The sequence below is a fragment of the Lactuca serriola genome, chromosome 9, assembly GCF_051521515.1.
Source record: "Lactuca serriola cultivar US96UC23 chromosome 9, Lser_US96UC23_V15, whole genome shotgun sequence".
NCBI classification, from domain to species: Eukaryota; Viridiplantae; Streptophyta; class Magnoliopsida; order Asterales; family Asteraceae; genus Lactuca; species Lactuca serriola.
Genome location: NC_136416.1, coordinates 124,572,137 through 124,644,225, shown reverse-complemented (window position 1 = coordinate 124,644,225; position 72,089 = coordinate 124,572,137). Strand labels below are relative to the sequence as shown.

Genomic DNA, 72,089 nt, shown 5'->3' with positions numbered 1-72,089 from the left:
TAAAACTTACCCAATATCCAAACAATGAGCCGTTGTCGCAGCGAATCATGAAATACTATGGGGGTATTTCTAGAGCCAACTTCGTTGTAGAAATCCTCATTCGAGCGTTGCTCCTCAATCATCTCTTTTAGCGATAGTTTATATGCTTTGATAATTCATTCCTGCTTTATCGCTTAATAGAATTCCATATCTGTCATATCTCTTGATTCAAATCAGAGGACTTACCATCCTCTCTTTCCTGATCTTTATAGATCAAGATGCCTCCAAGAAAGAGACCCAGCTCAACGAACAACAATCCTCCTCCGCCACCACCTCCTCCTCAATTTGACCCTGTGATGTTCCAGGTAGCTGTTACTGCCGCAGTAACAGCCACCATGTCTCAAATGAACCCCGGTGGTTCCGGTGGTCCAGGAGGTGGTAACCAACCTCAAAACCAGTATGGTGGTCAGGGACACCGGAAGGAGTGTTCCTACAAAGATTTTATGAACGCGAAACCCACATCCTTCGATGGCACTGGAGGTGTCATTTCCCTAACCCAATGGTTCGAGAAAATCGAATCTATCTTTGAAATCTATGCCTGTTTGGAATCTGATAAAGTGAAGTTCGCCGCTTGTACCTTCACCGATAAAGCCTTGACTTGGTGGAACGGCCGAGTCAAATCCTTAACTCTACCTGTAGCTAATGTTATCGGTTGGGAGGCCATGAAGGATCTTCTACTTGCTGAATACTGCCCGTGGGGCGAGATGCAGAAATTGGAGCATGAACTATGGAATCTAAAGATGAAAGGTTATGACATCGTCGCTTATACCTCTAGATTCGAAGGCTTGGTGCTGCTCTGTCCGGGAATGGTTACCCCAGAGAGTAAAAAGATAGAAAGGTTTATCTGGGGGCTGACCCAGCCAACCAAAGGGAATGTTTTGGCCGCAAAGCCAGACACTTTCGACAGCGCTAAATGTCTGGCGCAAACCCTGATTGATTACGGAGACAACCCCGATGAAGAGACCACCACTCCTGAGCTGGTTAAAAGTAGTGGTGGAAGTAAAAAAGAAATTCTGGAAAAAACGGAAGGCCCAAAGTTCACAAGGATCCTCTAAGAAACAACAAACGGTAGCAGTCCACGCTGCTACTGCCCCTGTTGTTGTTTCTGCTGTCAGATCCACAGCTCAGGCTCCTACCAGCGGATATACCGGTACCCTTCCTTGGTGCAACAAGTGCAACTACCATCATCGTACTCCCAGGCCATGTCGTGAAAGACTCTACAACAGCTGTGGCAAGAAGGGCCACCTTGCTCGAAACTGCAGAAAGCCAGCCCAACCAATAAATCAATCTTCCGGAGCGGGTGTCGGTCAGACCTGCTATATTTATGGTGAAGTTGGGCACTTCAAGAGGAACTGCCGCAAGGCAGCAACAACTGGCAATACAGGGAGAGTCCTAGCTATGGGACAAGAAGAGGCTGTCGCCGACCCCACTGTTGTCTCGGGTACGTTCCTTCTCGACAAATCTTATGCTAGTATCCTTTTCGATTCTGGTGTTGAACGTAGTTTTGTTAGCCATTCATTCAAACACCTTCTTAAACATAATCCACAATCATTAACCGAAACATTTACGGTCAAGATGGCTAACGGTGAGAAAGAAAACGCTAGCGATATCTTCATAGGTTGTACCCTTACCCTGAACGACCATTCTTTTCCCATCGATCTTATGCCAGTCTCCATAAGGAGCTTTGATGTTATCATTGGCATGGATTGGTTGAGTTCCAATCATGCTGATATCCTTTGTTACGAAAAAGCCATCCGTCTCAACCTCCCCTATGGCCAGACTCTCATGATCTATGGCGATAAGCTTAGCTCCAATCTTCGTATCATTTCCTGCATCAAAGCTCAAAAGCTTCTACGGAAGGAGTGCCAAGCATTCCTAGCTCATGTCATCAACGAGAAACAGGAAGTTAAAGACCTTGAGAGCATCCCCAAAGTTTGCAACTTTCCTGATGTCTTTCCCGAAGAACTCCCGGGAATTCCTCTCGAGCGTCAAGTTCAATTTCGTATCGACCTAATCCCTGGAGCTACCCCCGTAGCCAAGTCTCCATATCGCCTAGCTCCAGCAGAAATGCAGGAGTTATCCAGCCAACTCAACGAGCTACTCAGCAAAGGGTTCATCAGACCAAGTTCCTCACCCTGGGGAGCTCCGGTATTGTTTGTGAAAAAGAAAGATGGATCCTGCCGAATGTGCATCGACTATTGTGAGCTAAATAAGTTGACCATCAAGAACCGATATCCTCTTCCTCGAATCGATGACCTCTTCGACCAACTTCAGGGAGCCAGCTACTTCTCAAAGATAGACCTTAGGTCAGGGTACCATCAGCTACGAGTTCATGAGAGTGATGTTTCCAAAACAGCTTTCAGGACTCGGTATGGACACTACGAGTTCGTAGTGATGCCCTTCGGTCTAACCAATGCATCGGCTGTTTCATGGACCGAATCTGGACTCCAAAGTATGGGGGATTCAGGGAAGTTGTCATGGAGGAAGCACACAAGACCAGATACTCTGTTTACCCAGGTTCGGATAAGATGTACCTAGATCTCAAGAGACAGTATTGGTGGCCAAACATGAAAGCCGAGATCGCTACTTTTGTGGGCAAGTGCTTGACTTGCGCCAAGGTAAAATTTGAGTACTAGAAACCTTCGGGTCTGCTCCAGCAGCCCGAAATACCTGAATGGAAATGGGAGATGATTACTATGTATTTCATCACCAAGTTACCCAAATCTCCGAGTGGGTACGATACCATTTGGATAATTGTCGATCGTTTGACAAAATCCGCTCGCTTCATTCCAATCAAAGAATCATTCAAGATGGAAAGACTCACGCGAGTCTACATCCAAGAGATAGTCCGACTACACGGTGTACCTATGTCCATTATCTCTGATCGAGATAGCAGGTTTACCTCAAGGTTTGGGCAGTCCCTTCAGAAGGCTCTGGGAACTAAGATGGATATGAGTACGGCTTATCATCCTCAGACACATGGACAGAGTGAGAGAACTATCCAAACCCTGGAAGACATGCTTAGAGCATGCGTCATTGATTTCGGAAAGTCGTGGGACACATATTTACCTTTGATAGAGTTCTCGTATAACAACAGTTAGCACTCCAGCATCAAGGATGCCCCATTTGAAGCCCTCTACGGTCGTAATTGCAGATCCCCTTTGTGCTGGGCCGAGGTAGGGGACACGTAGCTAGCCAAGAGTTGATTCCCCGATAGTGCTCTCACTATTCCTGAAATTATCCGCGAAACCACCAAGAAAATCATCCAAATCCGAGAATGATTGAAAGCTTCACGATACCGACAGAAGAGTTACGCTGATATACGACGGAAACCTCTCGAATTCCAGGTTGGAGACTGTGTCCTGTTGAAGGTCTCGCCCTGGATAGGCATGGTACGCTTCGGAAAGAGTGGGAAACTTAACCTGAGGTACATTGGACCTTTCGAGATCCTCGCCAGGATCGGTCCTGTAGCCTATAAACTCCGATTACCCCAAAAACTTAGTAACATCCATCCTGTATTCCACGTCTCGAATCTTAAGAAGTGTTTATCCGACAAAACCCTCGTGATCCCTCTAGATGAGATCAAGATCAACGAAAACTTGAACTATTTGGAGGAACCTATCGAAATCATGGATCGAGAAATCAAACGTACGAAGGAAAGCCACATCCCGATAGTGAAGGTTCGCTGGAACTCCAAGCGGGGACCCGAATTCAATTGGGAGCGCGAAGACTCGATGAAGCAGAAGTATCTACATCTCTATTCAAATCCATGATTTGTATTTTAATGTTAAATTTCGGGAAAAAATTCCCTCTAACGGGGGGATAATGCGACAACCCGAAGTTTGTTCCGTCATTGTAACCCGTTTCGTTAATAAAATTTGTCGTTTTCGAATTGTTTCCGTTTCGTTATTAAATAAAGTCATTAATTTGGAGACTTCTATTATGACTTAATGGGTGTCCAAACACATTAGAAACTCATGATAACGTCCCAATTTAATAATTGGAAGATTTTTAGATTCGACCATATCGGGTTACGGCAACTTAATCGGGTACGACCAAAAGCCTCATCTAACGTAAGTATCGGGTAGAATTCCTCCGGGCCATAAACTCAACCCCTATATAAGGGATTGAGTGACATCATTTTGAAGCTTTTTCTCTCTCACTTAAATCACTCTCTCTCACTACTCTCTCTCTCTCTCTCTCTCTCTCTCTCTCTCTCTAAAACACGAAATTGATCCAAAAACCCCCCTTTCAAGCCTCAAATTGGTAAGCAATCTATCCTAACTTGTTGTTTAACTTGATTGGTATGCAAATTCATGTTTGAATCACTTCAAAACACCCATGAACATGTGTTTACGGTTGGGAACATCTCCCAAAACCGTGAACACCTCTAAAGAGGGTTTTGAAGCCCCAAAACCCCTCCAAACCACTTCTAGTGCTTAGTTATGACCTTTGGACTTGCAGGAATGGACTTAGAGCACCAAAATCTTACCATTTAGGGGGTAAACATGAGTTTACGGCCCAATAACATTCTTGGACCGTAAACCCTCATTCATAGACCTTACACGCCTTTTAAAGTGTTAAATTGCCCCTTAAACACCTCCAAAAGCTTCTATGAGCTTCCATGAGTGCATAGAGCCTTATATTCCATCATGAGATGCACCAAAACATATACAAATGCGTCAAACTTGAGTTTATGGCCGAAGAATATTTTTGGACCATAAACACACCTTCTTACACCATAAACTCCTCCAAAGGGTGTTAAAGTGCCCTTAACACCTTGTATGGCTTAGAATTGGACCTAGAACTTTGTATGCTTAACTTACAACCACCAATTCACAAGAATCATGATAAAGCATGAGTTTATGGCCGTAAAATCATGTGTTTACGGTAGTAAACTCATCAAGAGCATCTTCATAGACCGTAAACTCCTTTTCCAAGGTAAATTCAAGTCCCGATCACTTCCTAAGCCATGGAATCAACCCTAGAACCTTCCTTTGTGCATTGTTTGACCATTTATCATCCAAGAACACACCACCCATGAGTTTACGGCCGTAAACTCATGGGGATATGGTCATTAGGCCGTAAACTCCTCAAAGGGCTTACTCTTGAAGAGTAAACTCCATATCCAAGCCTTACACGTCCGTAGATGCCACCCGGGTCACTCCAAACACTTGATTTGAAGTGTTTTCGCATCTTGGAGTGTATAATCTCATCTAATTAGTGAGTCAAAGTCTAATTAGATATAATTGTGTATCATTTCATATCACATACGAACCTCGCGCGTTATCAAGCCCCGAACTGACATCTAGCATGCAAACCGACTCGTTTCTCGACTGGTGAGTTCATACCCCTACGCCTTTTTTAGTGCTTTTCAGAGGTTTCAGGGGGGATACAAGCAAACTATAAATGTTTTCGAAACTTAAAAACTTATGTAATTCTATAAATATCTGGCAAACTTTTAGATATCCTTACCCCTTATGTATTATGCGGAGCATAAGGGATGTTTTATCGAATATAGCTACATGGATTTCAGTAAAGGAAACAATCAAACTAATCAAATTATTATGGGAATAATTTGGGATCTTTAGTTCTCATTTTATGAATTCAAATTTCATGTAATGTTAATAGATAAACTATGTCCGATTCAGTTTATCTCTGTTTAATGTAAAGTATTATGCCAGATAGTTTCTTTGTATTCTACTATGTATACTCTATTATGTTTCAAAACGATTATTATCTTTGTTAAAGACCGAGAACACCGTGAATAATTAAATACTAGCTTGTGAGACTATCTTCATTAAACCCTTCGCGTCATCAATAAATCCTCCCCGGAAGTGTAACCAGAGTCTCCTAGAGGGAGAGCGTGGAATTTGTGAATAGATCTATTTGGGACTGACAATCCCACACCTTAACTGCTAGCTACAGTTAGGCGGGCATGCCTGGTGTGACAAATTCTAGATATCGTCTGACGCCTAAAGAACGTCAAGGAGGTCTCGTTGTCATATTAGCATGGTTACCCGACTCACAATACGTATTAAAACATGGTTTATTCACGGATTTTATATCTATCTTTGATCTATTACGGGATGGTATTCCCATGGTTTTCAATCTATAGAATTTATATCTAGTACGGGATGTTATTCCCATGGTTTTCAATCTATAGATTTTATATCTACTGCGGGATGGTAATCCCATGGTTTTCAATCTATAGTTTTATGTATTAAAACTACCTACTGTTGTACGGGATGGTATTCCCATGGTTTCAATCTATAGTTTTACGTATTATACTATATACTGTTGTACCAAACGGAATTTAGAAGTTTTAACTAAATTGTCTTTATAAGAAAATATGGGATTTTCTTGGATAACAACTTTTCAGAAAAATCAAGGAAACATGTTCAGTTCCAGAAAACAAAACACTTATGAACTCACCAGCTTTATGCTGATTTTCAAACTGCTTGTATTCTCAGGTCCGCATTAGACAGGTACTCAGCAATCCTTTTGGCGAAGATGGAGTTCGTAGAAGACACATCTTTACTTTTGTTCATATATACATATGTATAACACTTGTAACACTTTACTTTTAAACAAATGTCAATTCTATTATGTAATGTAATGGTTGTTTTCTTCGCTTACTATGTACATTGGTTATGATACTTAACATGAAGTCACCTCCGCCCCGGAACGTTTCCGCCCTGGGTTTTGGGGTGTGACATTCTTCCAATCATCAACACATAACATCAATTATTTGTGTCACTTGAATTATAACATACTCAAGTGAATGGTGGAAAAAGAAATAGTTCTATCATATAGATATTTGAAGTCTTATCCAAGTCAGACTTCTTCAGCTCGATGAGATGAGAGGAGCAATTCCTCCTTTAGTGTCCAGTTTCTTCCACGACAGAAACAACACTAATCATTTGGATCCTTTCTCGATTTCTATGTTCATGTTCTATATCCCTTAACTAAACTATAAGTCAATTTGAGTAAATAATCTCTTAGACTTCCTTTATTCAATGCTTGAACAGACTTGGAGTACTTTCTAGTGTTCGGATTGAATATCTGTTTACTTGATGAGACATCTAATATGTTTCATAATTATCCAAGACTTTCTGCAAGTCAAGGCTAATTACTCCAGTATGATATGAGATACATCAATATCATCACAATAATGCTTCTATTAAAGCATCATTATCAGACTGACTGGTTTGAAGAGGTTGTTCAGGTATGAGATCTTTCATTATATATAATTTCTATATATCCTTAAGGTGGAAACTCAAGATATTATACCAGTTATGGAAATTCTAACCATCAAATGTTAATATCTCTTGGAACTCAACAAGAGGGGATTTTGAAGGGATTTAAATTATTAACAGTTATCAATAAAATTTAACAAAGTTTCATTTAGTATTTTCAATATTTAGTCTTTAAAAATTAATACCTTTATTGTTTCTTAACATATTAATTTATTAAAGTCTAGGATCCAAGTAACGAAACAAGTAAATGGTTAGGTGACATTTATCCCATTAACTTAATCAAACTCGGTAGATAATGATTACCAATTGCATACAATATGTAACTCCTAAATTATGGGATCTTAAACAACTATTGCTTAACTTGGCATGTTTATCCCATCTATGCCTCAAACCTCTCATACTTAGGTGACCTTTATCACACAAGATTACGATCAAGTCATCCTACTTGAAACAACTTGTAGTATTGTAACTTTCCAGTGACAAGACAACCCTTTAGAAACTAGAAACTACAAAACTACCCCAAATATCATAAGAAAATCCTAATGACCAGGTGACCTTGTGCCATTAAGACCGTTAAAATGATAATGAGTATTTTTTAAAAGGACGACAATGACTTAAATTTTAGAAAATGTTTTATATATGTTTTAAAATTATAGTTTATAAAGCTTGGTCTCATGAAGATTGCATGCATCCAACAATTCATGTACCCTTTTTTAAAATTCATATCACTTGTTATGAGGTTCTTTAGGTGTCAAATAAAACTTCATTTTATTTGCCATTAACCGCAATTAATTACAAACTAAAATCTGATATTTTAAAGTTTAGTTGTAGATCGGTTTTAAGAACCGGTAATAGTCTTAATAAAACTTCATTTTATATTTATGACTTGGAGTTTTCGAAGGGTTATAAAATCACCAATTTAAATCTAATTTTAACAATAAAAAACTTATGACTTCATGAATTTATAGATTAAACTCATTTTATTTTATAAACTCAATTTTATGCATCTTATGATAAAAGTCATATTTTAATAAACCAAAACTTGGGTGATGATAGTTATTTTTAAATCTCATTTGACATGAATTATTAAGTTTTAAATCTCATTTGACATGCATTATTTAGTTATGTTGAAACCACCAGTATCATATATTAAGTTTCGACGCAAAAAATAATCACTAGTTTTATTATTTGCCGTTATAACGCGATAAAATGATTTTAGTCTTTTTAATAAAAATTCCTTATTTATTAAAAATACATGAAGTTTATATAATGTTTAAACATCTTTTAAACCATTTAAAATATTTTAAAGTTTGGTATTTATAAGTTTTACAATAAAACTATTTTTAACAAAAAGTCGATTTTTATCCGGTAACCGGTAAAAACGTTTTTATAAATATTCATTTAAAAACATCTTATGTTATATTTTAAATATTTTTACTCAAACTCCAAGTGATATTATCTTATATTAAAATGTTTTTTGGCATGTAAAAATCATTTTCATACACAAAACATAACATACAATAACATAAAAATAAATATCAGATGCATGCATTATAATATATATATAAACCAAGCTATATCTACTAATAATTTTTGTGAGCCATCACAATAATTATTGAGTCTTTCCTAAAGGACTTAAGTGACACTTCAAAATGTCTTCAAGCTCCCACTTGCCTAGTTAACTCTTGCTTGCAAAAAGAACTTCAAATCTTCATGTTGTGAAAGTTGCAACACTTAAACTATTAAGACTACAATTAAGCCCAAAACCAAAAGTAGAAGTTTATGGTTGGGATTATGTTTTTAAATGGTTAAGTCATCTTCAAGGAGATCAGTCCTTTATCTTTTACATTTAAAAAGAAATACAACTAGTCTAACTAATTTATTACAACAAATCAACAAATGAAAAATTACCTATTTATCTATAATATCTTATCAATAAATAAATATCAATCAACCACGCCACAAAGGTCCAAATGGCTTGTTTATACACAACAACATATCAAATATTATAACAAACAACTCTTTTTTTTCTAAGGCAACTTTTATATAACCAAAATACATGAAAAATGGTTATATATAAAAATAAACAATTTTAACCAAAAAGTTTCCAAAGAATACAAATATGGATTTTTCTTAACCAAAAGAAATTCATGCTTGTTTTCAAAAACCAAAGATTATCAAATATAAAAATCATTCTAACAAATAAAAGATGGCTCTGATACCATTGATGAGTTTTGATACAAAATATAAGTTTGTTTTTCACAAAAACTGCAACGGAAGACTTTAAAAACTAACATGTTTATTTTTAGTTTATAACAAAACCAAACAATCAAGAATCCATTTATAGAGGTTAGAATGAAATAAAAACAACCAAAGAGTTTTTAGAATGATAACCTTTGAATCCTTTGAACCATTTAGTTTTGGGGTGTTGATGAAGATAGCAAAAAATTAAAGAACATGATTTTATTTATGTGTATCCACCATCAAGAGTAAGGCACTTGGGATGCTAGTTCCTTCTTGTATTCTTGAGTGTCTTAAGCCTTTAAGTGCTTAACTCAAATAAGCACTAAAGGAGACAACTCAAGAGGTCTTCTAATCACCAAACTAGCTTCAAAAGAGAGAGAGGTGAAAACTGCAACGGAAGACTTTAAAAACTAACAAGTTTATTTTTAGTTTATAACAAAACCAAACCATCAAGAATCCGTTTATAGAGGTTAGAATGAAATAAAAACAACCAAAGAGTTTTTAGAATGATAACCTTTGAAGCCTTTGAACCCATTTGATTTTGGGGTGTTGATGAAGATAGCAAAAATCAAAGAACATGATTTTCTTTATGTGTATCCACCATCAAGAGTAAGGCACTTGGTGATGGGTTTTGAGCATTATAACACTTCCTAAGTGTAGATGCAACCCTAATAAACCTTGGATCTATGTTTGTCTAAATACATGCAAAATTTGGTTTCCAAGGTTCATAATCCTATCTAGCATACATGGGGAACTTTTATCCTAAAAGGATGGCTAGAATTACATACCTTGTAGTTGATTTTGATTCCTTGAAACCTTGTGAGCCTAGCACCCCAAGTGTGATGCCTCAAATGCTTCACACAACACCAAATGCTTTTGGAATGACTTTTGAGAGAATGCACACATTCTAAAAATCGGCCTAGCCTTCACTTGTCCTTGTGTAGCCGATTTTGGTGGAGAAGGAGTTCCTTATATAGTGTTGACACGTCTAGGGTTACAACATGTAAACCCTAATGTGTCATGGCTCTTCATTTCCATGACCCATGGGTTTGTAACTCCCATGGAGCATCCTATGGGTTTAACCCAACTTGATAATCCATGGAGCCTTCTAGCCCACTATATAAGTTATGGATTATTTACATAATCAACCCATATATTTAATTAGTTATCTTTTGATTACTTAATTAATTCTAAATTAATTCTTGATCAATACTAATTAAATAATGCTATTAATATATTAGAACTTATAATATATTAATAAACCACAAGTGTTATTTCTCTCATTTAGTCTATCCAAATGCATGATGCCATGCAACCCAAATGGACCATGCTGGGTCGGGTCAAGTACATACCAGAAATACTTATGGACTTAGACACCTTATCCAACACTTGGGATGTTATTTCCTTCTTGTATTCTTGACTGACTTAAGCCTTTAATTGATTAACTCAAATAAGCACTAAACGAGACAAATCAAGAGGTCTTCTAATCACCAAACTAACTTCAAAAGAGAGAGAGGTGGGGAGTATAAGAGAGTTTCGGCCATATGGAGAATGGAGGGATTTCACAAGAAAAACTAGTCAAAAACTCAGGCAAAACACTCTCTTATATACCCATGAAAAGGTAAGGGATTTACATTAAAATACTCTAAAGTAATGCTAGCCTTTAGAAGTATGGGGAAACAAAGCATGGAGGTTGACAAGCAGCCTCATTCTTTGTTTAATATTTTTAGTCATACCTCTTGAAAAGAGAAGAGCTCTTTATATTTTATAAACTCAAAGATTATAAAATATAAACTTTGGCTTTAGGTAAAAAACAAAAGAATTTAACTAGTCCAAAAGGTTGTACATGATTTATTACTTCACACCATATGTAATAATAACTAGTTAGACTCTCTTATAATTATTATTTTCACAAAACAATAATTATTCTCTAATTAAAATACAAAAATTGATATTATTTATTAATAATCATATTAATAATAAATATATACAAAATGTGCCAACTTGATAAAGGTATGACCCTATAGGATCATATATTATTAACAATATCATTCCATAATGATTACTGGGCATATAGAATCAACAATATATATATATATATATATATATATATATAGATAGAGAGAGAGAGAGAGAGAGAGTTAGGTTCCGTTGAGATTAAAAATAAAATAAAGATCTTGAGATTCAATCTCAGCCACATATTTCAAGTCTACCACTCTAATCCTTCGGCGTACCGGCATGGCAGGCCTGTTATAATCATAAATGATTATATAGCGTCGCCCGTTCTTTTCCTCTCCGCCGCCGTCTGAAAGGTCTAGTATGCTCAAGAGTCATATTAAAGTGATATTTCTAATTAACATATTATACTAATGGGTTATACTAACAACATCTTGATATAACTGATTATTTATTAGAAATAGATTTTAATAATATTCAATAACTATTATAATTAAAATGGAAATTATTGTTTCTAGGAAATAATAATTTCCATTAGCAAGTAAAATTATATATAATTTATATGGTATGAATTAATAAGTCATGCACAACATTTTGGACTAGATAAATTCTTTTGTCTTTTACCAAAAAGTTAAAGTTCATATTTTATAAACTTGGTTTATAAAATATAAAGCTTTTGTCTTCTTCCTTTTATTATTTTTTATAAAATAAGAGTCAAAAGACAAGAGTATGACTTTCATGTTTGTTTAATCAAAAGTAATAAGAAGCATGGGAGACATGTCAGCTTTAGGGACATGCTTGTCTAAAGTGGAAGGACCTAATGGTTAAAGACTTCACTTTAAAACAATATAAATACAAGGCTTCCACTCTTGAATTGGTTGCTTCATTCTTGCTTCCCAAAACCGTAACCTCCTTAGAGGAGGTTACTCTCTCTCTCTCTCTATCTCTCTCTTCTCTTCATCTCTTCTTGAAGATTACTTGCATTTCCATGCCCTCTTTAAGTTCATATTGGTTATGAACTTAAAGCTTAAGGGATTAAGAGTTTATGGACTAGCATCTACATCAAGTTGAGTCATTGTTGGTGTCTCAAAGGCTCCATATTCTTCATCAACTTCCAAGCCTCCCCTTGAGGATTCAAAGTCTACAAAGGTTGTAAAATACTTCTTCCTTTTTGGTGTTTGTTTTCTTTCCAAACATTGCAAGGAGATCCTTGGTGGGTATAAAAGAGAGATGATCCGTACACAACAGTTTTTCTCCATACATAACAACTGGTGCTTTAAAATGTTGTATTGTACAACTATATAATGCATGAATTGTTGTGTATGGCAAAAAAACTGTTGTGTACGAATCACTTCCAGGTATAAAATGTTATGTTATGTTCAAAACTTAAAGTCTTTCGTTGCCATATCTTTCTAGTTTATGAAACAATTTTTGAACTAAAACCTAACAATTGGTATTAGAGCCACCTTCCAAGTTTGGTTAGATTTTTGATTTTTGGAAATCTTAGTTTTTTGAGAATATGGATAACTTGTTTTTGTATAAAAAACAAGTTCATATATATATATATATATATATATATATATATATATATATATATATTCTATGACAACTTTATAATTGTTTTTTTATGTGACAAAAGTTTCATGAATCTTTTGTCATTTAAAGTTGTCTTAGAAAAACAAAGGTTGTTTTATGTGTATGTTGATATGTATAATGTGCATAAACTAACCAAGGACCATTATGATTGTTGTGTTGTTGTCTTTGTTGTTTTTGTTATAAAAATGGTTGTAATAATTTATTTATTCATATGGTATATAATAATTAAATAGATTAGTTTTCTTGGTTATTTTTGTAAAGTAATAGATTAGTTTTTAGAATTAATTTATTTGTACAAAAATGTAAAAGAGATGAAGTTGGAGCCATTTTTTGAAGACAAAAGAGCAATTTTCGTGTCTAAAAGGTATGTAGGATTTTCAGTGACATTTTCTGAAAAGTGTCACTAATGCTGTTTCCGAAGGGCTATTGGACTTTTAGCGACAGTTGCTTAATTTTAGCATTCAAGAAGTTTTTCCAATCCTTTGCAAGCAATGTGTGTTTACTCAAGTGGGAGCTTCTTCAACAACATTATAAGAAGTTTTTTGGTCCCCATAAACGTCCCTTTAGGAATGTACTTGACATTTTTTGTGTTGGCTTACAAAAAATGTCGTTAGTTGGTTGTGTTTACGCACATATCTTTTTATGCATGTTTGTGTTGTTTATTTTATGCAATTATTATGTGTAGTTGATAAATTAGTTTTTCACATGCTTAAATAATTGTGGACAAAATAAACATCACATGGAGTTCAGGTTTTCTAAATTGGACATAAGATGTAACAAGTTATTATTTTTAAAATAAAACTCGGTTTTATAAAATCGTTAATAACGGCAAATTTTGAAATACTCCATTATAAGTTTTTAAATGGTGATTTTTGTAACTTATACAAACTCCAAAATATAAGTAATAAAATGAAGTTTTATTAAATATATAAAATGTTCAAATGCACTCAAACTTAATACCGGTTATTAAAATTGAATTGCGTCAAATTATATAAAAACTAGTTTTTTATATATAACCTTTAAAAGTGATTTTCTTTTGAAAATAAATACCATGGTTTATTATAAGCATGTAATAACCATGATATCATATGTTTTTAAACTAGAATTATAAAACATATAAAGACCCTTTTTTAACAAACCTCCAATCTATGCAATCCTTTTGAAGAACACTCGCACATCTCTTGTATGCACTAGCGGGATAAAGGATACCTAACCGCTTAGTATAATCTTTTGATGGTCGAGGTGTCTTGCGATTTTTATAACCAATTTATAGGCTGATTACACAAGTTTTTCAATTTTGATGATTTGATCGGAAATCTTCTATGATAAAGGATACCTAAGCAAAAGAAATCTGAGGCATAGTATCACACCCCCGAACCAGAACAACGGAAACGTTCGAGGGCGGGTAACTTCATTTTGTAATATCATAACAAGTGTATATAAATGAAACATAGACATCATCATCACCATACATATAAGATAACAACATACATGGTTTGCACCATTGTGTTTGTACATAAAATTACATCCCAAAAATATCAAGTGTATGGTGAAAACAAAATACAACAAATGTCCAAGTTCCTTAGCTGCCAACCTATTTAGTGAGTTCCTGAGAATACAAGTTATTTAGAAAAGCATCAACATAGAATGTTTGTGAGTTCATAAGCATGTTTATATCAAAACTTTGCATTGGTTTGTAAACTTCAGAAAATCCGATATTTTCTGTAAAAATAGTTTGTGAGTTTTGTTTCAAATCTTGTATTATAGCATGTGCATTCCTGTTTTATCTTGGTTGAAAAATGTATAGAGAGTGATTCCCATAAAATCTTGTATTGTCACACCCCCAAACCAGAACGGCGGAAACGTTCGGGGGCGGAGGACGTCATGTCAAGTATCATAACAAATGAATAGTAAAGAAAGTACACACCACCATAATATAAATATATTTGAAAAGTTTACATGATTGTATTTGTTACATGTTCAAAAGATAAATACATAAACATCTTTCAAAAGAAGTAATTAACGTCAGAGCGTTAATCCCCAAAAGTTGGTTTCTGAACCTGCTTAGCGGTTCCCTGAGAATACAAGTTATTTCAAAGAAAAAGTGTCAACAATTAAGTTGGTGAGTTCATAAGCGGTTTTGAGAAAATGTATACCATTCCAAAGTTCGTGCGTTTTCCAAGAAAATCCCTTATTTTCTTATAAAAGTATGAAATGCATATGAATGTTCGTGTTGTGAATTGTAAATAGTTGTACCAGGAAAATCCCTTATTTTCCTATTAGTTGATTGTTTTGGATACAGGAAAATCCCTTATTTTCCTAAAGTAACAGGCAGTCTCTAATGTCCAAGACCGAAAATCGCAAGCAACTGACATGCTTAAAGGTTGAGGCATAGTTTTATATAATAAAGTTGTAAGAAGACCGCACTCGTTAGATGAAGAATAGTTTTAATAGCTACCCATTTATTAAATAAAAATACCATAATAATTGTCTATCCGGTGAGTTTTATAACCATACTAAACATAATATGTCTGTGGCAACGGTCTTCAGGCGTCGAAACGTTATGACAAACTCTCACCCAAAGGACTGTAGCTAACAGTCAGGGCGCGGGATCATGACTTTCCGTATAGATCTATACACATTTGACACGCTCTCCAAACGGGAGACTCTGGTTATAATAAACAGGACTTTAGGTAGTACCTTTTAACAAAAAGGTAGCATTGAAGACGTAATCGTCTCACAGATTCTCAACTAAGTCTGTATTAAAATAATAGTTTTGTATGCAATGTTTATCCTCTTTCACAATGTTTGACAAAGCATAAATCATAAGTTCTTTGAATGCATACAATGGTTTATCAAGGATGGCTACCCTGGATACTATGCATTTTGTATAAATCTAATGCATGCAAAGTATAACAAGAGTTTTTGCGTTTTCACTCGGGATTAACCGTGTGTTTACTTGTATTCTCCCCCGAAATGTATTAAAAGTACATTATAAAGTATTTGAAGGTGTATAAAAGGGGTATGAACTCACTTGATTGAAGTGGTAGCTTGAAGTAGTCGAGAGAAGAATCGAGCAGAACTTCGACATGAGAAAGCGAATTTTCTCGGGAATCTCGGGAGTGTAAAACTTCCTTCCAAACTTGGATATGAAAACCGGGATGTCGGGATGACTTCGGGGGTTTAAACGCAGAGCTTCGGCGCGAGAAAGGGAAGAAATGAGCAAATATGCCTGGAACCCTCGCACCCTTTATATAGGGTCTGAATCCTCGGATTACGTTGGGCGTACCGGGGCATCATGTTGGGTGTAATCCGGATCAGACCGGTGACTCCTCCTCCTCCGGATAATATCAGGTATTAATAATTAAATTTAATATTTTAATTATTTAATAAACTTCAAAAATTCATATCTTCCGCATACGAACTCCGTTTTCGACGTTCTTTATATCCACGCGTAAGGTAGACTACGCTCTACAACTTTCGTTTAGACTCCGTCGACTAAATTTGAATTTATTTTTATTATTTATTTTTAGCAGGCCGGGACAGGAAAAGTCAGTTAAAAATCCATAACTTCTTCATCCGATGTCCGTTTTCGTCAGACTTTTTACCGTTGTAATACCATTGATGAGATCTTCGATTCTCGTTTAGGTCATGTCGGCAATAAGTTGCTCGATATCAATTTCGTATTTTACGCTTAACAGTGTCTTACCGGTATTGTCGCGGATCTTCGATTGGTCATAACTTCTTCGTTATAACTCGGATTTTAGTGTTCTTTATATTTTTGAAAACCTTGTTACGATATCTACCAAATGGTATAACCCAATTATAGTTTTATAGAAGTTAAATTTTGACCCTAATTTTGCTGGTGTTACATGTATTTTGTGTTATGAGAAATTGTGGTCTTAAACCCTAAGACCGGAGTGAGATGGAATGTACAACACAATGTTTATACTTTGCAAAACTGAGTGGTATGTATATTCAACATAAATCTTGTAATAGTTTTGTTATTCTCTATGTGAGTCGTTGTAACCATACTAATATGACAAAGTGTCTGTCTTGACGTTTTTCAGGCGTTTGTTTCTGAGAAGACATTTGTCACCCTAGACTGGCTTGTCTAGCTATAGCGAGCAGCTCGGGTGTAGGGTGTCAACCCCGTATAGATCTATACACAAATTTCCTTTCTCCCTCCAGGAGACTCTGGTTATAACTATAGGGCTTACGGTGTACACTAAGGTAGGTACGGTGAAGGTGCAACTTACAAAAGCCTTAACGGAATTTACGCGAATAGTGTGTTTCATTATTCATCATTAGAAAAAAAATATTACGAGTGTAGATTTTTTACTATATTCCATAGATACCAAAAATATAATCATTTTTATTGTGAGTGTCGGAATGGCTCGTTTTTTACTGTCGTTATTAAAACAATCTATTGTTAACCAAATTTTCCTGAGAGACCCAATTTGAATAACATTGACACTAAGGCCCAATTAACATAAAATGTGTCATATAAGGCCCAATTAGAATAGAATTGCCACATAAGGCCCAATTTTTGTCCAAATTGTTATAAGTGGCCCATTTTACTAAATTGTTCGGAAATGGCCCAATATTATCCAAAATGTCAATAATGGCCCATTTTTTCTAAATAATCCATTTTCAGCCCATTTGATATAAAAATTTCATATTTGGCCCAATTTTGTTTAATAGTTCATTTTCGGCCCATTGTAAATGAAAATGTCATAAAAAACCCATTTTTACCAAAAATGACCATTTTAGCCCAAAAATACCGAAATTGATATAAAAGGGCCCATTTTTATCAAAAGTGACCATTCTAGCCCATAAATATCAAAAATGATATAAAAGGCCCATTTTTATCAAAAATAACCATTTTAGCCCAAAAATACCGAAAATGATATAAAAGGCCCATTTTTCACTCTACTAACAAATATGGTCCCTTTTGATATTTTCTTTAGTTTCTTGGTAAATTTTCAAACATGTTTAACATATCCAACATTTTATGAAGTTACATAAGGTAAGTTATCTACCAATAACTCTAAAACTTGGATGAAATCTCGAGTTCATGCATGTTTACCAAGATTTCATAGCATTTCTCACACCATAATATGAAAATATACACATGCAAGCATAAATACTAAGATTTTACACAAAACTAAGCTTGTATTCCCCCCCCCCCCCCTTAAAGATAGAAAATCACTAAAACAAGGGCTATGAAGCTCACCTTGGGGTTTGATCGATTTTGAAGTAAAGAGTGAAGTGATTTTTCAGTCTAGCTTGCTATCTTGAAGAGATTTTCAAACCCAAGATGGTTTCTAGGAGCATAAAAACGAAAAGAGAATGGTTTTGAGGAATGATCTAGCATAAAACAGAATAAAACAACTTGAGTATGGTTAACAACTTACCAAGTGGATGAAAGGCATGAAGAGGATCCTTTGAAGGTACACACAAATTCATGATTTCTTGGAGGAAAAAAATGAGAGAGCTATTGAAGATTTAGAGAGGAAGGAAGATGTGAGTGAAGGTTGAAATGAGAAATGAGAGAGGTGGGGGTGGTCTCGGCCGGTTTAAGAGGGAAGAGAGAGAGAGGAGGTTAAGGGGCTATTTTTTATGGTTAAGCATAATACACCTAGAAGTATGGTGGACAAATTACCCTTTGTTTTTTTTTTGTTTTTTTATAAATGGGTCGATCGGATTTAAGGTGGGGGAAAAGAAAGGAAACGTTGGGCTCAGGTTTAAAGTGTAACCGAGAGCCCCTAGGCCCAATAGGGTTTTCAGTTTTAATGGCCCAAAAATAAATGGTTCTCGACCCAACAATGATCCATGGAGGGTCAAGAGGTTTTCAGCCCAAATGTGGCCTAAGGAGATTAGTTGAACCAGTTTTCGGCCCAATAGGGGCCCAATAATGATTCTTGGCCTTGGAGGGTCCATTAAAGGGTTTTTGGCCCAAAATGATCTAGGAAAATGTTCACTACCCATTAAGGCCCACTAAAGGTCTTATGGCCCAAAATACTATTGCATAATTAATTTTGGCCCAAAGGAAACAAGTGGGAAGATTACCAGCCCATTAGGCCCAATAAGAGAGTTTTGGATGTATAAGTTGATATATCATTGAAGTTTGGTTCACATTTAAACATAGCGTTACATAGTTACACAAAGAACTATCTTGTTCATGAATAGGAAAACATATCCCTAAAATGCTAGTTGTGACACATAGATGGGATCAAACATGTCTAATTAAATTTGTTATTAGAGATCCTATAAATCTAGGAATTATATAGTGAGATATAATTGATAATCGATATCTATAGGTTTGGATTCAAATGGATGAGATAAAGGATACCTAACCATTTATTTCTTTTGGAACTTGGATTCTAGACTTTGATAATTAATGATTTTTGGAAACTAAAAGGGTATTAATTATTGAAGATTAAATATTGAAATACTAAATGAAATTTGTTAAAATTTTTGTAGTTAAATAATCAATTTTCATTATCATGAATTGTCATTTTCTTTAATGACTTAATGAAACAATAACATTCAATAGATACAACTTCAATGAATGGGTTCATGTCTTAAGAGACAATCTCGTAAGAGATATGAAATTGTATACACTTAAAGGTCCTAGTACTAAACTATTTGCTTTGAGCAATAAACCTGAAAATGATACCTATTAAAGGCCTCACTATGATGCTAAAGATGTTCTAACATCAAGCTAGGAATGGTTATTCATGACTTCTAGGAAGTTTTGGATAATTTGATCATATATCTGATGATATAACAGGTCAAGCAATATCCCAATAAATATAGTGATGTTTTATTTAAAGCTAGTTTAAACATTAGAATAATGGAAGGCTAAAAGAATCACCTTGTGTGATCCAGGAGGCCCATGTTTTATGGACTGAACACCTTTAAGCCCAAGAAATCTACTAAAACCCACATAGATGGATCTTATTTCTTTTGTGAAGAAACTAGACACTGGAAGAGGATTTACTCCTCTTATTTGGAAAGAATGTCTGGAAGAGACTAGTACTTCTAGTATCTACTAGATAGAACTCATCTTTTTCATATAACACTTAGGTACTTGGTACTTAAATGTTAATCTAATATTTGTAAATGGATTATAGATATTTATTGAAGAGTAACCAGCTGAGCACAATCAAGTTAGAACTACACACTCAGAGTTTAGTTTATTTTTTATGTTTAGAACATAAAGTACTTGTAATGTAAAATAATATTTGTTTTGGAACAATGTATGTTTTAATTTAGCATGTCTAAATTTAAGTCTCAGTTATTTTATTCAAATGTTTGATAATTTACTTAATCGTTTTTCATAACAATAATATTCATATTCTGAAATGATTAACTTCTATTTATTATACTATATCTCTTAATAGAATTTTAAAGTAAATATCAACATTTTTATAATTAAAATTAAGTTCTATACGCAAACACCTTTTGACTTAAACTTTTTTTAAATCAAACTCATCTTTGGTATTGTTATCTTTATTATATAAATGGCATTCACATATTCCAACTTCAAGAAATGGATCTTTGAAGGCAAATAATGTAGTTTATTTGACATATGTGAACCTTATTTATATGTAAAGGATTCCTAATGATATTTTCACTAAGGTGTAGAGAAAATAATTAAGGATCTATACACTTTGGCGTGTAACTTCCTTTCTAATGTAACATCCCGAAATCCAGGTAGAGCTATTTAACCCTTCCATTTTGTCAAGTTGTCAAGATTGGTCCCTTGAGAGAGTTCTTGTAGAAAATGAGTACGTTGGGCGTACTGGGGAGTACGTTGCGCGTACTCATGCGCTTAATTTGGACGCGGACTAGCCTGGGTACGTTGGGCGTACCCAGGGTTACGTTGGGCGTAACGGGTCCAGATGCTAACCCTAAATGTTTGGCTTGTACACTGTTTAAAGGATGCTAAGGCTCATTTCACAGCCTCCATATGAGAGAGTGAAACCCTAAGAGAGGGTCTTCCATCTTCCTTAGCTTGAGTGTGTGTGTTTTGGAGCTAAAAGTGTCTTGGTGTATTAGTGAAGAAGAAGGAGAAGAGCTTGTGGAGGCTAGGGCTTGAAGTGCAAGTTTGGATCTGAGATCTTCAGAGAAAGGAGCTTCATCTAGAGGTATAAAGTTCAAAACTTTCCTCTTTATTTGGTTTGATGTTGCATGGACCATTTCTAGGGTCAAAAGTCCCAAAGGTGGAGACTTTATGAGTGTAATGTACTCCATGGACCTAGATCTGTCCCATTTCAGTGGTATTTGTGTTATAGATCCATAAAGTTTCCATCTTGGTCGTTGTTATGAGGTCATGCTTGAGTTATGAGCTTTCTAGAGTTGGGAAATGGAATGTTATGGGTGTTAGTGACTTGTCCAGCCATGCAAAGGCTTAAAGTCACCAACTTTATGGATTAAGAGGCTTAGAAATGGTCAGATCTAGAAGTTGGACGTGGGTCTTAACTGTTTAAGACCTCAAGAGCTTAGAGTCTAAAATTGGGAGTTACGCAGGGCGTAATCCCAGTACGTGCGGCATAAGGGGTCGCGCACCCCGTTTCTGTGAGGACGTCGGGTACGCCCAGCGTACATGTTTGGTACGCGTAGCGTAACCCGGAGAGTTGACTTTTGTTGACTTTTAGGGTTTGGTCAACTTTAGGGTTTTTAAGCCATAAGAGGGGTAAAATGGTCTTTTACCCTTCTAAGAGTACTAAGAGAGGGAATAGTCTAGCCTTGAGAGATGTATTGATTTAGAGTGTTTATTTCATATAATTAGGCGGAGGCTAGACCCAATTTTACAGAGTTCTAGATTAACGAGTTACCCGAGGTGAGTCTTCGCACTATAATTTACCTAGAGTGGTAAATTAGAGTTATGTGACAGAGAATTTTGTATACTTTTGCATGATGTGATTTCTATGTGATTTATGCTATGTATGTTACAGAGTTTATAGAGTTAGGACCGGAAGGTCCACAAGTTAGGGCCAGACGGGTCCACAAAGTTATGGGACTGGAGGGTCCCACTGAGACACATTGACCAGAGGGTCAAACAGAGTTATAGCCTCGAGTGGCTAATATGTGTTGTGTGTGGCATTTTGGGGAACTCACTAAGCATTTATGCTTACAGTGTTGTGTTATGTGTTCAGGTACCAATGAAGATCGCGGGTAGGCGCCGGCTTGCTCAGTACACACTTGAGGAGCTTTTACATATTATGATCTTGGGATGTGATGTTATAAATTGATTATGTGATACAATGATATTTTTATAACAATTATGAATGAAAGTGTGTTTTTAAATGTGAAGTTATTTGAAAATTTGGGTGTTACTAGTTGGTATCAGAGCCTTGGTTTGAGTGATTCAGGTGCACCTTCAGGCGTATCTGAACTCAAACTGAGGATTTAAGAGATTTTCAAAATAAAATTCACAAAATTTTCTCAAGAGTAAAAAGTTTTTGAAAGAGCAGAGCAGAGCAATGTGTACGATCAGCCAGCGCCCGAACGGTGATTTCCCAAAACACCCTTACATTATGAGTTATGAGATATGTTATGATATGATATGCATGCTAGAGTAAGCTAGGTATTCTTATTAGGACTAGAGTGGCCTGATTTATGATGCCTTAGCCTAGGGATTTTGCTGCTAGGAAATGTTTGAGAGTGAATAGATAGCAGCGAGGATCTTATGAGAGATCTGCTAGAGAGTAGACTATGTATAGAGAGAGTAGAGTACTTGGGATTTAGGATCCTAGGAGGAGGACTTGGGGTGAATATTGATGCGGTGTGGACGGTAGTATTGGCCCCGTACTACCGGAGGAACCGGATCAGTGCGCAGCCCAAATAAGAATCCTTAGGGTACCAGGGATCCAGTAAGAGTGGGATATCGAGTGTGTGTACACTCGAGCGAGTCTCTGATATCTTGTGTTGTATTTCAGAGAGACATCATGGTTGGGACACGCCATAGGCCAGGTACTAACGAGGGGGTGTGAGCGATGAGGAGCTCCGCCAGATGATTCATGATGAGGTGGCTGCTGCCATTCGCGCTGAGATTCCAGAGATGTTCGGGTCTATCAAGACCACACTAATTGAGACTTTTGATGAGCGGTATGCTGCTCTTACTGATGTTGCTGTTGTTGCAGCCACTGTAGCCGTTGCTGCTGCCAGGCCGCAGGGGGGTGACGCGTTACTGTACCGGGAGGTCAACAACACGAAGCCACCAGAGTTTGATGGGACTCAGGATCTGATAGCCGCGATGAGGTGGATCTCTGACATTGAGGGGTGCTTCTACACATGTTCATGTCTGGAGCATCTGAGAGTTCGGTTCGTGCTGAACTAGCTTCGTTTGGGGGCGAAGGACTGGTGGAAGTTTGTGACAACGCACTATTCTTCTGCAGAGCTTGCTGCAGTGACTGGGAGAGGTTCACCGCTACATTTTGTGATGAGTACGTTCCCCCAGTGGAAAGGGAGCGTTTGACCTAGGAGTTCTTGACCCTCAAGCAGGGTACTGATTCTATTACTGTGATCACCAGGATGTTCCATGAGAGGGCGATGTTCTGCCCCGAGCATGTGTCTACCGAGCAGGCACATATGAGTCGGTATATGAGTATTCTGAGGAAGGATATACAAGAGTTCGTGGTGAACTCGACATAACGGACATTTGCTGAGCTTCAAGCAAATGCCTGGAAGAGGGAGATTGAGCTCGAGACTCGGGCCAGGGAGGAGGCGGAGTCTTAGGGGAGGGATCGACGACTGGCATAGTCCCATCCGGCTGCCAAGCGGGCTAAGCCCGCCGATTCGAGATCAGGGAACCAGAAGGGCCGCACTTTTGGCAAGTGAGGAAAGAGTCATGAGGGGGTGTGCAGATCAGGGTCTTGCTACAAGTGTGGAAAAGAGGGGCACATGGCCAAGGATTGCCCCAAGGGGTTTGCAGTTTGTTTTCATTGCAACCAGACCGGACACCGAAAGGCTGAGTGTCCGCAGTTACGAGGGTCAGCTCAGGGAGCTTCTCAGGGATCTGTCCCTACTGTTGTTCGAGCTACGGAGAGTCGGGCGGTGAAGGCCGAGGCGCCGAGGCTCACGGGAGAGCCTTCCATTTGATAGCGGAGAAGGTCCGCGCAGCGCCAGATGTTGTTGATGGTATGTATTCTTTCATCTGTTTATTTTTGAGTTTGTGGTGTTATGCTTATATTGTGATATGTGTAGGTACATTTCTTGTGTGTTCTGTACCTGCTTTGGTGTTATTTGACTCGGGTGCGAGTCGGTCTTTTTTGTCGTTAGCCTTTAGTCAGCACATCAGTATTCGTCGAGAGGCGTTGAGTCGACCTTTGAGAGTTTCCATAGCTGACGAAAGAGCAGTGTATGCAACTGATGTGATTCGAGGATGTGTACTCGAGATCTTTGGCGTTGAGTTTCCGATTGATTTGGTCCCGATTGTTATGGGAGATGTCTGTGTCATCGTGGGCATGCACTGGTTGAGCAGATTTGGAGCGATTATTGACTGCGAGCGACAGCTGGTGACCATACAAGACCCTAGTGGGGGAGTTTTTACAGTTATGGCGAGGGTACCCGTTCTGGGTCGGCATTTTTTTCAGCCGCGAGAGCAAGGCAGAGTCTACAGCAGGGCTGTAGTGGGTTTGTGGCTTATGTGGTGGATACGAGGGTAGGTGCAGAGAGACCGAGGTTGGTTGATGAGGTCCCGGTAGTGCGTGAGTTCCCGGATGTTTTCCCCGAGGAGTTGCCGGGTGTGCCTCCCGAGAGGCAGGTGGAGTTCCGTATCGATTTGGTTCCAGGGGCAGCGCCTATCGCCTTGCACCTCCAGAGATGCAGGAGTTATCCTCGCAGCTTCAGGAGATGCTAGGAAAGGGGTTTATACGGCCGAGTAGCTCGCCGTGGGGAGCGCCGATCCTTTTTGTCAAGAAAAAGGATGGTTCACACCGAATGTGCATTGATTATCAGGAGTTGAACAAGCTGACGGTCAAGAACCGTTACCCCTTACCGAGGATCGACAATTTGTTCGATCAGTTACAGGGAGCGTATTGATTCTCCAAGATTGATTTGAGGTCGGGATATCATCAGATGAGGGTGCGTGATGAGGATATCCAGAAGACGGCGTTCAGGACTCGTTACAGGCATTACGAGTTCGTGCTGATGCCTTTCGGGCTCACCAATGCACCGGCGGCGTTCATGGATCTCATGAACAGGGTGTGCAGGTCGATGTTGGATCGTTCGGTGATCGTGTTCATTGATGATATATTGGTGTATTTGAGATCCAGAGAGCAGCATGAGGAGCATTTAAGGGAGATCCTCGGAGTTCTGAGATCGGAGAGGCTTTACGCCAAACTCTTCAAGTGTGATTTCTAGTTACGAGAGGTCCAGTTTCTATGAAACCTAGTCAACTAGAATGGGATATTGGTCGATCCGGCCAAGATTGAGGCGGTGATGAGTTGGGAGGTGTCACACCCCCAAACCAAGGATGGCGGAAACGTCTGGGGTGGAGGACTTCATGTATAGTATCACAACAACGAGTATAATAGTGCTCAAAGTAAATACAACCAATCAAGAATATAATCAGGAAAAAATTACATGGTTTCAAGTATTACATATTTCAATGATTGATCACGACATGATATAAAAATAGTTGTTCAACGCCGTAGCGTTCCATCCTCAAAAGCTTGTGGTTACTTGGTTTCGTTGATTTCCTGAGAATACAAGTAATTTTGAAAAAGCGTCAACAATTAAGTTGGTGAGTTCATAAGCTTTTTAGATAAAGAGTTTGGAAACCGTTCTTTGTAATGTGTGGTGTGTTACCAAGAAAAATCCAATATTTTCCTTATAAAAGTTATGTGGTCCTAAATACCGGGACCGAGAATGAACAAGTATTTTTCATACTTAAAGATATAAAAGTGGTTTTAAATTGGCATAAAACCCTTTCTGATTTGAGAAAAATCCCGTAATGAATGGTGCGTAGTCTTAATTACCAAGAACAAAAGTATACAATAATATCTGTAATTATTGATATAAAAAATGATTTTAAATCGACATAAAACCCCTTTTGATTTATGAAAATCCCCGTAAACTTTATGTGTTGTTAACTCCCTATGTGAGCTGCTATAACCATACTATGACTGAATGAACCTGTCACGACATTTCTCAGGCATCGAAAACTGTTATGACATTTGTCACCCATAGACCTGCAGGTCCTACTGTAGCTAGCAGTAAGGTGCGGGGTGTCAAACCCAATATAGATCTATACACAACTATCACGTTCTCCCTACAAGAGACTATGGTTATAACTACCAGAAATTTTAAACTGTGCTCTAGGAGTACTGAGATGAATATCTCACAATTTAAGTTAACAAGTTTACGTGTGTAAAACCTTTTTCTGAGGGAATAAAACCTTCCGAAATGTGTTTGTTGTGTTAATGGAAACATAAACCATACCTATTATATTTTATCAAAACATTTAAATGTAATAGTTATAACTTTGATTATTATGGTTAACTACTGTATTTGTGAAGGTAAAGGCCCTTTTGTTTAGCGATATGTATAAACACTTTTGCTAAAGTGGAGCAACATGCAATATAACAACTAATTAATTACCATACTTTTGTAGGTAAAAAGAAAATCCATTTGTTTTCTGATGTATGACTATAAACTAAGGCAAAAATGTCATCTATTTGTAAAAACATACATTCACATAAAGATATACACCTTGCTCAACATGTTACAAGGTGAAAAGAAATTGATAATATTTTTCTGTTGTTAACATTTTCTTTTACTGTTCTTAGAAAATTTATAGAAAAATCATCAAAGGTCCACATCAGAATCCGTAAATTCTGAGAGTTTGGGAAATGAGTCTAGTCTGTTCATAAATTTTATTATGAATTTTAATGACCTCCAACTTGTGTGAAAACGTCCATAATCACAGACTGGTCCGGATTTGCTCTTGAAATGATAGTCAGTTTTGTAAAAATCACCATAAATTGTAGAAAAATCGTGTGGAGATGTGCAAGTAGTCATTTTAAAGCTACGAACTGGAACTCCTTGCACCTAAAACAGTTTTGAAAACTATAATGTTTAAGTTGCCCAAAACAGTCCGTGAATGGAGATGAACTTTTCTGATGAAGGCTGTTCAATGAGTTTAGTTGTTTTCTTGGTGTTTTAACTTGTATCCCCCCCCCTCTTAAAACTTAAGAAAAACATCATATGTGCTCATGCAAACCCTAATGCTTGGATCTAGGTTTCTCTATTGTACATGCAATTCATCCAAGACTTTAACCCTAGTTCTAGCATACAGTTAATCATATTAACATGTGAAATGGTTTTTAGACCTTACCTTGATTGTTATGTAGCAATAACAATCTCAAATCCTCCTTATAATGACTTTAGAAAACTTAGAGTCACAAGTGTCACTCCTCTAATGGTTCACAAACACCAAGAGCAAGAGGATGAAGAATGAGGAGAGAGGAGGCTGCCCAAGAACGTCCAAAACCCTAGAGGAACTCTTAGCCACGTTTTTGGGGCTTAAGGGTACTATATATACATGTAGGCTATTAGGGTTTTCAACTAGGAAACCCTAATCTGACTGCTCAAGCCCTAAGCAGCCCATGGACCCTTTTAGAATATCCCTTGGACGATTTCTAATGGGTTTCCCCATAGAATTCGTCCAACCTTTTATTCCAAGGTAATCCATAGCCTAAATTCAATTATCTTATAGTTACAGTTCCAGTCCCTTAAGTTTAATTAATCTCTTTTAGCCACAAAATTAATTATCAATTAATTCTTGACTAATATTAATTAAACAATATGATTTCTCCTTTAATATATTATTCTCATAATATATTAATAAATCATAATTAATCCTTTCTCTCCATAATTCATCCTATCAAGTTGCTTTTGGTGAAGGCAACCCAAAAGGACCATGCACCATCGGGTCAAGTACATACCAAAATAGTTATGGACTTAGACACTAATCCAACAGTCTCCCACTTGGATAAGTCTAATAACTATTCTGCGTATGACCTCAGATCCTGATCTGCAATTGTAGCTTTCAAAAGCCGCTGTCAACTCTGATCTTATCAGATACGCGTCCTTTAGATAAGGGATCATATATTCCTCCATTCTAGATACTGTATAGACTGATACATGGATTTAAATCATTCTCTATGTCTATGTGTTGTTTCTCGATTTCTAATTTATAACGACTGACAACAGACTACTATTGAACACATCAAATTAGTCCCGGCTTGGCCAAGCGCTTAGATGCCATCACTAAATCATCGAGGGGCCCAAAGATATCGCTTTTATCCCACTTTGGATAAAAGGAACGGATGAACTTTGATTCAATGCTTGCTTGCACTCACTTACCGAATCACACACAACAATATGTTTTATGACACCAAGTTACTGGTGCGTTTACATATTATCAATGTGTAACCAACTCGCAAGATACAACTCGTACATCTCGGTTTCAAGAATATAAGATGTTATCGTCTCACCAATCACTCGTGATAAAATCCATGAAGTGATCCAAGTGAGTGTGGGTTTAATCCAATGCTCAAATCATATTCATAAGCACTCATGAATGTTGCAGCAAACATTTGCTTATGTCTAATACAATTTAGACAATCCACACACCAATTCACAAAAGTCTTCATTCATACCTACTTCCAACATATGAACGACTGTGGTCCGTTCGAATAATTTGATTGTTCTGAACCAATTTAATTATTCAGGAAGTCAAAACATGCAAAGTGAAACACAAGAATAATACTAATCCCATATGACCCCAAACTCTGGGTATAAATAAAACATTTTATTTAATCACCATATTGATTACTCATTATTTGTTGTTTTGGGTAATCAACTTCTTACTTGAATTATAACAACAATTGTCCCATGCTCTTAGCATGCACACAATGTTTACCTATGGTCCTTACTTTGTGAAATAGATCAAATGAACAGATTTCTAACCATACTCATTTCACAACTCCCAATCCTTATAAGTATAAGAATATCAAATTCTTGTTACTTATGTTAGATTCTAACATTTTATGCAATGATTCTTTCGTAAGGTCATAGCTCAAAATCATCAAGACTTGGCTAATCTCTATTAGAAACAATTCTATAGATATGATGTCTCTCACTCAAAGTACATTCCTTTGAACATCCTTCTTGCATAATAGTTTCTAATCTAGATATAGATTCTCAATATCTAACTCCCAATATGGAAACATTTCCATATTTGCCATATGACAATTCGTTCTTAATAGAATCTTATCTATTCATAATAATGTCGATATGGTCCATCCAATACCATACTTCCAACTACTCACAAGCGACCAATCATTAGCGAGCTTTGGATCGTCCTCTGATAGTTGTTTAATTATCTTAGTCAAAACCGATTCTTGTCCTTTTTCCCTCTTAATGTGCTAGACATTTGGAAAATTTTAGAATGTTCAAATATTATATCATTTGCAACCGATCCTATACCCGAAGCGTATGGGACACGATGCATAATGTCTTACATAAAGATTTGATACTTTATTAATCTTTTGCCATAATATTTTATGTGTCACGTTCTCACAATTCGAACTATGCCATAATTATAATCGAAATTTGAGAACACACTATGTATCCTTGACTAAATTTATTAACATTCCACAACCTAAGCCTTTAGATTTGAAATGAAGCATAATATTCTCTCCCTTAATTATAGAAAAACAACTATTCAACCCTTACTACTTTGCAAAGGATAACTCTTGTTTTCTATAATTAATATTGCTAACTTGCAATACTTGTTTTAATAATCATACAAGCACAACATTTATGCTCCCACTATCAAGATGATTATTATCAAATAAGCATAACACTTATGCTCGCACTAGCTTTGACATGATAATCCTTTATCTAAGCTTCTTAAACTTATACACATTTGCCTTAGATAGCTCATATGTGTGTCTAAACAATTCAGACTGATTGCCAAATCTCACAATTCGAATTATGGAAATGGATACCGTAACCATAATCGAATTCGAGAATACAATTTCACAATCACTATCTTCTTAAAATCTCTCTTAGTGAAAGCATTTCCTCACAGTCATCTTCATGAAGGAGGAAATCTTATGACACTTAGATTTTAATGGTGTATGTGTTCCTATCCATGCGAATTGTCAAAACCAAAGTTGCGACAAATCCAAATTCATATGGACCGAACCTTCTCAATCTTGATCTCTTGCCTTATGGTAACACGGCTTCCCACCATGTCTTCCAAGTAGTTAAGCAGCTCACCCTTTCTTATCAATGTACTTTTCATTGATCAAGGTGCTTGCCTTTTATGCATTCAAATGAGAACTCATAGAACTTACATGCATAATTAACTCAATTGGAACGACACAGAAACAAGATAGTGTCAACACGATAGGTTGTAAACCTCAAGTCGTGTGCTAGTGATGATCGATAAGGTTTATTCTTGATTAGTTCTTGAAACTTTTCAAGACCATTAAGACTCCCACTAACTCCTTGACATATAAGATTCTCTTGTCAATCAACATTTCTTCGACAAACAAATATTCAAGAGTTAGTGTAGCTTTTATCAAGACTAAACATTTCACAAAATTGGTCCTAGTTGGTCTTTGTCTTACCTAAGACATCACAACTTTCCAATTTCAAATGTGCAGTAATAAGAAAACCCTTTTTCAAATTCCACATTTGATGAATGTTATAAACCTTCTTAAGACTTGTCACTCATTGTCACAATCTTAAATCTAAGACTTGGTTTTGGAACGAAGTATGATTGACTTCTTTATTTAACCATTTCTTCAATTCTTGATTCCTCTTCTCAGACATACAATTGCACTAAGACTCACTTAGAGGATCAATTGAGATATGGTTCTTATTCATTAAGACCTATCACAAAACATAATAAAGGTACTCTCCCTTCTTCTTAGAATAGAGAAACTTTTATCTTTCTGCCTACTTGATTCTTCTTATTCGTTCTGCTATTGATTTAAACTCTTTCATATCAACTCGGAATTACACTTAATCTTATAAGTATAATCATATCCACTAAACCTTTAGTAAATCATGACGAATATCTTTGTCACTCTTGTGGTGGACTTGATCAAAACACAACCTTGTGTACTTGATCTCCTAGTCCTTCACTTGACACTTTGTTAACGAATTAGTCTAATTTCCAAATATGAAACTTCTCATTCATCATGCAATACTTGTTGTATGATTCCAAGTTTCTATCCAATTGAAACTTGGGCGATGAGAAACTTTCCCTATTTGGTAAATTCTTGACCTTTCACAAATAACATAATTAAGAATCAAATCCATTATTGCTAATAATAGAAACTTTCAAACATCAATTTTTCATACACGCCATTGCAAGGATAAATAAATAATATAAAAATCAAAATTTATTTTATTGCGGAAAAATTTGTCCTTACAATGCAATTCAATTGAAAAACTATGTTAATACATATTTCTTAGCAATCTTATTCTAACTCCAAGTAGTAGCTCAAGATTCTAATCTTCAAGTAATGCGATCGAAATCCATTTCTTCACAATTAGATTTCGTTCACTTCTTCCCTTAAGCTTCATCTCTTTTCTTCGATCCTACAAGACATCGAAATGTAATCTTATCTCATCATGTATTAAGAATCTAGAATAGGAACTTAAGACAATTAGTTAATGGATTTTACCTAAAGCAGAGCCATACGTTTTGACTCTCCCATCTCTTAAATCTCTTAGGTAAATAGGGCAGCTTCGTCTCCAATGCCCCTTCTCTTGGCAATAAAAGCAAATTGACTCTTTTGGAACAACATACGGAACCACTTCTGACTTTGCCTTTCTCTTATGATCAAACTTTTCGATCATGGCATGCCTTTCGTTGCCATTGCCTATATCCATAGAGGTCTGGAAGGCCGATCCACCAATCAACTTTTCTTTTCCAGTGCGCCAAATCATTGCTGATTCAGCAGCAATAAACATATAGGTGAGATCAATGAGGGTTACGTCATGGTTCATCATATAGTACTCTCTTACGAACTCACTATATGAGTTAGGAAGTGACTGAAGAACCCAGTCAACAGCCAGCTCCTCATAGACAACAGATCCCAACATTCTTAATCTATCAATGTGTGACTTCATCTCTAGGATATGTGCACACACTGACTTTCCTTCTTCATATTTACTTGCCAAAAGGGCTTGAGTGAGTTTGAAATTTTCAATCTTTTGAACTTGTAGGTAAGGGAGAATAATAGGAGGAGGTGGAGGAAGTGAAGCATGATCTCGTGTTCCTCGATCGAATCGTGGAATATCATCTTCATGTGAAAAGCTTGTTCCACGGGATTTAGGAAGACCATAGTTGTCATACTTTGACATCTACAAAATAGGAGAAAAATTAAATTCAAGTTAATTGATTGATTGAGTCCTTAATAAATCACCCAAATGAGATATTAAGGCTAGGACCCAACACAATACTCTACAACCTAGAAAAGGGATGCCGTAATCTAGTTGCAGAATATTTGAAGGTAAGTAAATGACGATTCACTAATTTCCACCATGAAAAACGAAAAAGAAATTTAAGTTTTAAATCTATTGAAAATTCCTAGATATTTTGAGATTCATTGAACTTTTCAATGGCATGTTTAAATCTCGATATGCCCCTCTAGTTTGTGACTGGGATACCGAGGATCACAAAGCGGGTGTGAATAACCATGCAAACTTACATGGTGCCCCCACATGTTACAGTCATCTATTCGATGTGCCAGTTAACCACACACGCTCCACCGAACTATGACAAACATTGATTCGCCCTTTGCTACCTTTGCTTAGAACCATTTAGTGTGCCGGTTAACCACACACGCTCCACTAACGTCTTCACAAGGGCACAAAGTGTAATTTCATGGAATTGTATCAATTCACTTTTGCCTAAAGTAACTAAGATTGGGAATTGTAAAAGCATTTAGGTACTTTTGTACTTCATTATACTTATAATGGAAGGTTTCTGTACTATCCTACCCGTTCGGCTAACGACCCTCCACTAGTCAATAATGCGGTGGGTAAGAGTGGATACCCATTCAATCGCCATTTTATAGGCAATTTCCTTAAACACCCCTTATAGACCAGCTTTGTGAATAAGGCCTACTAACGGTAAGACTGACTGTTTACTCATACATATATAATACTAGACTTTTAATGTTATATATAGTATAGGGTGTATTTTACACTTTTAAAATACTAGGTGTTCTAATTTAATAAATTATACTTTTAATTTAAGTAAATGTAAACCACAAATTTTATGGGTTTATTAAATCTCTTTTAATTATACACCTTAATTAATTAATAAAACCATGAGGGTGTGATTTGAACTTTTCAAAACAATACTAGGGTTTTAGAATTTAACATTTCTAAATTAAACTTTTAATCAGCTTTTAGATTCCAAAACTTGAGGGCAAGTTTTGAAACATTTCAAAACATTAGGGTTTAACTTATTTAAATTTCAAAACAAAAACTTTTAAGTTCTAATTTAAACTATAAAACCTAAAGGGATTAATTTGAAACTTTTCCAAACTTTGTCAAGAATATTCTGGATCACATAATTCAAATAAGGCAATTAACTATTAATTGGTGGTTATCTAATTAGATCTAGTTCAAATTCTTGTAAGATAATGATCAAATAATTCATATAATTTAATATGTATCAAATAAGGTAACAATTATCTAATTAGATGACCAAAATCTTTTATTTTGACAAAGATAATCATAAGGGATCAACAAAATTCGAATTTTATTAATTTTAAACAATTATGGCAATTATCCTAAGTCAAAATAGGTAAAAATCTCGAAAATCTGCCTGTCTGACAGCTAAACTCGCCGAGTCCCCTTATGGACTCGCCGAGTTCACCCTACTCGACGAGTCCACATTGGAACTCGACGAGTTTGTCAGGCAGATGGCCAAAAACTCGATCTTGCAACATGAATGAATGTACTAGGCATCAATACAATAGAAACCAATCAAGGCTCTGATACCACTGATGGGTTTTAACCATAAGAACATCCTATGTGCTCATGCAAACCCTAATGCTTGGATCTAGGTTTCTCTATTATACATGCAATTCATCCAAGACTTTAACCCTAGTTCTAGCATACAATTAATCATATTAACATGTGAAAGGGTTTTTAGATCTTACCTTGATTGTTATGTAGCAATAATAATTTCAAATCCTCCTTGTAATGACTTTAGAAAGCTTAGAGTCACAAGTGTCACTCCTCTAATGGTTCACAAACACCAAGAGCAAGAGGATGAAGAATGAGGAGAGAGGAGGCTGCCCAAGAACGTCCAACACCCTAGAGGAACTCTTAGCCACGTTTTTGGGGCTTAAGGGTACTATATATACATTAGGCTATTAGGGTTTTCAACTAGGAAACCCTAATCTAACTGCTCAAGCCCTAAACAGCCCATGGACCCTTTTAGAATATCCCTTGGACGATTTCTAATGGGTTTCCCCATAGAATTCGTCCAACCTATTATTCCAAGGTAATCCATAGCCTAAATGCAATTATCTTATAATTACAGTTCCAGTCCCTTAAGTTTAATTAATCTCTTTTAGCCATAAAATTAATTATCAATTAATTCTTGACTAATATTAATTAAACAATATGATTTCTCCTTTAATATATTATTCTCATAATATATTAATAAATCATAATTAATCCTTTATCTCCATAATTCAACCTATCAAGTTGCTTTTAGTGAAGGCAACCCAAAAGGACCATGCACCATCGGGTCAAGTACATACCAAAATATTTATGGACTTAGACACTAATCCAACATGTTCAACTCAAGAACACTTGAAGATGCCTTGAAGATTTTCGAGAATCTAACATCAAAGTGATGGAGTTTGTGTAAGCAATCAATGATTGGAGTAGACTGAAGTGTAATAATCACAAGGAGGATGAATTAACCTTACCAAGAGTATAATAAAGCTTGATGATCAGCCTTGGAGTCTCGAAATAGAGAGAGAAAGTTTGAGAGAAAAGTGTTTGATCTTTTGGTGGAAATGAGAGAATGAATGAAGTGTGAGGAGAGAGGATGGATGTTCCATCTCTAAGAACGTGGGAAATGGCTGGAAATCGAGATAAAGTACTTTGACATGACCTAGGTATGGTAGAAGGAGTGTGGCTGGTCATGGAGTGGGTGTGGGTGGTTGCTTGTGTCATAAACTAAAGAAAAGTCAACACTTCACCTCTTGTACTTCACTCACTCTTCTTGGATAAGGTTTATCCCCAAAAACGTGATTAATTAATAAATATGGGGCATTATATGTTAAAATAAAGTTTTGGGTCAAAATCCCGCGTTAAAATAATTAAAAACGGGCCTAAAACGCAAAACTAGTTGAAAACCGGGTGAAAAAGGGCTTCCTGCGAGACCTCTCGGTACCGGGCCGAGGTTCGGTCCCTTCTACTGCTGGGCCGAAGGCGAAATGGAGCGAAAGGGGGATAGGAGGCGAAGGCGAAGGTAGGTTCGGTCTATGCGAGGTTCGGTCCGAGAGGGTGTATTTCGCTTCTGATGCCTTCGCTTCTGACAAGTTCGGTTCCTAAGAAGGTTCGGCTCCTTAAGAGGGTTCGGCTCCTTAAGAGGGGTTTCGGGTCCTTAAGTCTATTTTATCCGTTTTTACCCCGTTTCAAACTGTTTTTGACCTGGTTAAGGGTCGGGATGGCCCGAAAGACTATAAAAAGTTTAAGGAACTTTTGACAGAGATTTGGGAGAGGTTTCACATTCTTGGAGAGATTTCTCATACAAAGAGAGATTTGGGAGAGATTTCATATTCTTGGAGAGATTTCTCATACAAAGAGAGATTTGGGAGATATTTCACATTCTTGGAGAGATTTCTCATACTTAGAGAGATTTGGGAGAGATTTCACATACTTAGAGAGATTTCTCATACAAAGAGAGATTTGTGAGAGATTTCACATACTTAGAGTGGTTTGGGAGAGATTTCACATACTTAGAGAGATTTGGGAGAGATTTCACATTCTTGGAGAGATTTGGGAGAGATTTCACATACTTAGAGAGATTTGGGAGAGATTTCACATTCTTGGAGAGATTTGGGAGAGATTTGACATACATGGAGAGATTTGGGAGAGATTCTAAATAGAGAGAGATAGAGTGAAAACGATTGAGAGAGGATTTATGTGTGACATTTGTGAGTGTCCGACTTCGCAACGTAAGGTCCGTAAACCCCGTTAAGCCATGTTTAAGGATCTTACACACTCCTGATGAGTATGCAACATTGTTTTATCGGTTTGGTTCGTTACTTACCATAGTTTTAGGTTAAGGAAATCTAGGTGTACGTACTTTTCAATTTATGATTTCTCATTAGAATAGCGTGTTGTATAGTAATCACCTAACATAAGCCCTAGTACACAAGGGTTAGTTGAGTTGACCGGTTTGACTTGTTGACTTTATTTGACTTTGACTTGACTAGAAATTGACAATTGTCACATCATCCCCCCGTTAGAGGGAATTTCGTCCCGAAATTAGCACTTTGACCGAGACTTCGAGAATTTGGAGAAAAGATGGGGGAAACTTTTCGTTGTATAAGAAATTGGTATGGCGGGGACCAATCCGCCTGATGTTAAATGACGACCTTGGAATTTCTTATTGTAACTTGAGCTAAGTCGATTTAAAGGAGTTATTGTTTTGAAATAATAGTGTATTCTATGTGTGCCTTTAAGCTCTCCGCTACAAAGTGGAGACTCTCGTTCATTTCGATTTCGCCAAGTGGTAAGTGGGCATTCCCATGATTTACCGTAGTTAATCATCCAAGCTATTTACATGTCGCCTAAGGTTTGAACAGCCCCTTTTGTTCTGCCCGTTGGTTTGCTGTTGGTAGGCCATACTCAAGTCCAACCTAGTTCCGTGTAAGGGTTGCCAGGGTGACGAAACAAATCTACTATCTCTGTTAGAGATAACAGATATTAATAGACCCTATGGTTGCATAATCTCTTTGATGTACATTCTAGTCGATTCCTCCATCCTGTCGGTTTCTTTGATTAGCAGGGAGTGTGCGTATTCGGCCAGTCTGTCGACGGTTACCCAAATGGTATCGAGACCATCCATTGCCTTGGGTAGCTTGGTTATGAAGCCCATGGTTAGCCGCTCCCACTTCCTTTCAGGTATCACTGGTTGTTGTAGGAGACGCGAAGGCTTCCTTTATTCTCTCTTGACATTGGCACAAGTCCGATACTTGCCCACATGTGTAACGATGTCTGCTTTCCTATTCGCCCACTGATGGTACATTTTGAGGTCCAGACACATCTTGTCCGAGCCTGGATGAAGGGGAGTAGCGAGTTATCGTGTGCTTCATTCGTGACATTATTTCTGAATCCATCAACCTTGGTGTCCAGATACGGTTCATGGGATAACATGCCCCGCCGTCCGTGCCTTCTAGGTTCTTATGATCGGTGAAGATTGTATGCTTTGTATCGTAGAGATGGTGCCTATAGACCTCTAGGGCGAACACTACCGCTCCTAGTTCAAGGTCATGCATTATCTATCCGACCTCGTACGTCTTTAGCTGTCTTAAGTCATAAGTAATAACCTCTCCTCGGAGCGCTGCATAAGGCCTGTTGTAGTGTTCCTCGATTGCTTAGCTCGTTAGGAAGCATGAGGGTTTGGTTTACACGACTAAACTTATTCGGATGGTAGGACATTCACTCGTCCTCCTAGGCAACCTTGGCCCGAAGTTCATGGCAGGACTCGTACCTGGTCCATCTATCATTAACTTGCGCATATAGGTCGTATGTGCTTAAGGTTGGCAAGACAGTTGGATGGGTGACTCTGCCCCAAGTCCACAACCAGACATGGAACAGGAAATAGGGCGGAAGCACACATCCAATATCCATAGAATCTTAATTATACATTATCCTCGCGTATACACATAGTAGTGGTAGACTAACCGTATCCGTCCCAAGCTTCTGTGCTTGAACCATGTCTGCTGTATGCTTGACATTCCCGAAGGGTCTCCTGGAAATACTTGTGATAAGGTTTCGGGAGGTATAACACTCCTCCGGTGAATGCTTTGGGGTTTCACAGCGAGAAATGCCCCGGAGGTCCGTGCTGGATGTGTTTATGGGAGACAAAGGTTTCGATATTCGGTGGGTTAGGTGAAGGGTCCTTTCGCAGTCGTTAAACCGGGAAGATGAGGACTATACCAATCGAAATTGAATTGTGACAACAGTATCTCTTTAGGTGAAACATGTGTTAAGTTGTATTCGTAAGAAGTGCTCATTAGGATGATAGAGTATCTTGTGTTTCTCTTCAGTGTGTTCCGTTTTGTTCGATATTATTATTACTATAGATGATTCATACCATAGTGTCTAGCACTGGTAGTGGGTGTGTTTCTCAGAGAATGTTATCATCATATAGTTTGAGTTGATGGCAATTATTCTTAGAGAATGGACCATTTAGGAACACAATAGTTTCTAGAAACACATGAACCTAGCCCATTCAGCCGACAATTATTCTTAACTTTTTTTTTTTAAAATTTCTTTGTCTATTTATAAGGATCATGGTCTTTATTGATACATACCTAGCACCCACATTATTATTCTAACTTCATTAATTGTTTTAGATGAATTTTGGCTTGTTTGATGATAATGCCTAACAAGTGTTTGTTGAAATGTCTGAAAGAGAATCTAAAGAATTTAACCTTGTGGTACGCATTCTATCAGAATTACTAGCAACACATGTTTTATGTAATTGTTTAAAAAGGTAATTAATTTGTCTATGTACTATTTTGGTTCAATTTGTGATTTTGAATTCTAATTTCTATTGTCCCTCATTATTGTATATTTGGAATCTAAAATTATATTATCAGTAAGGCGATACTTTTGAATGTATTCTATCTATTCTTTCAGAATGTATTCTGCCATAATAAATTATATGCATTCTGCCAGAATGTCTTCTATGTATTCTATCATATTCTATGTATTATACCAGAATATATAAAGTGATAGTTAATTGCAAGTAACATGTTTTTAACCATTATTAGTTTTGTTGTATTTCTGATAGGCATGGCTGGAAGAATGCGTTGAAGACCTAATAGGAATAACTTAGTTCTCAAATTATGTCCATTGATTAATTTCATTTGTTGGCCCAGATCTGTGCATTCTGGCGCACAATAGTTAGTAAAAACAAAATAACTTAGTCCTTTATATATATATATATATATATATATATATATATATATATATATATATATATATATATATATATATATATATATATATATTAGACCGAGTTATTGTGCGAACCAAAAGAAGTGTGAGAACTTATGAACTCATGATCCACTCATATTTTTCAAAACCAAAAACATCAATCTTTTCCAAATGGTGTGTTTAAGCCATATCTGAGCAAAAAAAATGATTTGACAAATTTTTTATTCATTTTGCAAATTTGAATGTATGCACAATCAAAAATCATATGGATTGCTGATTGTGCATAAATCCACATTTCAACAAATCAAAGAAAATTTTCGTCAAATTTTTTTAGCCTATATATGGCTTAGATGCACCATTTGGAGAAGATTGATATTTTTTGGTTTTGAAAAATGATGAGTTGATTATGAGTTTGCAAGTTCTCACAAATCTTTTAGTTCTCAAAAGAACCTGACTCTGTGTGTGTGTGTGTGTGTTTGCGTGTGTTTGTGTGTGTGTATATATATATATATATATATATATGTGTGTGTGTGTGTGTGTGTGTGTTAGGCTAATGTAAGACCATCATATTTTGTGATACATACTCATCCATTTTGAAGATCAAAAAAATCTATTTTTAAAATGAAATATACGTGAAATATTGTAATAAAATATTATATTGTATATATTTAATTCGAATGTTTAGAATATTAAAATATTCTAGTAGGATATTAAACTATAAATATTCAAACAATTCTAATAGAATATTAGAATATTTTAACATATCTAATAATTTTAGTAGAATATTAGAATATTCTAACATTTTAAAAATTCGATTTAAATATTTACATGTAATATTCTATTAGAATATTTCACGTATATTTTGAAAAAAACGGTAATTCTTTTTTTAAATTCTTTTGGATAAATTAAATGGCAGATATAGTATCTAAAAAAAGAATTTTTGGATTTTTTTTTCCTTTTATTTTGTTCCTATGTTTCACAAAATTAACATGGTCTCACATATATATATATATATATATATATATAATATTAGGTATAGAACCATCAAAACTGACTCCATTTTGATTAAAAAAAACACATTTTTTTTCATTATTAACTTCTTCCTATTGCTTTTGAGCTAATATTAGTTCTACTTTCATAATTTATCCCCAACATCTATGTATATTGAATGTGTTATTTATATTAGACCTATAGTAGGCTTCATAACTTTCTTTGACACTTACTATATGTAGAGTTGCATGGTTCTTTTTGATGTGTTGTGGGAAGAAGTTTATTGAGTTTTTAATGAACAATTTCAATCTTTCACTATAGTTTTCTACATTAAATTTGAATATGAAGACTTATAGGTAGTTGACAATGTATTCTTATATATGGTTTGTGGTGAAAAATTAAATATTTAAAACTCCATAAAAATATGTAAAAAAGCCTATCATCTAGTCTTATAGAAGATACAAGAAAGATGATAGAGAGATTTGATTGCATTTTTGTAAAACTATGTAGTTTTTGATGTTTCTAAACCTAATATTAGGTACACAACAACCATGTATACATATATATATATATATATATATATATATATATAGTAGAGGTTCATTTGAGACCACCTATATTTTGTGAGACATAGGGACCAAATCTTAGTCATTGATCAAATTTGATCTTGTGGTTCAAAAAAAAAAACTCTGATTAAAGCGCTTAATTAAACACTCAAGGGTAGATTAGTCAGCTTTTAATCATATAATGAAATCCCCTGATTTACATGATCTTTCCTTAATCAACATAACAAAATCAGATTCGCTCTTTCATCCGTTGATTTCCTCATATGGTTTTCTCAATCGCAACAATATTTTGATTGAATGAGAAGCAAAAAACTTGAGTTTTGTACGTTAATTGTCACTCACGCTGCGATGATTTGTGATTTTACAGGCTTATTGAAAGAGATTTCAACAATTGATCAGTAGTTCACATCGATTTCAAGCTTTCACGAGCGACTGATCGTCAATTGATATCTCGACTGAGATCGTTTTCTACAATTGGTGGTTTCTTCGGAATCAGATCTTATCCCTTCATTTGATGATTTTCAACTTCAGAGCTAGATTGAAATTGATTTTTCACCAAAATACGCTTTCATCAAGTTACATAAACTGATATTAGAAATTGATCATAAGATTGATATCGCTTTCAGTATTTTCAAGCTTCGATTTTGCTTCCTGGTAAGCTCTTTCAACTATTCATCATCATCGTCATCAGATCGAGATCGATTTTCAGCCCCTTCAAGCTTTCATTTTTACTCCTAGATCTTAAATTTTCAATCTAATAATGTATGTGCAAAATAGTTACTGTTCTCTAGCAAATTCTCTTAAACTATACATGCATTCTATGTGTTTGATGAAAATCCTGAATGAACAAAGAGTTTGATGCATCATTCCTCTTTCCCACGACTAATGTCTTCTTTAAGAATTGGAGTATACTTCGTAAAATATGAGTCACAATTGGTATAAAACAATGTAATGTTAACTACTTTTATTATATTTACCATAGTTACGTTAAAATATGTTTTTTTGTCAAACATAAAAATATTGGAGATGTCTTTTTAGCATAGTTTGGTTTGAATATCTTAAGTTGCATAAAAGGATTGTGCTAAAGAAAAGACTATATGCTCTTAAACTTACCATATGTTGTCACACCCCGAAACCGATGGCGGAAACATTCCGGGGCGGAGGACGTCATGTAAAGTATCACAACCAATGTACATAGCAAGCATAGTAAACACAACCATTACATTACATAGAAATATTTACATTTGTTTAAAAGTAAAGTAATACATGTTTCATATGTACATCAGTACGAACAAAAGTATAGACAAAACTTCTATATGCACCGTCTTCTCCAAAAGAACGCGGGATACAGTCTAATGAGAACCTGAGAATACAAGCGGTTTTGAAAATATCAGCATAAAGCTGGTGAGTTCATAAGCGGTTTGTTTCTGATAAAAGAACAGTTTCCTTTGGTTTTCTGAAAAAGTTGATATCCAAGAAAATCACATATTTTCTTATAAGAGAAGTTTAGTTATCCATTTGTTAAACAGCCTGGTTAAGAAAAGTTCAGTTATCCCAGGAAAACCCCTTATTTTCCTTAAAAGTTAGTTACCGATCTGGAATGAAGTGTACAAGTATCTACCATACTTGTAGCATTTAAGCGAAGTTTCCTGAAAGCCTGGTTATCCTTGAAAAGTACATTAGTTTTAACACATATATATAACTAATAAGTAGGTAGTAAATTAATTACTAAAGTAAATTTCCATAATCTAGGTTGCGAGTTCCATAACCATACAATAGACTAGATAAGGCTCGTAACGGGGCCAATATCATTTTATGACTTTTGTCACCTATGGACCAGCCGGTCCCTCTGTAGCTAGCAGCCAGGTACGGGGTAGTCAATCCCGTATAGATCTATACACTCAAGTCACGTTCTCCCTCTAATAGATTCTGGTTACAGGGGTAGTCCTACACTCTCGTATCGAGGGAGAGTGTTACCAAGGACGTGTCTCCAATCTTAAGATTAATGAATTTAAAAGTAATAATACGGAAAATTTTGTTTTATTAGTCCTTCACTCTCGTATCCAGGGTAGTGTTTTCAAGGACATGTCCTTCACTCTCGTATCTCGGGGGAGTGTTACCAAGGACATATCAAAGTTCTAAGATTAATGTTATTGGTCCTTCACTCTCGTATCTCGGGGAAGTGTTACCAAGGACGTATCAAAAGTTCTAAGGTTAATGATTTTAACAGTATTGATGTGGAAAATCATTTGTGAAATATAAAATATAATATTTTATAATGAGTTTCACAATTAGTCTGAAAATTTAACTCTACAAGTTAAACGGTTGGTAATACGATTTTCAGTGTTAAAAGCATACGGAATATGAAACATTTCATACGAAATAATAAGTTTGAGTACAAGATTTCCTTGTACTTTTGCTTGTATTCCCCCCTGAAAACATGAAAAACACGGAAAAAGGTGTAGGGGTATGAACTCACCAGACGAGAAATGTACCGGTTAGGATGTTAAGTGTCAGTTTAAGGCTTTAACACGCACGAGGTTCCTATGTAACATAAGGAGACACATAATTGTATCTAATTAGACTTTGCACTACTAATTAAGTAAGATAACACACTCCGAGGCGCGAAAACACTTTATCTCAAGTGTTAGGAATGATCCGGGTTGCATCTAAGGGGATGTATGGCCTAGATATGGAGTTTTCTCTTCAAGAGTAAACTCCTAGGGGAGATTACGGCCCATAGACCATATCCACATGAGTTTACGGCCGTAAACTCATGGGTGAGGTGTTCTTGGATGCTTAAAGGCCTTAAAACACTTGGGAAATTAAGCTAGGTTCATTTCTAGGACATAGGAAGTGATTAAATTATCAAATGGACCATTTACATGAGTTTACGGCCATAAACTCTTACTTGTTCCTTCCTTGCTTGATTTGAGGTCTCTAATGGAAGAATACAAGGTTCTATGCATTAATCCAAGCCATAAGGGGAAGCTAGGGCACCATTTGACCTCCTTAAGGGAGTTTATGGCTAAAGAACCATTCCCTTGGGGGTTTACGGCCTTAATCCCTTTATGGTCATGTTTTCTTTCAAGTTAAAGGTCCCTAATTCGATGGTGGTTGATTCTTAGACATTATCCCAAACCATAGGAGGTGTTTAAGGGTCGATTTAACACCTTAAAAGGTGTTTACGTTCTAAGAATGAGGGTTTACGGTCCAAGAATGTTCTTGGTCCGTAAACTCATGTTTACTCCCTAAATAATAAGATTTTGGTGATCCAAGTCCATTCATGCAAGCCCTTAAGTCATAACTAAGCACTAGGAGTGATTTGGAAGGGTTTTGGGGCTTCAAAACCCCATTTATGGGTGTTTGCGGTTTGGGGTTGTTCTAGGGCCGTAAACACATGATTTCCATACATTTGGATGATTTAAACACGAATGTGCATGCTAAACAAGCTAAACTACAAGCTAGGATAGATCACTTACCAATTTGGAGCTTGAAAGGGGTGTTTTTGGATCAATTTGGCTTGAAGAGAGAGAGAGAGAGTAGAGAGAGGGTGTTAAGAGAGTGGAAAAGCTTCAAATGAAGTCCACTCACCCTTATATAGGGTTTGAGTTTGTGGCCCGTTGGAAATCTACCCAATACCGACGTTAAACAGGGTTTATGGTCGTACCCGATTAAGTTGTCGTAACCCGACGTGGTCGTGAATTAGAAACTTTAAAAAGAATATCGAGGGTGTTTCACATGTTTTTAATGCGTTCCAACACTTACGAAGTCATAATAAAAGTCTCAATTTAAATAACCTAATCCATAATGTTAACGGAACAGATTGATAAAAACGGGTTTTATTGACGGAAACAGGTTACAATGACGGGATAAATTTCAGGTTGTCACATATGTAAATTCAGGTGCATGATATACATCAGATGTTTTTAGAATATGATCATTATTATAGTTTTTTTTTAATTTTTTTTCCATCAAACACAGAAGGTTGTATGTCTCTTTTAGCAATGTTTATTATTCTTATTAATGTGCAGTAAGGGGATGTACTAAGAAAGATTATTAAATTTAGAGTATTTTTGTCAGTGTTTACATTGTGTCTTGTATGATCAATTACATTACATAATACATTATTATGATGTATAATCACCCATAGACTTCATTTTCCGATCTTTGATTGTATCCATACTTGATTCTAACAATTATTTCATTTATGGTTGCAGATAGTTGTAATCGATGAAGCTCAACTTGAAAGGAACTTGAATATTTCAAGCTATAAGTTTTCAACTACAAGAGTCAAGATTAATAAATATGTAATAGATTTTATATGTCACAAACATGTAATATTTTTTATGGTTTTTGGTGCATTGTTACCTATCAAACTATAACATTATTTTGTAAAAATATTCTATATGTACATACAACATATTTTATTCTTTTAGAATATTCTAATTTTATACATGTTTGCAGTTAGCCTATAATTTTTGATAGCAAATAACACATAACATTATTCTATTAGAATAACATACATCTCCTTCTTATAATGACAAACATATATACTATTTTACTATAATATTGTACATACAGACTTTAATTTTAAGCTTATCTAGTATGTGAAAGATATTACTAACATTATACGACATTAACTACAAATTTCATGTATTATTATTTATAGCATAACCGTTCTTGAACCATAATATCATTTTATTAAACATTCACCAATCTTTAAACCTTCGGACCATAACTACTGTTTAGCAAAGATTCAACTGTTCATGTTGTTTAAAATATAGAAAACATAGTTGCAATTCAAAAAAAAGGATAATCTATATTTATTAACTATTAAACACTTCTAAATATTTTACCAATTCAACAGCCGTCATTCCATTTCTTCCTTTTTTGCTCCAAGTTAAGATGTTTTGCTTGATCACATTTTCCAAACTCCAAAATAATTATTATACATGAACAATATTCCAAAAGAATTATTATACATGAACATACAACCTATAAAATTATTCTATCAGGATATTCTACATATACATAATAAGTAAGTCTTATTAACATTACATATATCTATAAATTATAATATCATTTTTTTTGTAAAAAGGTCATTACATATAAATCTATAAAAACCAACAAAATTTAACACTATTCTAATAGAATGTTCGAAATGTCAATTTTTTTGAGACAGTAAGACCATGAGACCACTTTTCTCTAGTAAAATATTCTAATATTTAAGTGTTCATAAAAATATAATATATGTAATATTCTAATATTCTAATATTCTAAAACATAGAACATTATTCACATAAAATTATTATACATGAAAATACAACCTATAAAATTATTCTATTAGAATATTCCTCATATACACAGGAAGTAAGTTTTATTAACATTACATATATCTATAAATTCTAAAATATTATTGTAATGTAAAATCAACATTTAACATTATTCTAATAGAATATTATAAATGTACAGAAAACCTATAACATTACTCTATTAGAATATTGTACATGAACTATAACAAAAAATGAACATTTGATCATAAAAAGTATGATATTTCAGATTGATCAAAGCATAACTATTTTTTAACAAGGACTATTATTTTGTGAAACATTCACTGGTCATTGAAACAACCATAGCTATTGTTCAAAACTAAAAAAAGATAACCAATATTTAAACGAACAAAACACTACCATGTCATTCATAATCAAAGACTTTCAAATATTCTAAAAAAATTATTCACGTCCTTCCAGTATGTTTCTTGCATCGATCCATTCCTTCATCATTTTTAATGACCATCCTTATCAACCCTTCCCTATTCCTTCGCTTCGTCAGTTACTTTCTTATGGAATTGGAATCTGATTGGTTAAAGCATAACTATTTTTTATGCTTCTTATTCTGCAGAAAACCTTCTTTACCCAAGTCATTATTTCACATTTCCACTTACCGTTCCAGAATAAATTTCCATCTGTCGCATTAAGAACACATCAGAATCGCATTAAGAACACGTCAAAATAAATTTCATTAGCTTTCAATGTGTACCAAACACTAATCCTAGCTACAGTAAATAATTTCAAAAGTATTTAACCGAAACTACAATAAAGAAGTTCATTTCTAGCCCAAGCTATAGTGTATCTGCATTAAACACTAACCATAGCTACAATATAAATTTCAGAAAAGTAATTCCTAAATTAGAATAAATTGTTTAACAACTTCCTAAAGCCTATTACAAGAGATGATTTAGAATCTACATTATGTAGAATCTAAATCTGAATATAATATTATCAAACTAAAACATAAATAGATGAATTCAATTATGTCCGGATAGAATAACAAATTCTCAAAATGTATTTTAGTTTTGACTTATCAGAGTAAGCAGTAACATCTGGTTAATCGATAAAATAACATCTTAAATCAAATTTATGAAGTAACACCTAACTTTACAAATCATAATACCTAGAATATTAAGTTACCAAAGACTATTTTACTAATATTTTTACTGGATCATCTAACTTATCAAACAAAGTAACATCTGAGCCAAATTAAGAAGTACCATATTATTTATCAAACTAGAATACTTATAATATCAAATTATCAAACAACATTTCACTAAATATTTACTAGATAATCCAATTACTCAAACAAAATAACATATAAAATCAATTTAGGAAGCAAGTTATGTTTGCATAACATTCTATCATTTTCAATAACAATTTTATTGCAGAAAATATGAAATCAATACAGAGTGCATTATGTTGAACACCTAGCGGGCGATCACTAAATTTACCAAACACCTAACTGACACTAGAAGTATGAAACTAATAAGATAAACCAAACAAACTAAGATATTGAATCAAATTATAATTCAAATTCCAAGAATATCTCTACAGATTTTGTGAATAACTTCATTTATGCATAATAACATAGCTTGGATTGTAGATTTATTAACATTGAAATTGTTAACAGCCAAAAATGAGTCAATGGAATCATTTATTACCTGATGAGAATAATCCTTCCTCAACTAAGAATCATGAGAAGAAGTAGCAGTTGAAGGATTGGCAGAAACATGATTCAAGATCAGAATATGAATAAAAACGTTTAAAATCAAAATGACAGTGAATCAAAATCAATTTTTAGGGTTTTATTAGGGGTTTTGGAAGATCGGTGCAAAGTAGAATCAGAATGAGAAGAAATCTCATAGATGAATACATCAACTCATAATCACATACATATTATAAAATCGACAATTAGAATATTTTAACTCAAAATCATCCACAAATATAAAATCAAGAAGAAATTATAGTATTATACATCACTTGGATTAACTCTTGATGCAAAATATGAATCCGATTCTGTAGAATGATCTATTTGTTGTAAAACTAAGCTTCGATTTCATTTGATTCAGGAATGTTGATGCTCGAGAACTTGATTCGGTTTTAGAATCAAAATAACAATGTTGAAACTCCGAATCAGAACGAAGTAGAAGATGTTGATGATTGAGATTGAATCAGACGATTTTTGGTGTTCGTATCGAGGTTACTTTGGGTTTTGCAGATCAGAATGAAGAAGATCGAAGAGGATATAAAAAGTTTTTACGACCTGAATGAAATAGACAATAAAATCCCCTTACTGCCCCTCCGCACCATTATTCTAATCCTGAAGTTCCATTTAAAACAATAAAACTAGGATATAAACAAACAATTTATTATACCAGAATATTCTAACATTCTGACAATAATTAACAATATGAAAATTGTTTAATAAATAATTTACAAATAGAGAATTTTATTTTATTTTCACATTTAATTTTACACAAATCTAATATGATTCAAGCATTATTAACAATACACAAAGTAGAATCTATGAGATAAAATAACAAAAAAACATAACTGTCCACATGGTACTTTCCCCAAATAAATTTTATAGTCCTTTAATTTTGATTGTAATATCTAGTATAATTCAAAGAAGAGATTTAATATTATATAATATACAAAAGATCAGATAACCTAATCACCTAATCAAACATTTATGTTAATAAACACCACTAACCTAAACCAATAATTTCATTAGCTTTCGATGTGTATCAAACACTAATCCTAGCTACAATAAACAATTTTAAAAATATTTAACCAAAACTACAATAAAGAAATTCATTTCTAGCCCCAACTATAGTAAATTTGGATCAAACACTAACCATAACTATAATATAAATTTCAGAAAAAAAATTCATAAATTTGAATAAATAGAATAATAACTTCATGAAGCCTATTACAAAAGATGATTTAGAATCTACATTATCTAGAATCCAAATTTGAATTAGATATTATTGAACTAAAACATAAAGAGATGAATTCGATTATGTCAAGATAGAATAACAAATTCTCAAAAAATATTATAGTTTCGACTTATCAAAGTAAGCAGTAACATCTAGTTAATCAATAAAATAACATCTGAAATCAAATTTATAAAGTAACACCTAACTTAACAAATCAGAATACCTAGAATATTAAGTTATCAAATACTATTTTACTTGTATTTTTACTGGATCATCTAACTAATCAAACAAAGTAACATCTTAATCAAATTAAGAAGTACCATATGACTTATTAAATCAGAATACTCAGAATATCAAGTTACCAAACAATATTTCACTAAATTTTTACTATATAATCCAATTACTAAAGTAAAATAATGTGACAACTCTAAATTTATTCCGTCACTGTATCCCATTTCCGTTAATAAAATTTATTTTTATTAAAATTTTCCGTTAACTTTTGGATTAAGTTAATTAAATTGGGACTTTTATTTTGACTTCATAAGTGTCGGAACACATTAGAAACATGTTAAAACACCCTCAATATTCATTTGGAAAAGTTTTAGTTACAACTAAGTCGGGTTATGACAATTTAATCGGGTAAAATTGTAAACCCCCGTTTAACGTCGGTATTGGGTGGATTCCCACTTGGCCACAAACTCAAGCCTTATTTAAAGGATGAGTGGCCTTCATTTGAGCTTTTTCCCACCTCCTAATAACTTTCTCTCTCTACTCTCTCTCTAAAACTCGAGTTTTGATCCAAAAACGCCCCTTCAAGCTCCAAAATCGTAAGTAATCTATCCTAGCTTGTTGTTTAACTTGTTAAGCATGCAAATCTATGTTTAAATCACCTAAAACACTCAAAAACTTGTGTTTACGGTTTGGGAACACCTCCCAAAACCGTAAACTCCTATAAGAGGGTTTTGAAGCCCCAAAACCCTTCCAAATCCCTTCTAGTGTTTAACAAAGACTTAAGGACTTGCATGTACGAGCTTAGAACATCAAAATCATGTCATTTGGGTAGTAAACATGAGTTTACGGCCCAAGAACATTCTTGGACCGTAAACACACCTTCATAGACCATAAACACCTTTTAAGGTGTTAAATTGCCCCTTAAACACCTCCAAAAGCTTCCATGAGTGCCTAGAACCTTATATTCCTTCATGTGATGCACCAAACCATACACAAATGAGCCACACTTGAGTTTACGGTTTGGTAAGGTCTCCCAAAACTGTAAACACCTCCAAAGGGTGTTTAAGTGCCCTTAACACCTTATATGGCTTAGATTTGGGTCTAGAACTTTGTATGCTTAACCTACAACCACCAAAACACATGAAGATTGGACAAACATGAGTTTACGGCTGTAAACTCATGTGTTTACAACCGTAAACTCCCTAAGGGTCCTTCAAGAACCGTAAACCCCTTTTCCAAGGTCAATTCAAGTCCCGATCACTTCTTAAGCCTTTGATTCAACCTTAGAATCCTCCCTTGTGCATTGTAAGACCTTTAAACATCCAAGAACACACCACCCATGAGTTTACGGCCATAAACTCATGGGGATATGGTCTTTGGGTCGTAAACACCCCTACGGTTTTACTCTTGAAGAGTAAACTCCTTATCTAGGCCCTACACACCCTTAGATGCAACCCGGATCATTCCTAACACTTGAGATAAAGTGTTTTCGCGCCTTGGAGTGTATTTTCATACATAATTAGTAGTTCAAAGTCTAATTAGATACAATTATGTATCTCCTTATGTTACATAGGAACCTCGCGCGTGTTCAAGCCTTAAACTGACACTTAGCATCCTAACCGGCACATTTCTCGTCTGGTGAGTTCATACCCTACACAATTTTCCGTGTTTTTCATGTTTTCAGGGGGGAATACAAGCAAAAGTACAAGGAAATCTTGTACTCAATCTTATTATTTCGTATGAAATGTTACATGTTTAGTATGCTTTTAACACTGAAAACCGTATTATCAACCGTCTAACTTGCAGAGTTAGTTTTCAAACTAATTGTGAAACTTATTATAAAATGTTATATTTTATATTTCACAAAGGATTTCATGCCATTCATAGAACTGGATTTTCCGTATGATTACTTGTAAATTCGTTATTCTTAAGATTGGAGACACGTCCTCAGTGAAGGACTAACCCTGTAACCAGAATCTCCTGGAGGGAGAACGTGACTTGAGTGTATAGATCTATACGGGGCTGACTACCCCGCACCTTGCTGCTCGCTACAGTGGGACCGGCAGGTCTACGGGTGACAAAAGTCATAAAATGATAATGGACTTCTTATTGCCATATCTAGTCTATCGTATCGTTACGGAACTCGCAACTTAGATAATGGAGATTTACTCTTAAGTAATAATGAACTTAGTGAACTAACCTCAAAGTAATAACTGTTTGATTACTAGAGGGTATCAGTAATACCCTTAGGTATTAGTTCAGAACTTACTGATTTGTTTTATATACGTGTTAAAACTAATGTACTTTCCTAGAGTAACCGAACTTTCAGGGAAACTTTACTTAACATTGCAAGTATGGTAGATACTTATACGCTTTATTTCGGATCGATAACCAACCACCAACTTTTAAGGAAAATAAGGGTTTTTCGTGGGATAACTTAACTTGACTTGTCATAAACAGGTTGTTTAACAAATGGATAACTAAACTTCTTTTATGAGAAAATATGAGATTTTCTTGGGAAACAACTTTTCACAAACTTAAAGGAACGTTTTCTTTCACTAGAAACAAACCACTTATGAATTCACCAGCTTTATGCTGATATTTCTAAAACTGCTTGTATTCTCAGGTTCACATTAAACAGGTAACCCGCTTTCTTTTGGAGAAGATGGAGCGTATAGAAGTCTCGTCTTTACTTTTGTTATACTGATGTGTATATATATATATATATATATATATAACATGTAATACTTTGCTTTCAAACAAATGTAAATATTTCTATGTAATGTAATGGTTGTGTTTACTATGCTTACTATGTACATTGGTTGTGATACTTTACATGACGTCCTCCGCCGCGGAACGTTTCCGCCATCGGTTTCGGGGTGCGACAAATAACATCTAAAATCAATTTAGGAAGTAAGTTATGACTTATCAAATTAGAATAAGTATAATATAGTTGCATCATTTTATAAATTCAATCAACAGTCCTCATTCCATTGCATCTCATTTTATAAATTCAATTAACGGTCCTCATTCCATATCATATATTAATTCTAGTATATGAATTAGCTTTGACTTATGAAATTAGGAAGTAAAATTCTAATTAATTAATAAAACAACATCTTAAATCAAATTAGGAAGTAACATCTGATTTATCAAATTAGAATACCTAGAATATCAAGACATTAAACACTATTTTACTAAATTCTTTTTTACAATATCATATAATTATTCCAACAAAGTAACATCTGAAACTAAATTAGAAATTAACATTTGACTTATAAAATCAGAATACCTAGAATATCAAGTTATCAAAAACTATTTTACTAAATGTTTTGCTGAATGATGTAATTAATCAAACAAAATAACAGATTTGGTTTTAGAAAAGCAAGAAAGTTCAAGTCCCCAAAACACAAAACAATTAGGTTTTAACAAAAACATAAATTTGATATGAGGTTATAGCTGAAATACTTGTAATATCTTGACATGGTTTGGTAATAATGTCCTCAAGATGATCTTATGGTGTAGATTTTGAATCACGTGTTGATGTAGCCATTTTCGATGATAGAAGCATATGTATTCTATTTTAACATGAAATAATCAAACGAAAGATAGATTCCCACATAAAAATCATAACTCATTTGATCGGTGAATAAAAATAACATATATATGATTTAATCCTCAAAATAGATTAAAACAGTGAAGGAGAAGACACAAACTTAGCGAAATTAACTCTTTTTGAGAAACATTGAGTTGATTTGGAGAATGGATAAAAATGTGGATATGATCTAGGGTTTTGATTTGACCGACTAGGGTTTTCCAAATTAGAATATGTAGAACAAGAATTATTCAGCAGGTTAATTACACAATCTGAACTCTAAAGGTTTGAATTAATACCTATTTTGCGAAGTGAAGTAGTGTATAATCATAATATGCTTTTGTAGAATGAGGCATTTCCCTGATTGTTTCAATGTGTTTATCATAGTGAAGTGCAAACCATATTAAAATCAAAAACAAATTGTTGAATTTAGAAAGAGATGAAAGATTTATGAATCGGTTTCTAGGGTTTTGAATGCACAAATCTGAATCGAGATTAAATTTGAGTTCTTCTGTGAAGAAGGATTTTTGGAGGAAGCAAGATATAACATGAAGAGATATTGAATGACGGTGGATTATTTTGACGGATAAAAGGTATATTGTCAAAACTACCCCTCCGTGTCCTTCCTCTAATCCCGAAGTTTGATCAAATTGCAAATTTCCACCGCCTCTATTGTTTTAATTTGAGTTAATTCTACCCATAGATTATTATAGATTAGTGGTTCAGATTTTGTCCCCACGTCTCACAAAATATCATTGTCTCACATGAACTCAACCCTATATATATATATATTTGACGACGTAAAAAAAATTGGCTAATCAAAACACTAGAGAGGAAGCGGGGAGGCTTCCCCTCTCTTTGTTTCCACATTCTTCTTCACGCATCCTTGATATTCTTTGCACTTACCATCTTTTAGCCTAAAAATTTGAACGTCTAAAAAATAACAACTATAACTTATTTTACAAAAAAAAATATCAAAAACTAAATTTATAGAAAAAACTTAACCGAAATTTATACAAAATAAAAAAAGAATTATTTTAGATGAAAAAACTAATGTTTCATGTGTACCACATAAGAACCATTGCCCTTCCTCCGACGACATCCCCCGTCCTCTAAAATCTCGATCTCTCGACGCAATTCTATCACTATTCGCTCTTCTTGGAAGGTGAAATATTTTGGGGACTTTGAGATTTGGATCATCACCGTTCGCCGCCGTTGGAGCCAAGAAAAGTACGAAGGTCACAGTGTGCATCAATCTCAACGAGGCGGTGCTTAGTAGTATAACATTCGAATACGACCATGCTTCTAGGGTTCAACTTCAATTTCTTGAATTTTTGAAGAAAGAGTTCTGCCTATGTCGGAAGACATCAAGAAGAAAATCAATGACGACGACGACGATAAAGGTAAAGTTAATTGGGGTAATTCAAGAACCACGCAACAAAACAGACCCTATCAGCGCAATAAAAAGGAAGAAGAAGAGATGGGGCTTTGGGGGATTCTCCTCTTCGGACTAGTCGGGGCTACTGCCACTACTCTCGCTGTATGCATCTTCTTATATTTTTACCTTTTTGTGCTTGTCTGGATTCATTGATCAAGTCATCAACTGTGTGGTTATGAAATTTGGATACTTTAGCTAGCTTTGTTGATTGGAAGTAGAATTTCTGTATCTTAATATGTTGAGATTTTGGTTCATTCGACAAACCATTAGCTCTTTACAACTCACTTAATAGCTAACAAGCTTAGAGATTATTAACAAAGTGTGTGATTCTTGGTGAAATGAAAACAAATTTCAGTAGAGGCATTGATATTTGATGGCATATGTTTGTATAGAATTGGGTATTTATGATTACTGAAACAATCTGATAGGTTGGACATATGCGGAAGACGGTTGATTGGGTTTACTCTCAGGTAGCATAAACTAGAAAATAATACATGATAATTGATAGTTGATAGTTATACCTTAATCTCTGTTCATTCGGGTGGATAAACTGATTATGATTATTGCATCATGCAAGATTACCAGGTCACAGTCATGGAAAGGTGCCACTGGTCGATCTTTTCGATCAGGTTTTCAAGAGGAGGCTTGGAAAAGATATAATCGTCGTATGCAGGAGGAGTATGAAGAGGAGCTGGAGAGAGTGGTCAGTTTCTCTTCATAGCCTCTCTGTTTTTGCTTTTTTTTTTGCATCATGTTTTGAGTTTATAAGTAATTATATCCTTTGAATATTTTGTTACATCATACAACTTGAGCTTAAACTCTCATTTTATGTGGAAACAGAAACCACAATAAAATAACACTGAGATCATACAGAACCCGTATCACATATGCATCATCTAACACTCCTCAATTTAGTCATGCCCAACTTGTTGCAAATAATATTTGTTTGGTGTGCATATACTTTGATACTTATATAAGTTTTGTATTGGCTCCAACCTAGGGTTGGTTGTGAGAGAGGGAGGATTTCCTGGAACAATCGATTGATTCACTGAATTCTCATCCTCATTTGTTACAATTCTTCATCTAGTTTCTATTCACTGAATTCTTAGTTCTTATCAATATCATTGGTCTGACTTGCCCTTGACTTGTTGATCTTTTCACCTTGATTTCTATGGAATCTCGTTCTCAGCAGGCTGATTTAGATGTACATGACAAGACAATTTCACTGGGTCCTGTCAAGCCTTGAAATTTTTTAGAGTCCGGGCGGGCTAGTTCTCAAGTGGGAGATAAAACCTTAAATATAGAAGGAAATATTTGTGATATTCTTGTGATAATTGTGGTAATTTCTTGTAGTTAGTGGGAATACCCTCAATTACCTCTTCTGTGAATGTGGATAGGTAATGGATTTAAGTGTGATTTCCTTTATATTTAGTGGTATTAACATTAAGTTTGGTGATGGGCATGTGGTGTGGGTTGCTGAACAACGTGTAAACTTAAACACTCAATTGAGTAGTTGTTCAAATGTGGTGAAGGCTTTAGTTTTTGAAGTTGGCAACATTGATTGGGTTTCCATGTGCAAAATTCTAGTATAATTCCACCTTCTGTGGGTTTGTTGGAAAATCATCTTTGGAAAATGCGCATGATCAAAGATTGCCAATGGTAATTCAATGTGTAATGGGTGGGGTACGAGTTAAAGCTAGGTGGGACCAATGGCAAGGCTGTGATGGAGTTTTGAAGCAACCCAAGGGTAGGTACCCTTGGGCCGTGGTCTTTCAAGTATCATTGTTTACAAAGGCAATATTGGTCTCTATAGAGCAAGTTTTACAATTAAAATTGAGAATATGTGTTGTTTTTTGTGGTGGTTACTACGCATAGTTGGGTTACTCATACGATTAAGAACTATCAAGACCAAGTAGACCAATGGTTTATTCCGTAGACAAAAGGTACAAGGCAAACAATTCTTGAGGACAAGACTTTGTTTGAAGGAGTGAGTAATGATATGAAATCAGAACTACTTAAGCATCACACAAACAAAGTAAAGATATGGCATGATTATTCTAGAAGGGGACCACGGGTAAATCGGGAAAAGTGGTCAAAATCTATTAGAAGAAAGAGAGAGAGTTGAATAAAAAGGGGAGAGGATTCCATTATTTGGTGTGCAGATATTTTGATACTTAGATACGTTTTGTATTGGCTCCAACCTAGGATTGTGAGAGAAGGAGGATTCCCTTGAACAATTGTGTTACTCTTGTTATCAATTTCATCATTCTCTTTGATTCTCATCTTCATGTGTCACAATTCTTCATCAAATTTCTATTCATTTAATTCTTAGTTCTTATTAATACCATACCGTAATTCGCAATATCTCGTAATCGATCGATCCAATAGACACAATTTGCATAAGAGAAACCAACTAACACGACACCTCCTTCCTCGGTAAATACAACCACTTTGCAATGACTTATCATATTAAAGTATGTCTGATGTCAAGAACTTATCTCCACGAGCTCACCGTGCGGTGCTTAGCTCCCAAACTAAGCCACCTCTGACCGTTCTTGTCGATAAGGAAAAAAAATAAGGTGATAAAAGAAACACGATAATACAAAAACTTTTTGGGAAAGGGAAACTACATAGTATTATTCTTTGGGAATGCTTACAAGAGAGAGGATATGCAAGTTAAGGGCTATGAACAAATGAAAGGGGAGGGACCTGCTCTTTATACCTTAGCTCATGTAAACGAAGAGACAAGTATATAAAGATTCAAGAGTCATGTACTTGAATCGACGTTTTCTAAAGACTCTTATTTTGGATATTTACATTGGATTCTTTACAAACTTCAGTATTAGGGCTAGAAGTTTTTAACATTCTTCCACCATCCTTTTAAGAAGTCTTGAACACTATAAAATGCTTTCGACTTGTGTTGTGGGTCTAAAACTTTTAGGCCTTGAATTTGGGTTGTGACATTCTCCCTCACATAAGTTCACGGCGTCCTCATCGTGTCTATGTCTTAGCACAACTCGATCTGATCCGTATCTTGTATTCATATGTGTTGGCTTACTTGATTCCCCTTCATTGGGAAGTCTCACGGTTGAGCTTTAGCATGCCTTGATACTTACCGCTTTCATCTTGTTTGTCTACCACCCCTGTGACCACACAAGTGCTTGTTGTTTGGTGTAGGTCTCTCATCTCTTGTCCCTGGATTTGTACTCCCTAAGGACGTCTCGTCTTTGATCTTGTTTGGCACCTTGATGCATCTTAGTTTCTTGCCCAAATCGGCCTTTATATGCATCATCACAAACCTCCTTTTTCTTTTTTAGTGCAATTTATGGATTATTATATTATGATTTTGAAACTTTCCATATATAGAAATAGAAAGAGATAGACTAGAAATGACATGTCATGCATGGTCAACGTTATAATGGCTCTACTCTTGGTGCCTTGCGGATCCTCCATCTAGTCTCTATTGAGTATTCACTGCTGTAATAGGAAAAACTTGTAATCCCATTCATGAGTTTGATCAACTTACCTTCTTTAATTGTCTTGAGCTCCAATCTCTTAGCCTCATATATATAGACAAAGTTATAAGATACTCCTGTGTCGACTAACACTCTCGTGGGTATCTTATTCAACCTTATGCTCATGAATCGGAGCCCCTTTGTCTCTACCTTGCTTACCTTTATTTTCATGTTGATTAGGACCTTTATGATAGGCAATTGCCTTTTAGCTTTGATGGCATTGACAAATTACATTGATCCCATGTATACCTCCTCATTCGACGATTCTCTTTTGTTTCAGTCGGGTTTCTTTGAAAACTTGTTGTCTTTGGCCAATGCTGCACTCGATGTGGTTCATGGCGTAGGAAACACTCCCCCCTTTATCATTGTCACCACTCAACAAACTTGAACTCGGTTATCAACTTTTCTTCCATTTCTTGAACGAGCCTACTTTGATACCATTTGTCACCAACTTGTCTATACAAGCTCATCATGCGACACTAAGTGATCAAAACTAAGTCAACCTATCGCGTAAAGTATCATAAGAAGGAAAAAGTAGGTGATAAAAGCAACAAAATAAAACAAAAGCTAAATAGGAAAATGTAGTAACTAGTATTAGTGTTGAAGAATCCTTATTCCTTGCAAGAGAGAAGATTACACAAGTTAAACGATATCTACAAATGAAAATGAAGTTATCTATTTATACAATACTAGAGTAGACTACTAAATAAGATGCTCAAATAAGACAATATAACCTTTCAAACTCTAGGAGAACATTAGAAAATCATCCAAACTGTGCTCTAGAGGACAACTTGATACTAAATAAAATGCACATAACATAGAATAGATGCTTCCTCACTAATAACTGTTGGTGGTTGTGGTTATAACAATTAGTTTTGCAAAGGAAGGAGAAGTCAACTGGTCATGGTTAGATATATATGGTAAAACAGGTGCACCATTTCTCTTGATTTAGGGTGTATAAGTAGGAGTCTTGCATTGTTAGTAGGGCATCTTTGAGCAAAGAATGAAGTACAACACAACTGTGGTTGCTTCATATATATATATATATATATATATATATATATATATATATATATATATATATAGGGCTAGGTACAATTGTTCATAGCATATATTGTGTGCCCTTATGCACAAATCTGGACCAACGGATGGATTATAACTAGTGGTCATGATCTGAGAGTCTATGATATTACTATAGGGTAACATGTACCATATAATCACACAATTTTTAACATAAGGGTAGTTTGGTCCATTAACTTATATTAAAAAAGGAAAATTTCGGAAAAAGTAGGTGATAAAAGCAACAAAATAAAACAAAAGCTAAATAGGAAAATGTAGTAACTAGTATTAGTGTTGAAGAATCCTTATTCCTTGCAAGAGAGAAGATTACACAAGTTAAACGATATCTACAAATGAAAATGAAGTTATCTATTTATACAATACTAGAGTAGACTACTAAATAAGATGCTCAAATAAGACAATATAACCTTTCAAACTCTAGGAGAACATTAGAAAATCATCCAAACTGTGCTCTAGAGGACAACTTGATACTAAATAAAATGCATATAACATAGAATAGATGCTTCCTCACTAATAACTGTTGGTGGTTGTGGTTATAACAATTAGTTTTGCAAAGGAAGGAGAAGTCAACTGGTCATGGTTAGATATATATGGTGAAACAGGTGCACCATTTCTCTTGATTTAGGGTGTATAAGTAGGAGTCTTGCATTGTTAGTAGGGCATCTTTGAGCAAAGAATGAAGTACAACACAACTGTGGTTGCTTCATATATATATATATATATATATATATATATATATATATATAGGGCTAGGTACAATTGTTCATAGCATATATTGTGTGCCCTTATGCACAAATCTGGACCAACGGATGGATTATAACTAGTGGTCATGATCTGAGAGTCTATGATATTATTATAGGGTAACATGTACCATATAATCACACAATTTTTAATATAAGGGTAGTTTGGTCCATTAACTTATATTAAAAAAGGAAAATTTCGGAATTTTAAAGGATAATTAATTCCATTCTTTTTTAAAAATATGAACTTTTTAAATTAATTCAAATTTAAAAATCCGAATTTATTCTGTCAGAATGATAAAATGCCAACAATTAAGTAGTAAACATATTTTTGATTTTATTCTTGCAGAATATAGTTCCAATTCAGATATTTTTGATTAATTACCTTATAATTTTGACTTTATTCTTGCAGAATATAGTTCCATCCAATATATTTTTTTATAACTAACATGTTTAAAGAATTATACAACATATTATCAAGAATAATATTTTCTAAAGAATACTGATTTTATTCTTTAAGAATCACTAATTACATAAATTCGTAAAAAATAAGATTATAAAACGATTATTACATACATTCTGAAAAAAAAATATGACTAATAATGGTTTAAGAATTACATTTATTCTTAAAGATTAAAACTAAGAATGGTTAAAAAAGAAAAAAATATTAATCCATTCTGAAAGAATATTATAATTAAGAAACACTTTATACATTCTAGCAGAATATATTATACTAAAATACTCTCATTCTCCATGTTTTCTTCATTTTCCACATCGACGATAGTTTCTTCAAAACCTAAATCCAAAAAGAAAACATAATCAACTTTCAAATATGAAAAAATTTAGTGTATTCTAAGAGAATACACTTCACAAAACGTTATATATATTCTTATAGAATATACTATATTGTCTATTTTATTTTCCTAAAAAAATTAGTATTCTGTTAGAATACATTGACAAACAATAAGATTGAATTACATAATATATAAAAAAAGTATCATGCAACCATGCAACTCTAGTATTTTGCATTTTGTAAATTATGGAATTTAATACGACAACTAATATTTTTTTATACTTCAACTTATATTTGATATTAATATCGATAGTTCACATAAACCAATAATCATCCATGGAAATCTTGAACTGAGAAATAAATTGAGATTTGGGATTGGTTAATAGATACTAAATTAGATTTTCAAAACAATAAATAAAGATAATGCTTATGCGATTAGGAAAAAAAATTAATTTACCTGTGTGGATGCTTTCCATGTTGCCGATTACCAACAACTCCACCATCCAAATGAATTGAATATTTTTTCCTCATTGTCGGTTCCATTTACTAGAAGGTACTTGAATTGAATTTTGAATTTATAACACCACATAATAGAGGAGACATGTACACGATCTTGATATAAACCCACGAAATAAACACGATGGGGGCGGAGGCAGCACCATCCAAAAGCGACATAGATGAGAGGGTAAAGACAATGATCTGATGTTGGAGGTGGAAGAGGGAGGCGTGTATCGATGATGATAAGAAGTTCCAGTAATATAAAAGGAAGATTAGGTCAAATATTTATTTTCTTTCTTTAATTATAAGATTTCATTTAAAAGCTTCCATTAATTGAGAATACAAAATCTCCAAAATACCCTTATTGAATTAAAGAATTATTTAATATTTTGCTAATTTTTGATTGGTGCATTTAGACACACAATATTTGTTATAAACATTTGAACCTATATATATATATATATATATATATATATATATATATATATATATATATATATATATATATATATATATATGTGTGTGTGTGTGTGTGTGTGTGTGTGTTTATTATTGATTAATGCTTGTTTGGCGTGAGTAAAATGATTCATGTTGTTTGTTGGTAGGAGCGTATAAGGCGCATGCAAAGCGTGTTCAATCGGGAAAAAAGTAAACACCAAAGGGGTTATGAGAGTTGGAGGCAAAATAATGGTAATGCAAATGCAAGCGGATATCATCAACATTTTCAAAGGGAAGATTGGTACTGGAAAACTGAAACAGCACATGGAAATAGAAGTAACTTTAGGGAACCTCGTACTCCTCGCTCCCCTATAAATTATTCATTGTCACACCATTATGCAATCTTGGGTCTTAGCAGGTGAACTAAACCTTGCCTTAAATATAACATTACATTATTTTTTGTTAAATTAAAATAATATGTACATTCCTGTCCTTGACAAACCGGTGTTACAGTCTTACATGATGATCTTTAATTTTCATTTGAAATCAACTAAACACTCTTTATTTTTTTTTTCTTGTAAATAGGTCGAGGACAAAACCGTACACAGATGATGAGATTAAGGTAAATGACAAATATTTAATTAAATCTTCACTAACTGTTACGTTATTATGTCTGTTTTTATTATTTCTTTGTATTAGATTTAAAGATTTTTTCCAGATGTATATATATGTAATGTGTGCTGCATAGATATAAACTGTTTTTTTTTTTTTTCTTGATGCTGCAGACAGCATTCAGGAGCAAGGCAAAGCAATTTCACCCTGATCAGAATCAAGAAAACAAAGGTAGGAACATTTTACATAATTATTCATTTATTGAAATTATCTAACTTTATGTATAATCTAGGGGGGTGTTTGGATTAGCTTATTAGCTTATTGCTTATTAGCTTATTTGTGGTGGGAATAAGCAATAAGCAATAAGCATGGGGAGAGATGCTTATTAAAATTAGCTTATTTAGCTTAATAAGCTGATTTTTAAGGATTTTATCCAAACATTCAAAGTTAGCTTATTGTTGTGGGAATAAGCAATAAGCAATAAGCACCCTCTTTTTTTCCTATCCAAACACCCCCTAGATAAGAATTTATAGCTCTGTTTGAAATTATTCAAGGGTGTTGAGGTCAAATTTGTTTATTTATAAGATTATGTTGTTTACTAAAACGGATAATGACATAAAAGCCCTTATGTTTTTCAAAAAAAAAAAAAAAAAGTAATTTTACCTTGACATCACTTTTTTTGTGTGTTAAAAAAACTGGAACTTTGCAAGTTTTTATTTTCTACTTTTGCCCTTATCTGTTATAGCAGGTTTCCAGGTTACCATACGATTTTTTATTTTTATTTAACATCCAATCTATGTTTTTTTAAATGCTATTTCTTTATGTGCTGGTTTTTTTGCCTATTTATACGGCATAAAATGTAAATACGTATTTTTATAAGTATAGAAGTATAAATATGTATTTTTATGTATTCATAAGTATGGATGCATTTTTAGAAATATAAATACGTATTGTTACATTTTTTAGAAGTATAAATACTTTTTTCCAGAAACATTAATATGTTTTTCGAAGTATAAATACGTATTTGTATGATTATATATATATATATATATATATATATATATATATATATATATATATATATTAGAAGCATAAATATGTATTTTTTATATTTTTAGAAGTACAAATACATTTTTAGAAATATTAATTTGTTTTTTCGAAGTATAAATATGTATTTTTATGTATTTATAAGTAAAGATACATTTTTAGAAATATAAATACGTATTTTTACATTTTTAGAAGTTCAATATATATTTTTACGTTTTTTAGAAGTATAAATACATTTTTAGAAGTATGAATATGTTTTTTGGAAGTAATATTTCTAAATACATAAAAATATCTCTATATACTCTTCTAAAAACGTATTAATATTGCTAAAAAATGTATTTATACTTCTAAGAAATGTAAAAATACATATTTATACTTCCAAAAACTATATCTATACTTCTAAATACATAAAAATACGTTTATATACTTCTATACTTTTATAAATGTAAAAATATGTATTTACATTTTAAACTATAACCTGAATATAAAGAAATTTTTGAATTTGAAAAACATAAATATGATGTTTAATTGAATACCTTTTTTGTGTATAAATACATTTATTTCTGCATGAATACGTATGTATAATATGAAAAAAATAACAGATTTATAAACTTAAGGGTTTTCTTACAAATTTGATTTCATGGTAACTTGGAAACTTGCTATAACCGGTGAAAAGGCAAAAGTAGAAAAAAAATGCAAAGTTTTGGTTTTAACGCACAAAAAAGTGATGTTAGGGTAAAAACGTATTTTTTTGAAAAAGGTAAAAAGGTTTTTATGTCATTTAGGGTTTTTGTAGTTATTATCTTGTATTACAATCATTTACTTTAATAAGTGCTAAAGTCAGTAAATGTCAAAAAAAACTATTCCATTTCATGTTCATCCTAGGTCCCTAAACTTTCCAGTCAGTCAAGTCACTCAACCAAAATGTTGACTGGTTAAATGTGCTGACGTGGCACTCATTGTCCAAGTGAATTTTTTAGTTAATTTTATTTTATATGAGGATGTGCAAGTGATTGGTGTTAAGAAACTGACAATTGTGTAATGCTGCAGATGTTGCTGAAGCAAGGTTCAAGGAGGTTATGACATCTTATGAGGCCATAAAGTCTGAAAGGAAAAACATGAAATAAAGAAGCTGTAGAATGATTATGAAATTCTTTTTTATAGACATTGTGTAACATATATATTATATAAATCCCCCGATGTAATGTTTTGTGGGTTCTTGGGGAGTTATTGTTCTTGACAATTCAGTTGTTATATAGTTGCAAAAAGAGTAGTCATATGTTAGGCAAAATAAAATTTAGGTGAGATTAGGAAAACTTTATTACAACATACGATGATGTTGGTTATATTTCTCCATTTTTTAAACACTTGAGCTTTTAAATTGTTCACTTAAATCAAAATTTTCAAGTAAATGGTTCACATAAATACTAGTTAATGCTTCTAATAATTACATTTGAAAATTTCAAGTTTTGAAGTTTGGAATAGATGTAAAAATGGCAACATACTTTGATATGTTGCATATAAATGCTGGATATTAATTAGGATGCTTATGTACCTATTTTCTGTATAAATCTAAATTTTGGAATTCATTACATTTGTTTTACATCCACATTTCATTTCATTATTGGCACCATGTAAGACATCATCATTTGCATAGACAGTGATATTATATAATCATTTACCAGCAGGGCCGATAGTTTCTGACTGAATCAGAAATGACTGAGTCATGCCTAACTTTTTCTCTGACTGAAGTCATGCCTAACTTTTTCTCTGACTGAAACCATGTTGTTTTGATTACGTATCTGACTGGTTGTGTTGAGTGTTGGAAATGATCATTTTACCTTTCTGTTTTGTTTTGTGGTGAAAACACATGTTACATTAGTTTTTGCATATGCCTATTACACTTAATTATTAAATATTGAATATCAAATTGATTTGTAATACCCAAATGTTAAATTCAGTTACAGTTAACAATTTTTATTTCAATTTTACCATTACAAATACTCTTTGTAAACATGTACTAAAAAGTCGCAAACTATTTTGAATTTACCAGTTATTAGAGCATGAAGACTTCTTTATCATAAAGCTTTTCTGGAAAGACGCAACCATTATGTTTGTCATCAAAGGTAGATCTAAGAACCCATGTCTCAAGATTACTTCCCAAATTTTTTATTAATTCTGCAAATTAGTTCATAAAACACACTAAACAAAACTAGAAAAATAACAAACATTATTAGCAACAATTTTGTCAAACAGTTGGTGTGCAACAATTCTTCACCATTTCTTCATCTTCATTCTCATCCCAAGACCCATACAAAATCGATCTAGGAGACCCATAACACCCACCTTGACTTTCCTTAACAAACCCATAATACATCATCAAACCACCATTTCCAAGATCTTCAAAACTCGATTCTTTAACACCATAACCCATTTCCATGCAACGATACATAAAATTCAATGTGTTTGAAACAACTCAACACCCTTTTGACCAGAAGAGTTAAATCGATTGATGATTGAAACAACTCAACACCCTTACCTAATAAGCCGCTTAGCACTCACTTTCAAAATCGATTAAAGATGAAGAGGATTAGTAGTGGTGGAAGAAGAAGTTGTTCGTGGATTGAAGGAGAAGGAGAAAGAAGAAGTCACGCCGTTTAGGAGCAAAGAGATAGAGAAGGGCAAATACGTGAAACTAGTGCGAAGGACCGAGTCAGCTACTTTTTCTTTGAGGACCGAATCAGTGGTTGTGGACTGAATCAGGTGTGCAAAGAACTCTAATCAAACAAGCTGACCAGCTGACCCGGACCGAGTCAGAAAAAAAGGTCTGACTGGACCGAGTTAACTGTATGTTTGGCAATTAAATCAACAAGGAATCTTACGATTAACAACATTAAGGAACAACTTTCTATTTAGCATTCTCTTATGTTGTAATTAAGATCACAGGGAGCTCTGTAATATGCAGGCATGGTCGAAGGGAAGAACATCTGACGTACTCCTTCCGCTTTTATGATCGGAAATATGATTCCAGATGCACCCTGCATCATTTTAATGGTATGCCAATTTTTAGATTTTAGATTTCAATTTTATTAAAAGGGAAATCTCCGATAAAATCCTAATATTTTAGGTCAATTTATGATTTAGTTCCAAATTAAATTTTGTTTACAAAAAAAGACAGATTATCGGCTAAAACTTCGGAATAACCCTTCGTGACTGGTTTCACAGATTTAGCCGATATCTCGTCTTTTTTCGTTAATTAATCCAAATTTTGGGGCTTTTTCATTAATTAATCAAAATTTTAGGGCTTTTTCATTATTTATTACCAATAAACCAAAATATTTGGACTTTTCTGAAGACTACCTTTAAACTAATATATATTATATGATCTAACTTAATATGTACCATTCCCTGTCTTCTTTCTTACGCTCTTCTAGGCGCACCGTATGTTTTTATTGTCGTCGTCAAACCCAACAACAAAAATCTCACTCACAAGCATTGTTAACTCCATTGATTTTCCAAAATCATCCATTCATAACTCTACGATCATCTTTCAATCTCCAAATGAAGAAATGAGAAAATCATTGTTGATTATGTGGATGCCCCTATTACCTAACCATGACTTAAACCATGGTTCCAATACTCAGATGTTCCTATTACCTAACCATGACCTGAATCCTATTTCGAACCCATACACTATTCGTATTGTCCATAGTGTTGTTCACAACAAAATACGAATCCCACATGGTTTAACCACTGATACCTTGGCTCAAGTCTTACATGACCCTTGTTTCCTTACAATAGGGCTTGAAAACCATGAAGAATGAACCATTAAGCTTAAAAAACTCAACATAGGTAAAAAAAATCAACTCGATATTATGTACTGAAAACCATGAAGAATGTTAACTCTAATTGTTAAAAAAAAAGTCAACAAGCTATCCATCATAAACTATTAAAAATATTAATTTGGTATACCTACGAGCTACGGTTCCAACACTTGGATGTTCCTATAACCTAACCATGACTCAAACCTTATTTCGAACCCATACACTAAGGCATTGACCATAGTTTTGTTAACAAGAAAAATTGAATCCCACATGGTTTAACCACTGATACCTTGGCTCAAGTCTTACTTGACCCTTGTTTCTTTACAATATGTGTAACATCCCGACTCTCAGGTATAATATTTAATTAATTTATATTCTTGTTGTCTGATAAACTTGACGAGTTGAAGGCCCCAACTTGCCGAGTAGAGAGTGTTAATGGTCGCGTAATTTCCAGAGTCTACTCGACGAGTTGGAGGATCCCAACTCGACGAGTAGGAGCTAAGTGTGAAAACCCTAATTTTCAGGGTTTGTGTCCTATTTAAAGGACATTAAGCCTTCATTTTCGCCTCCCTTATCATCTTAACACTCTAAGAGAAACCCTAATCGAGCTATATGCTTGTAGGAGAGAAAGAGGGGCTAATATTGCATATTGTAGTGCATTTTTGGAAGAAGATTGAGGAGAAAAAGGCTTGGGACGAGAAGGAGCTCTTGGATCCAATGTTCTTTCATTGCTAGCTTTTGTTTGAAGGTATAAAGCTACCACCTTGATCATTGTTTGGTTAGATCTCTTTTCTAGGGAGTTTATGGCCTTTTTCCATCCTTCTTTGGGTCCTTGTGTTGTTTGAGCTTGCCATGGAGTTGAGACTTCAGATTTGAACAATATGTGGTCCCTTGAGCCTAAAGATCCAAGCTTTATCAAGCTAGTGGCAAGCTTTCATGCATTAAGCCCTCTATAGAGCTTGTTTTGGCATTTTGAGCCCTAGATGTCATGCATGGACGTAAAGCTTGCAGCTTTATGTGGTTTTTCCAGCATTGGGAGGCTAGATCTAGAGTATGGGACCTTAGTTCTGCATAAAAACGCCTAAATGAGAAAAGGGACTTAAGGGACTCGACGAGACGCATGACTGGAGGGTCCATGCCGAGTTATAGCCATGAGAGGCTTATTATTTGTGTATGTGGTATTTTGGGGAACTCACTAAGCTTCGTGCTTATCGTGTTGTGTGATATGTGTTTCAGGTACTTCTCAGGATCGCGGGAAGGCGGCAGCTTGATTGTACACATCAGTTAGAAATCATGATTTGAGGATTCTGGGATTTTATTAAACATTCGTTGACTTGTGTTTTGACAATTTATATATTTTGTGGTTTTTGGAAAATATGATATCGAGTTTATGTGATTTTAAAAATGAAAATTTTATTTGGAAGATTAGAGTGTTACAATAGGGCTTGAAAACCATGAAGAATTAACCATCGAGCTTAAAAAACTTAACTCGATATTATGTACTGAAAACCATGAAGAATTTTAACTCTAATTGTAAAAAAAAGTCAACGAGCTATCCATCATAAACTATTAAACTATTAATTTGGTATATCTACAAGCTATCCATCAATAAGATTGTGTTTCGATCTTTATCAAAAAGTTCATCATTTATTGGTTTTTGTCTTGCCAAAAACTAATGCATTCTGGAAGCCCCAAATAGACTAAAATGTAATAATACAATTGTTGTGATGTTACGTTTAAGTTATAATGACAATTGGTGTGATATTACAATAATTGTTATTATTACGTTTTAGTCTATTTGGGGCTTCCAAAATGCTTTACTTTTTGACAAAAAAAACCAATAAATGATGAACCATGTGGGATTCATCTTATGTTGGGGGCTTCTATAGTGGTGTAAGGAAACAAGGGTCAAGTAAGACTTGAGCCAATGTATCAGTGGTTGAACCATGTGAGATTTGTCTTCTATTGTTAACAACACTACGGACAACGCCATTAGTGTATGGGTTCAAGTCATGGTTAGGTAATAGGAACATCCAAGTGTTGGAACCACGGTTTAAGTCATGGTTAGAAAATAGGGACATCTACGTAATCAACGAGGATTTTCTCCATTCTTTATTTGGAGATTGAAAGATGATCATAGAGTTGTGAATGGATAATTTTGGAAAATCGATGGAGTTAACGAGACTTGTGAGTGAGATTTTTGTTGCTGGGTCTGACGACACCGATAAAAACACACGGTGAGCCTAGAAGAGCATAAGAAAGAAGACCTAGAATAGTGCATATTAAATTAGATCATATAATATATATATATATATATATATATATATATATATATATATATATATATATATATATATATATTAGTTTAAAGGTAATCTTCAGAAAAATCCAAATATTTTGGTTTATTGATAATAAATAATGAAAAAGCCCTAAAATTTTGATTAATTAATGAAAAAGCCCCAAAATTTGGATTAATTAACGAAAAAAGACAAGGTACCGGCTAAATTTATGAAACCGGCCACAAAAGGTTATACCAAAGTTTTAGCCGGTAATATGTCATTTTTTATAAACAAAATTTAATTTATGATTAAATCGCAAACTGACCTAAAATATTAGGAAAATTTTCCTCGTTAAAATAAATAAATACACATAAATTTATTTTTCTGGCCACCCCAAGAGCATCATGTATTGAATCTAAGTAGCTGCCAGCTCGTGTAAGACTATGTTTATTGTCAACCCAACATTTACGTAAAAATATATTCGGTCATCCATATACACAATTCAAAAATTTTTTTAATAAAAAATTACCAACATTATTTCATTAAAAGCACTATTATCTCTGATCAATTTCCATTCTATTTAAATTTATAACAACATTCTTTCATTCGAAAAAAAAGCCTTAACCATTCATTTTATTAATATATAAATTTTTTATTAATATATAAAATATGAAAAAAATAATAATAATAATAAGGCAATCGAGAATGCCATATGTCAAGTTGGAACAAGTCCACTTTTTCTTTTCTTTCTTCTTCTTTAATATTTTCTTCTATGTTTTATTAATGAAATTTCAATAATTTAAGTGAAATTATAAAAGAAAAAAAAGTACTGACCGAGATTAATCGGGCACCAATCCACATTCTTTTAGGGGAAGGAAAAGGTAATAATAAGCGACCAACACCGTATATTGCCACATCAAAGAAATGCACAACCAAACTCAAAGGCCGAGGATTTAGACCGGAGAGCAAAGATACGCGTCCATTTGAAAAGACGCCTCCGAGGCTCAAATACTCAAAACACGCTTCTCGCATTTCTTGCCGCACAAAATGCTTTAGAGCATACGGTGTAGTCGTCTTGCTTCTTGTTGTGGCTGAGTTGGCAGCCCATAACGCCGTTATAACATCAAAAACACCACCCCCTTTTTGTTGCATCTTGTTGTCTCCATGACAACAAGAAACGTGATCACCTATTGGTTGCCAAATTATCTCTCTATCTCTCTCCTCTTAACATGGTGTTATAACACCATGAACACCACCCCCTCATCTTGTTGCTTCTTGTTATAACTGTTGGAACTTTGTTAAATGGAAAACTCTCTATATGGGACTTATCCCACATTGGAAGAAAGAGAAACTTTATACTCCCTTAAAAAGCCTTCTACTAGTTGTTTACTAATTAGATCAAAGACCTGGACTAGAGGGATTAGGTTGGATTTGGTGATTGGGCTAGTCAAAATGGTCTTGAAAGACTTAGATATATATATATATATATATATATATATATATATATATTTAATGGTCAAAAGATTTGCCTTGGGCCTTGGGGTCTCATTGACTAATTACATTATTTTATATATATATTAATTCCGATTTTGACTTTTATTATCTATTAAAAATCTGTTAAATTGGTTTTAACTGTTTTGACAGTTATTTTCGGTTGGCAGTTTTTGGAGGGAAAACCAGTCACTCTATACCTATAAATAGATCACCAAAGAACAAATTTCGGGTTCAGAAAAACCATAGAGATATTCCTCATATAAATTCGTATTCATCATGTAATGAAGGGAACATAGTGAATTTCGTCATAATCAAGAGAACATCTTGATTGATTGTTGTATCCTCTTGACAGATCCCTACCAAGGAAATTTCTGTCTTAGGACACTGCAAGGCAGACCTCAATCTCTACAATTTCATGATTATATTTCTGTGTAATCATCAAACAAGTATGTTTCCTATAAATTGATTCTTGTATTTTATATATATATATATATATATATATATATATATATATATATATATATGAATTTCGTTTATTTTATTTCAATTAGATTTGTTGATTGTATACTTCTGTAATAACAATCTAAGACAAAAATCAAAGAGTGAAGAATGGATCAAAATTCCATCATCAAAACACATGTGGAAAAGCCTGAGAAATTCAAAGGCTCAGATTTCCGGAGATGGCAACAGAAGATGTCGTTTTATCTAACAACTCTTCATGTTTCTAATGTTCTCACTGATGATTCTCCCTCTTTTCTTATTGGTATAACCACTGCAGAAGGAACAACACCACCCAGTGAAGCCCAATTGGCAGAACATCAAAGGGCAGTGGAAACTTGGAACACAAATGAATATAATTGCAGAAATTATATTCTGAATGCCCTGGATGATTCTCTCTATGATATCTACTCTACCATGACTACTGCAAGAGAGATATGGGAATCACTGGAAAAGAAATACAAAACAAAAGTGGCATGTTCCAAGAAATTCGTGATTGGAAAGTTCATGAATTTCAAGATGGTGGATACCAAATCTGTCCTCAAACAAGTGGAGGAAATTGAAGTCATACACATGATCTTGAAGTTGAAGGTATGAGTATAAACTCTAACTTTCTTGTTGGTTCAATCATTGAAAAACTTCCTCCTTCTTGGAAGAATTTCAAATTATATCTTAAGTACTTAACTGATGACATGAGTTTTGAGCAACTTGTGTTGAGAATTCGTGTGGAAGAAGATAACAGATTGAATGAGAAGGCAGATGCAAATTCCTTGGAACCAAGTGCAAACTTTGTTAGAGAAGCAAGTACTTCAAGGACAAAGCACAACAACAAGAA

The 72,089-nt window shown here is 34.5% G+C and overlaps 2 protein-coding genes and 1 long non-coding RNA gene across 4 annotated transcripts in view; all 3 read left to right on the top strand.

Moving 5' to 3' along the window:
- The first annotated feature begins 54,071 nt into the window (after positions 1-54,071).
- Positions 54,072-64,524, top strand: LOC145072103 (Chaperone DnaJ-domain superfamily protein). 2 transcript variants are annotated; one of them, XM_079018481.1, is made up of 7 exons: positions 54,072-54,538; positions 54,865-54,906; positions 55,014-55,139; positions 61,668-61,918; positions 62,086-62,122; positions 62,286-62,343; positions 64,210-64,524. In XM_079018481.1, exons 1-7 carry the CDS (start codon positions 54,353-54,355, stop codon positions 64,284-64,286), a joined length of 777 nt encoding a protein of 258 aa, XP_078874607.1. In that variant the 5' UTR covers positions 54,072-54,352; the 3' UTR covers positions 64,287-64,524. The 2 variants fall into 2 exon arrangements, with proteins under 2 accessions (XP_078874607.1, XP_078874608.1); XM_079018482.1 differs by lacking the exon at positions 54,865-54,906.
- Positions 64,525-66,062: 1,538 nt separating this feature from the next.
- LOC145077084 (uncharacterized) lies at positions 66,063-68,633 on the top strand. Its single transcript, XR_013692941.1, has 3 exons — positions 66,063-66,213; positions 67,606-67,731; positions 68,220-68,633. It is a non-coding gene; the product is annotated as an uncharacterized LOC145077084 (long non-coding RNA).
- A 2,732-nt stretch (positions 68,634-71,365) lies between these two features.
- LOC145076080 (uncharacterized) overlaps positions 71,366-72,089 on the top strand; it is a 986-nt gene continuing 262 nt past the window's right edge. The window contains exons 1-2 of the mRNA XM_079022087.1: positions 71,366-71,845; positions 71,959-72,089. The exon at positions 71,959-72,089 is cut by the window's right edge and continues 262 nt beyond it. Coding sequence (XP_078878213.1) covers positions 71,366-71,845; positions 71,959-72,089 — 611 coding nt within the window. The remainder of the gene's footprint in view (positions 71,846-71,958) is intronic.

Bases quoted from the DNA above. Each gene is read 5' to 3' on its own strand.
- LOC145072103 (XM_079018481.1), top strand. From the start codon at position 54,353: ATGTCGGAAGACATCAAGAAGAAAATCAATGACGACGACGACGATAAA. The intron at 55,140-61,667 runs GTCAGTTTCTCT...GTTTGTTGGTAG, and splicing joins AAGAGGAGCTGGAGAGAGTG to GAGCGTATAAGGCGCATGCA. The intron at 62,123-62,285 runs GTAAATGACAAA...TTGATGCTGCAG, and splicing joins ACACAGATGATGAGATTAAG to ACAGCATTCAGGAGCAAGGC.